Genomic DNA, 72,089 nt, shown 5'->3' with positions numbered 1-72,089 from the left:
ACTTAATACATTTTAGCCATCATGTACCCCCTTCTGACCTAATATATTAGGAGGCATATGTTATAGCACCATTTACCACTCTTGTTAGATCTTGTGCTCTGGTTATGGCCTAGGGAAACCCTTCCTTTCGAGACTTGGTCCAAAATCTAAAAAACAATGTTTTATTTCCTATACGCTACTTTACCCTATGTTAAAAGCATGTACACGTGGGTCAGCATATACCCAACCCAAGTATATGTGTTGAAACACTTAAATATAATAAATCTACTTAATTTTGGGCTGATTTTATAGGTTTTACCTGTTACTCATGTTAGTTCCAGTCTTTGTAGCCTGTCACCAGGGATCAACATGATCTCTTACTATGTCTAGTTTTGTTAGATGTTTTGCACATGATGTTCAGCACAAAACATGTCACAAGTGTGTCCATCAGAAGAAGCTTGGAAAAGTATGTCCAACGGTATATCACACTCCCATAACCGGTTCCTGGATTAGAAGAAATGAATGAGTGATTCTTGGTTACGCATGCTTTGAGATCAGTTGTTGCACACAATGACAAGTCTAGTTCAAAATCAGTTTCTAAAAGAATGTAAGGAATTTTTAAAAAGTGAAAGAGGTTTTTGTTCATCACATACCAAATAAAAAAATCCTCCTTCAGTTTATGTACAACCACTACTATGTGGGAGATATACAGTGATGTTTGGAGCTTATATTAAAACAAAGCAAAATTTTCATATTTTTCACTGTTTTAGTCATTTTAGTGCGGGGCCATTTTACAACAAATGGAAAGTAATTTTGCAAAACCCAAGGAGGTTTTTGTTAAGAACGAGCCATATAACAAAAAAATCTTTCATTTTTTTCACAGGTGTCATGGATTGGCATATGTGACTAGATCTTTACAACTATTTTTCACAGATGTAAATTTTTAATGATTTTCTGTTTTAGAGATGATTTTGTGGAACAGATTGTGAGCTACTGGAAATGAATTTCCAAAATTTGATAGAGTTTTTTCTCCAGAATGACCTTATCTACAAAAACCACTTTCAATTTTGTAACATGTTCTATGGTTTAGGAGACACAAGTTCATCTTCAACACCTATTTTCAGAAATTCGGCCCAAGTTTAATGTAACTAATTCTATTTTGAAGAAAATGGTTGAGCTCAATCCCTTAGTACAAGGATGAGAAAATGTATATATTTTATGAATTTCATAGTGTAGGGGTTGGATTTTGGTAGAAGGTTGGACACTTTGGATTGCTTGGCACTCTATTGTACATTTCATTTCTACAATTTTGGCAAAGGAAAGACCAGGGTTTTGTAGCACTTGTTGGGATCCATGTGGCTCTATGTTTTGATGGTGTGTTTCTCTATGTATTTTTAAGTTCACTGATGTTTATGTATATCATTTTCCCTTCTTTTTCTTCTGCAATTAAACAAATGAGTGATTAAGGTAGAATTCATTAGACTGCTATGCTCTACCTTGATATTTTGTTTAATTATACATGTTTTCATTTGTTTGAGGAGGACTCTTGAGACCTTCTTTCCCTCCTTAACTCATCACCAATATGATCCACCCATTCATTCAATTCAAAGCACCAAAACTACTGCCTATCTTTCTCCTACCTGAAACTCTACGAAAATTTGGCCTCATCCCCGGAGCCAAATTTGCCTTTCCCTTTTTCCAACAAAAACTCCCAAAAACTCAAATTAAAACTTTGCACTTCATACCTAGCCTAAAATTAGTTTATATTTAAGTCATCTCAAGCCCCATAGATCATCCTTCGCTGAGATTGACTCGGAGAGATCCCTCTCCTGTCCTCGTAGGGCTAGCTACGAGGCTGAGCATGGTTTGATGTGGACCTAGAACCTTGTCTTTTCAGCCTGAGGAAAATCTAGGCTCTAACATAGTGGCGACCATACTGGGGAAAAGATTATTTGTTTGTTAGTGTTCCTCATTTTATAAAATATATACGGAGTCTAAAGATTAGCCAGGTAGCCTTTGAAACAATTTTGCATTGCATTAGTGCAAGTAGATAAAAGCTACTTCATTCAATCTTCGGTCTAGTCTTATAAACAGAATATATAACCTGCAAATTGCCCCAGTACATGTATCAAGTTAGATCTGATTGTTGATGGTGGGTAACAGTCAGATACATATGAAGGAAGGAACATTCACCTGGCGACTCCAACTCAATCCAAAGATTCCAGCGCTCACTGATCTGTTCATGCACTAAAATAAAATGGTAGGGTATGTGGCAGACCCTGTGTTTTGTGAAGCTTTAAAAGAAGTTAGAGATCAGTTAGTGGATATTGAAATTGATGAAGTATTTTTCATTGTTGTGCTTCAATGTTTGAGATCTCCAAAGTTTCCTCCTAAAGCTAAAATTGGTTTCTTTGAGTTAGTTGTTGAAAAAGTTGAGAAGGAGATTCAGTATTTAAATGATCAGATCCAATCATATGAATTCTGAGATCCCAAAAAGTTCTTGGAAACTCTCCCTCCTTCAAAACAAGAAAAAATAGAGCTGCCCGTGGATATTTGCATTGACAGTTTGCAGTTGGAGGTCAATATTGAGGAGTTGGGGCAGCAAACAGAGTCTGGTTTTTTTGATCCTATTGCAACATACATGGAAACTTTTTTCAGTTTGAATGATAGATCAAATTGTCTCTTACATAACCAGACTTGTTATGTGCATGTATGGCTGTCATCATTTACATTTGTGTCATGGTTGAAGCACTTTCAAGCATCATCCTTGTCACGATTACTTGATTGGTTGATATGACATTACAACATTACTTGATCTATCAATTTTGCAGCAAAGTGGGTTAGATTTGTACATAAATAAGCTGCCCAAGGAAACATTTCAGTTTTCGGTATTTTTATATGTACAAGTTGCAGTATGCATATGTTTTTGGATTGGTATGAGTTGTTTTGGGTTTGTAGTTGTTTTAACGTCCATGCCTAATGGAAGAGGTTACTTGATCTATCAATTTTGAAGCAAAGTGGGTTAGATTTGTACATAAATAAGCTACCCAAGGCAGCATTTCAGTTTTCGGTATTAGTTTATGTACAAGTTGCAGTATGTATATGTTTTTGGATTGGTATGAGCTGTTTTGGGTTTGCAGTTGTTTGAACATCCATGCCTAATGGAAGAGGCACTGTCTGATTTCTAGAGATCTGTAGTTCTTGGCACCTCCAAGGAGCTACCATCCCCATTGGAGCCGATGTTAGTTCCAGTCTTCGCAGCCTGTCACCAGGGATCAACATGAGCTCTTACTATGTTTGGTTTTGTTAGATGTTTTGCACATGATGTTCAACAAAAAAACATGTCACAAGTGTGTCCATCAGAAGAAGCGTGGAAAAATCTTTCCAACGGTATATCACACTCCCATAACCAGTTTCTGGATTAGAAGAAATGAATGAGTTATTCTTGGTTATGCATGTTTTGAGATTAGTTGTTGCACACAATGACAAGTTTAGTTCAAAATCAGTTTCTAAAATAATGGTAAGGAATTTTTAAAAAGTGAAAGAGGTTTTCGTTCATAACATAACAAATAAAAAAATCCTCCTTCAGTTTATGTACAGCTTCTACTATGTGGGAGATATACAGTGATATTTGGAGCTTATATTAAAACAAAGCAAATTTTTCATATTTTTCATTGTTTTAGTCATTTTAGTGCGGGGCCATTTTACAACAGATGGAAAGTAATTTTGCAAAACCCAAGGTTTTTTTTGTTAAGCACAAGACATATAACAAAAACCTCTTTCAATTTTTTCACAGGTGTAATCAATTGGGATATGTGATTAGATCTTTACAGCTCATTTTCACTGATTTAAATTTTTAATGATTTTCTGTTTTAGAAATGATTTTGTGGAACAGATTGCAAGCTACTGGAAGCGAATTTCCAAAATTTGAGAGAGGTTTTTCTCCAACATGACCTTATATACAAAAACCGCTTTCCGTTTTGTAATAGGTGCTATGGTTTAGGAGATACGAGTTCATCTTAAACACCTATTTTCAGAAATTCGGCCCAAGTTTAATGTAACTAATTCTATTTTGAAGAAAATGGTTGAGCTCAATCCCTTAGTAAAAGGATGAGAAAATGTATATATTTTATGAATTTCATAGTGTATGGGTTCGATTTTGGTAGAAGGTTGGACACTTTGGATTGCTTGGCACTCTATTGTACATTTCATTTCTGCAATTTTGACAAAGGAAAGACCAGGGTTTTGCAGCACTTGTTGGGATCCATGTGGCTCTATGTTTTGATGGTGTGTTTCTATATGTATTTGTAAGTTCACTGATGTTTATGTGCATCATTTTCCCTTCTCTTGTCTTCTGCAATTAAACAAATGAGTGATTAAGGTAGAATTCATTGGACTGCTATGCTCTGCCTTTATATTTTGTTTAATTCTACATGTTTTCATCTGTTTGAGGACTCTTGAGACCTTCTCGCCCTCCTTAACTCCTCACTAGTCTGATCCACCCATTCATTCAATTCAAAGCATCAAAACTACTGCCTATCTTGCCCCTACCTAAAACTTTGCGAAAATCTGGCCTCATCCCCGGACCCAAATTTGCCTTTCCCTTTTTCCAACAAAAGCCCCCAAAAACTCAAATCAAAACCTTGCACTTCATACCTAGCCTAAAATTAGTTTATATTTTAGTCATCTCAAGCCCCATAGATCATCTTTCACTGAGATTGACCCAGAGAGAGCCCTCTCCTGTCCTCGTAGGGCTAGCTACGAGGCTAAGCGTGGTTTGATGTGGACCTAGAACCTTGTCTTTCAACCTGAGGCAAATCTAGGCTCTAACAACTCACCTACTATAGTTTGTGGCCCAACTATTTCCCAACTGAAGAAAATAATTTGGAGAATTATAAATAAACCTCCATGAGAAGGCCTAAGGGGAGAAGTGATGAGATATTGATATTATAGTTTATTGATCCCTGATCGAGTCTGAAGAAATCCCTCTTTTGAGTATCCTTCACCCCTCTTGTGATATCCTTGTGTATGTCGATGGAGGAAGATTGCTGAGGCCGGGACAGGATGGATCCGGAGGACGATTCTGCTTGGAGCTGGAGGAAGACTCAGGTTGTAGTTTTCCACCTTTCATTTATCTTACATCAATAACAAAATGTTGTTCCGTTCCTCATATTTATCGTGTTTATGCATTGATCCATGTTGTGATTTGTTTACAAATATTATATTAATGTGTAATCGTTCATTTTCTTATATGATCTAACATATATATCATGAATATGATTTCTGTTACTACTGTTATATATGCTTTGCTTGAATAATTTACAGGTTTCAAAGGCATCAGAAGAAGCAGAGGGTTTGAACCCTGCAGGATCTACCCAAATGTAGGACCTCCGGGTAAGGACACTTCTTCCCAGTTTAGTAGTTAAATCATTTAGATTGTTTGTCTATGCATTTCTTGTTGTTGTATGACCTCCGCTCTGTTGCGGTTTTCAAACCAAGACCCTAGGGTGTTCCCACCAACAACACTAATATTGAAATGGTACATCGACCCTTAACGTGGCCCAAATGTGAGTATTAATACATATAGAAAAGATAATCACAATCATATTACACACAATATCTACATGACATGATCTAGTACATGTTCTTGCATTCACAATTGGGGCCAGTTACAAGCCTTGGGTGACTTTTCTAGTAGAGTGGAATCTGGATACTACTTACTCATGAATTTTTAGCCAAAATATGATGATTTGGATGTTGCAAGATGCATATATAAATTATAATACTCCTAGATTAGGGAAGGGTAAACTTGCCACATTGGGAAAAACATTATGAAAATGAGTATGCTTGAGCTTTATGGTCAATTAGGCCTTAGTTTGGTGGAAATAAAACTAATCTACTAGTTTTTATATCAAGTTCTGGTTTAAAAAATTTAGGCTATTTGGGAGTGTATTTTTGAAGCTAATTGCATGGTGGAATTCTTTATTTTTATTATTTGGATTGTAATCTTGTACATTTTTCACTTGGATGATATGAATTAAGAGATAGGAAGAAAGTTAAAATTTGTCAAACCCCACAATTTTATGAGGCGACTGAAAGTATTCTTATTGATTTGTGTAGTTTTCGTATCATATGCATTTCATTTAACATTTGGTTGTGGTATGCTATCATTTTCCTTATTTGCAATCACAATTGCAAGGAAGAAACCTGATGATGTGTAATCATATGGGTGAGTTCACTTCTTCTGGGGTGAATTTAGTATATATATTTTCTTACCTAGCTTCTTTGTATCTCTTTACCTTCCATATCCTTTCTATATCGTTACATTCAAATGTTGGTAAAACAAATTATTTTCAAGATTCAGTTGTGGCTGAAGTTAGCTATGAGATTACTCCCCAGTGTCAGAATGCATCATTGAAGGAATTCTATATGCAAGTGAATGCATCATTGTGTTATATAGGATTTTTAGGTTATAACTACTACGAAGTTAGAAAAATTCATTTTCAAGATTTAGTCGTGGCTGAATTTAGCTATGAGATTACTCCCCAGTGTCAGAATGCATCATTGAAGGAATTCTATATGCAAGTGAATGCATCATTGTGTTATATATGTTTTTTAGGTTATAACTACTACGAAGTTAGAACCTTTATTTTATACTAATGTTATTGTTTTCATTTACGAGCATCCATTGTATTAGCATGAAGTGAAGTGTATTCTTAGGTAATATGGAATTAAATGGTCATGAAATTATAATATTGTAGTAGACATGGTAGTATGCCAATGTGTAACTGAAAATAAGGAAAAGTGTTCAGCATTATTATACTGGATCATTTTACTATGTCATATGGCCCTTGGGCTCTCCCATCATATGCTTTTCTCCTCAACATTGGCTAGAGATTCCCTGTCTTTTGAATATGAAGAGAAGTTTTAAGTTTATATTCTGGAATAGTTAGAAATGGTGAATTTCACAGTTTGAAAATGCTATACATAGATGATAATAGTTGCAATCTCCATAAATGGTATGCCTAGAATGTGTGAAAATTCATCCATGTTTGATGTTGCATTTCTGCAAAGTAATATGTATTTTTCCATGTATTTCATTTAGCTTTATGGGTTTGGTTTGGAACTAAGTTGTAGTATGGGGATATGGTACCATTTCCTAAAATGGAAATGGTACCCCTCAAACATTTGGAAATAGGGAAACATGACATTACAAAATAAGGATATATAACTTAGGAGATAGGGAAACATGATATCACAAAAAAATAATATATATTGAAATTTTGAGAGAAAGCATCATTAAAAAATGAGCAAAAACATTTAAATGACAAGAAATTTTTCACCTCTCTTATGTTGGGATCTTCATCATCAGTATCACCCTCTACCTCCTTTTCTATCTTTTTCCTCTACCTTGATCCTCCAGGAACATCAGTCAAATAAGGAGGACCCTCTGAGGAACAACCAATCATAACCATGACACTCGAACTCTCTTTATGATCAAACCCCCTTTCCACATGCCCCCTCAAGGCCTGTAGAGACCCAAATACGGGTACAACAAACTCACCTATCCAACCTAACCCAGGCTAAATTGACACCTAAACACGCGATACACGTATCACCATAATGTACATGGAAGGCACTTGGAACTACATTTCACAGGGTCAAGCCAAAGGATAGTCCAAGTGGTATGATTGGTTCAACTTCGCTCTAGTATCTAACTTCAAAGGGAACAGGGAAACTTTGTGACTGCCTAACACAAACGCATAATTCTAGTTACCAAATTGGACCTTGGAGTCTAAACTTGAGAGACTCGATTGGACTTCCAAGATTGTTGGATCTAGTAATTTTCACTAGCCATTTTCAATATTTGCATAGATAGATGAGAGGGTACACCTTCGGTCCTCGAAGGACCTTCAATGCTTCGGGACATGTTACCGACTTGACCTTTGACTTACTTATATTTTATGGATGGGTAACGAATTTTCCCCTCAGAATATGGATACGACATCACAACTTGGCATGTTTGGAACTCTTACCATTTACCTTCCCCTCATAGGCTCACTGATGTTCTAATGTTGGCCGATGTACCTGATCGACCTGACTAATGTGTCTGTTAGGCCCCCCATAGTGGGACTACTCATTATTGACCTATAGTTCTACTATGTCACCTTCAAAAAGGTGGTGACAAAGGAGTTCCATGATCAGTTCCATCATCATTGGGGTACATAAAGCGCTTAATTATCTTGATTAAATTCCAAATGTGATACCCTCATACATGATAGAACGCAATGAAAATGTTACATTCGTGCCAAACATAAAATCCTGAAAATTGTCAAGTCTGTTGAATTTTGAACAGAGTATGAAATTCTACTTTCTCCATATGAAGGATGATTAGGTTGGAACCACTTTCAAACACCCTAAAATGGTGTTTGAAAAAATTAATGCTAATCTTAATATCCTAAGGTAAAAGTTGATATTTCCTTTATTCCTTTTCTACTCTTTTACTTAAATTTAGGTAGAAAGATAGAAAAGGAAAGATAAAGGAAATGCCAACTTTCTCTTTAGTTTGAGTAAAAGGATATAAAAGGAATATGAAGGAAATGTAATTTTTTACTTCAAGAATTCAACTTTACAATCAATTGTCAGTACTTTTGGTCAAATCCAGTTAAATCCAAGTAAAAGAATTGGCTAAACCATTTTGTAAATCAACTATATTGATGGTGGTATGGCCCAAAAATATGTTTCAGGCTTTATGAAATGAGTTTCCGATAAGTGGGAGGCTACATGAAATGTTTTTCTAGACCATGCCACACATTTTAGCACAAAAAAATATAGGGTATGGCCCTCACCTACATGTATCCTACAACAAAGGTTTGGAAGTGTTAGCCTTTGAGTTTGTTGCATGGATTTTCTTGCATCAATTTTAAGTAGATGTTTTTTGTATTTTTATTTTTTTTCAATTTTTTGAACAAGTTCTATATAAACTCTTGGATTACAAATTTCAATTTAGATTTGGTCTTGTGTCAGGGTACAGAACTAAGAAACTCATAAAAGTACATAACAGTAAATAATCATGATAACATGAAGCTCATAACAAGAGAGATGAAAAATAGCCTCTAAGTTATGTTTGTGAAAAGTTGAAATTAAGAATGTACAAAACATGATAATAGGACAATCATACTACCAAATTGAAGACATATTTCAGTGAATATAAAATGCTGAAAACTCCTTGTTCATTGGATTCTCCATGAAAACCACTACAAAACACTTTTGGATATCCATGCATGCATTTTGTAAAGAGATTAGATTTTCATATTTCATTTTAAGAGGGTAATTGAGATTAGTTTATTCAAACATTTAGTACCCAAGCTGAGTCACTACTATCTAATTGTTTTCACAATGTTTAAGATTGGGATGGTGGAAAAACTAGAATTGAATAACTCATGGACAACCATGTACAATGTGTAAAAGCCAAGATGACCCCCAAAATTATAATATTTTGAGATGTATTTCTTGAGTTTTTGATATGCATGCTTCACTTGTTGTGATGTTGTTGTTGAAAAGACTATAGTTAAACTATGAGAAAACCAACATAAAAACCTCATGTTTTGAGTTTTTCATTAATGCCTTGTAAACTAAGATCTTTATTTTCCCTTTGTATCTTAGATTAGTTTGGTTGCATATATTGTAATTTTTTAGAGTAAACAAATATGAGCATTGGACATGGACATCAATGTATAGTGACTTATTGCTAACATGTCAAGAAAATTGTTTACATTATTTTAAGTTGGAACTATCTTATTGGGAAAGTTGAAAATGATTTTTTTTTTTAATAAAATACTACTCCAGCCAGTCCTCACTTCTCTCAAGTTTTTCCACCTATCTTGAACTTCCTCAATCTGTCCTTTTTACTGTACTTCCTCTAAAATTAGTCATTCAATTTGGAGGGAATGTTTTTTCACTCTACCCAAGGTGTTTTAAGTTATGTAATTAGATGTAATATTATAATCTCATTCAACAACATAACCTAAAATTCCTTCGGATCAGGTACTTTTCTTTAATTACATCAAACTATTGCTCCATGAATTATATCTGGTACTTCATCTTATTTACACCAACATGTTTCTCCATGGAATGGATCTGGTACATCCTCATAACTACATCAAGCTAGTTTATCCATTTACTTAATATGAAATTCATCAATCCAGTTATGGTCTATTATGAAGATATTTGGCTATCCACTTTTTAATATTATGGAGATTCCATTGTGATGTCATGGGTCCAAATGTTCACATATTGTCATAGTGGTGGATGCATATAGTATGCTATGGAGATTATTTTATTTCTTGGCACATGAATCCATCATGTGATAGTTGTTCATGTGAATGGAGTTGTGTCTTTGCATTGTGGGTTGATATGTTGTGGGTTGACATTTCCATTACTTAGCCCATGAGCTTTAAGGAGGACATGTGACACTTTAATTTAATGGAGCTAGATTTTTATTACGTTGACTCATTGATATTGCATAATGATTGATTAATCGGTTTCATGTATCAGGGGTATCACATGAATCTACCTTGAATTGGATCCATTATTTGGTTGGATTTTTGGGTCCTTCTTCACACTCAAGTGGGTAACTATATTATTTTAACATTGTTGGCTTGTCTACTGGATTTGATTACATAAGAACATTTTTGAATTTGTTTTCCTTGGATATTTTATTAATTCTTTTAAGAGAAAGTGGATCTCAACAACTTATTTCTATTTCTAGTAAGGAAGTTGTCGAGGGGTTTATTTTATTGTATTCCTTGGAGAACCAATGGATATAGGAAAATGGTTGCTTCTTTTTGTTGATATGTTCCTAAAGTTTAAATACTAATTTCCTAAGGTGTTCTTTTCTATGGTGACATTTTATTTGCTTTGTTTATATAGGTCATTTGACCACATAGTCGCCACTATCTCCCAACTAAAGAAAATTTGTTCGAGTTTCTTACTTTTCTGGGAAAAAATGGCATTGGAATTGCTGATGTTGAGGTATATGTTGTATAATTCATTTATAGTCTACTTTATTTTAAATTCCAGTGTTTATTGTCTTTCACTCCTTATACTTTGAGTTGCATCTTCTTTCATTTTTAGAACAGGAGCATAGTATTGATGGTAAGAAGCAGGAATTGAAGAAAGAGGCGAACAATAACACTGGAGTGATGAATGTAGAAAGAGAGAGAGAAGAGTTCTTGTATAGTGATACTCTTAAAGCCAATATACTACATGAGATCTAGACTGATGGTTAAGTCTTTAGAGTTGGTGAATTCACTTCCAATGCTTTGGTAACACGATGTTAATGTTTGAAGTGATGAAATAATATTTCATGTGTAAATTGTAGTCCAACTAATATTAAGTTGGAAACTCATATTGTAATACTTGACATTTCGTATAATATAATTTATGTTGTTGAAATAATATTTCGTGTGTAAATTGTAGTCCAACTAATATTAAGTTGGAAACTCATATTGTAATACTTGACATTTCGTATAATATAATTTATGTTGTTGAAATTATTTCACTAGTACAAAATGATTAATTAGTTGCTAAAAAATAACTAAAAGTTGCATATAAATGACCATTTTTCAATCGGTGACCAATAGTAGCTAATTTACAGTATCTTATAACGCGGCCAACTTTTAGTCATTTTTAGCTTAGTCATTAATTGGTTTCCTCAATTTTACCATCTAGTAGTATATTTAGTCATTAATTTGGTCATTACTTTTTCATTGGTTTAGTCATTAATTGTTTCACTTAATGACCAAATATACAACAAAATATATTACTATATGAATCCTCAAGAAAACCAATTAATGACCAAAGAAATATGACCAAAATGTTGGTCGTGTTATAAGATATTGTAAGTTAGCTACAAATAGTCATATATATGCAAATTTTAGTCATAATTTGAAACCAATTAATTAGCAAAGAAATATGAATAAATTTTAGTTGTGCTATAAGATACTGTAAATTAGCTAGCTGCTAATAGTCGTATATATGTAAAATTTCTTCATCATTTTAATAAAAAATTTATCATTTGCAGTAGTCATTTATCTTTTTTTGTTATTTTCATGTTCATTATATAAATGGCTAATTTAGCAGTTTCTATTCATTTCATTTAACTCCATTCATAATCATTATAAACAACTAATTTAGCCATATATTCATGTTCATCATTAATTAATATAAACTACTAATACAATAGTTTTAGATTGATTTTATGTGTTCATTATTAATCAACAAATTAATTAGTATGATTTTGTGACTAAATTTTAAAAAAATTCCATACAATGTGCATGTTTATCTAATGAAAAGTTACATATGTTAATTAGAAGACTAAATAATATCAGTGCAAATAAAAATAATTTCAACCATATAAATTTTATTATATAAAATATCAAGTATTACAATATGATTTTCCAACTTAATATCGGTTGGACTACAATTTGCAGATGAAATATTTTTTAAACATTTCAAAAAATTATCATTGTGTTGCTAAAGCATTGAAAGTGAATTCACCAACTCTAAAGGCTTGACCATCAGTCTTTATGAGTGTGTCTTATGCAAGATATTGATTCTAATGGTATCACTAGACATATTCTTTTCTTTCTCTCATTTTGCATTTTTCGCTCTTGTGTTATTGTTCTCCTCTTTCTTCAATTCCTTCTTCTTACCATCAATATTGAGTTCCTCTCCTAAAAATGAAACAAGATACGATGCAGAGTATAAGACATGAAATACGATGACATGTCTAAAGAAAGCAAATAAAATGTCACCATAGAAAATAAAACCTTAGGAGCTTAGTATTCAACCTTCATCAAAACCTTAGGAACAATCATACCAACTAAGTTACATGTTAAAAATATCAGGCAATAGTCTTCCAATGTTATTTCCTCCGAAAAGGTTTCTAATATTCAAAATATGGATCACAGAAGCTTGAATTCGAATAGATAACTTGTGAAAACAAATGGGAAAAAAAAAGATCAGTGTAAAAATATCCTTATTGCGTGTTCTAAAAGAGTCATGTTGCTTAAATTTGGATATTCTTTCGCCCATAGTAAAATTTCCTTTTTTAGGATCATGAGATTGATCCAACATCATATTGGATTTTACAGACAAAATGATTCAACTTTCCAAGATAAGTACCTCACTTGGTTGAATGAAGGTGCTAGATGTGAGTAGTGTCAAAAACTTAGGGAAGCAGAACACTAAGGCCTAAGAACATCTATCACCACTTGTCCACTGAAAGGAAAAAATTTCAATCTCACAATGGCCTCTAGGAGTGCATTTCGTTGGATGGATATCACACTCTGAGAGATGATTGTCTAATACAATTAGAAGTGTAAATATATTGTCACAATGCCCCTCACAGTTAGACCTTATACTTTTGTCCTATAATATTAATCATATTATACTATTTAATTATGAATATCAAATAATTATTAGTTTGAATAATTAGCCTGAAATTGCTTTTTTAGTGTTTATGTATACATGAAAATATTCGGAAAAAAAGTTTTTTTTTTGTGACTAGTTAATTTCGAGTGAATCTAAATACACAAGAAATTATGGTGCCTCGATGTTTCTCTAGCGGTTATATGCTCATTGTACGAATTGCTCCCATGTCCTCTACTGCTTTTATTGAATTCCTGTTTGATGATGTCCATTTCCAATGCAATGGACATTTATCGTCGATGTTTTTCTAAGTCAAAGGGAAGCTCCACAAGTAACAACCAAAAATTAGCCTCAAGTATATTATTGGGAGCCAAAAATGCAGTAATTATATGACAAGCCAAGAAACATTGCATGTTAATCATCTTCCATTTAATATCGATTAATAATTTCTTTGCATGATCAAATAATACTAAAGTGTCAAGTAGGGACATTTAAAGTTAGTCATCCATCAATATCACCTTTGAGAGTACTTAGTAGTTAATACTTCCTATTACACACAAAATATATCACCAACTTCAAGGAGAACAATATAAACACAACAAAAATGAAATTAAAAGAAATGCTAGGAAGTCAAATGTGACTAATATTGAGTAAAGAAAATACCTAGCCCTTCAAATTAGCAAGGCATTCTTAGGCACTAAAATAGAAAATCCTTCCATTGCATCATTTTCACCTTTTATTTAATTTCCTTAACTGAGAACATAACTTTTAGAAAAAAAAAAAAATCATTGAAAAAGGTCTCAAAATCCTAGCAAATGCTCGAGTGATTGTCATATCAATTAAACAGAAAGGCAATTGTTCGATATGATTTTAACTTGCGGAATATATTGAAGAATATGAGGCTTTCTCATCCCTTTCTCCTAATAAACTTGTAATCCATGGGTTCTAATTAAGCAAACAATTTCACTCAAAGATAGTTAAGGGATCACTTTGGAGAAGGAATTCTAGAAGCATTGGGATAGTAGAAATGAAATTAACTAGGAGGAAAATGATCAAGGCCTTCCAAAGTTCCTATGGGCTGAAGCTACAAATACCACCGTGTATGTTCAAAACCAATTCGCTCATCAAGCATTAGACTCCAAGACTCCTGAAGAAATTTTCACTAGTAAGAAACCCGATGTCTTGCATTTTATAATTTTTGGAAGTCTCGTATATTTTCATGTGCCGAAAGAGAAAATTAATTGGGTGCATCTGGGAAGAAATGAATCTTTCTAGGCTATAGCGAAATTTGAAGGGATATAGAATTTATGTGTTTGGTAAGAAGGAAGTTGAGATAAGTCATGATGTCACCTTAGATGAAGATATGACCCTCAAGAAGATCAACAACCTTCTTATCCTAAGGAAGGACAAAGAAGCTAACACCGTAAATGAAGGTGGAAAAGAATATGAAACAATGCTTGATGTTGATAAACCTATGGATCCTATTGATACTCCTCCTCGTGAACCCTCCTCCTCCAAAAGGAGACCCTCATGGCTTAGGGAGACTCTCGGAGATTCTGAGAGACACATTACACCAAGGGGGACTTTCTGTGAAAGCAAGACGCTGAATAGGTATCAAGGATATTTGACTTCCATGAGCACTATCATTCAAAATGAGACTTCATCATTCGAAGAAGGCGTGAAGCATCAAGTATGGAAGGATGCTATGAATGGTGAACACGAGTCAATTATGAAGAATGATGTCTTGGATGTGGTCCCTAGACCCCAGGAAAAATTGGTTGTCACTGTTGGCATTATGTTTCCGGTATGGCTCTATGTTACAGATGTTGTACTTGATGGCAACACCCTCAAGTGGCAATGCTTTGATCAGGCTCTCAAAATGTTGAAAGTTAAGAGGTACGCAGGAGAATAGTTCAAAAGGTGCGTACACGCAGGTACACCGTTAAGGTACTGTGGCCACACACGCAGGTCACCCGTTTAGAAGGTGCATACCCCCAGTTCACTTACTTCAAGGCAGAGAAGCGCGCTCACGTGGGGTTTCTTATGCTTGGCCCGTGGTATTTAGCCCGTCGTTCTTGATTCTATGGTTTTGGCCCGTGGTATTGTTTTATATTATTATTATTATTGAGCCCCATGTTTTTGGGCCCCTAGTATTGGTTATCTATGGTATTGATCCATGTTTTTAGGAAGAGCTTGCCTATATAAAGCAATGGAGATCACTTGGCTAAGTATCTTTTGCAAATTGAATATCTTAAGATCTGAAATATTGGGTTATTGTTTTAAAAGCTTGATATATATAAAAGTGAAGTTGAAAGTGAATCTGTGAAGGGTGATCTCTCGAGCGCATGAACAGATCTGAGCATCTGACTATCTGTGGCACACTGGGGGACTGCCAATTCGGCCCTAACCATAGGTACGCAGTTGATTAACGGTGCAAGTGCATGGGTACACAGAGCAAAAGAAGGAGAAGTGCGTGGGTACGCAGTGCAACAGAGGTTCAGGCGCGTAGGTACGCATCGCGATAGCATCTGTGGGTGCGTGGGTACAACAACAGTACGCGGCGCGATAGCATCTGTGGATGCATGGGTACAACAACAGTACGCGGCGCGATAGCATCTGTGGATGCGTGGGTACAGCAGCAGTACGCGGCGCGATAGAATCTGTGGGGGCGTACCTACAGTAACAGTACGCAACGCGATTGAAGAAATAGTGCGTGGGTACGCGGTGCGGAAGAAGGGTCTCTGCGGGTATACATAGGGGAGCAAAAGGTGAAGTGCGTACGCACGCAGGGCCAGAGAAAGAAAAATTGCGTATCTGTCTTAAGACCTTTTTTTGGCTGAATTTTTCTGTTGATAAGGCATTCTGGGTTTACTGTTATTGTTGATCTGGTTACTACAGTTGACTGGGTGATTTACTTGTACTCAATGATCTCTTGATGTTTATGGATCCAGTTTGAAAATTTATGAAAAGTGATCCTTGAAAGAAAAGAAGTAGGGGGTTGTAGCTCCCTTCCAGGAGAGACTGGAAAACGAGAGAGAGTTGTAGCTCTCTGCAGGTTGCAGCCTGCGTACTGGTAAAGGACTACACCAGTACAAAACCATTGTAAAAGGAGTTTCTAATTTGAAAGAAGATAGAGACATATTGCAGCAGGTGGTTTTCAACCACATTGGGTTTCCACCTTACATCTGGTGTTCTTTGGTGTGACTATCTGTTTTCTTTGTTCATGCTCATTATTTTATGGTATTGACATGCAAAAATAATTCAAAGTATAAATAAGGAAGATTTATTAAAAGAACTTGATAATATTGATTCACTCCCCCCCCTCTCAGTATTATTTCCAACAGTCACCTCTAAGTGGCTCTACAAAATTAAGAATGGAGTTGATGGAGGTGCAGAAATGTTCAAAGGTCTTTTTTTTGCTCAAGGATTCTCTTAAAAGGAAGGTGTAGGTTACGATGATATATTTGCACCTTTTGCCTAATACACCACCATCCACTTGATCATAGCCCTTACTCCCTAGTAAAGATGGAACCTACATCAGATGGATGTGAAGACCACTTTCTTGCATGGTTCAATGAAAGAGGAAGTCTATATTGAACAACCCGAGGGTTTTGAAGTTCATGATCGAGAATCTCATGCAAGGAAAATTTTAAGGATGGAATTTTTTTTTGAAGTTTAAAAACATTGGCGAATCTCACTAATCCCTAATATGCAAACTATAAATTTTTTAATGATATATTTGCAAAATTATTCAAATTTATAATGATTTTATATATAGTCTCTATATAATGTTGGTGATTTTTAAGATAAAATAATTTTATATTCTAAAATTTGGGCGAATCATCTTTTATAAAAATTGGAAATTGGCGAATCATTTTTTGGAAAAATCATGGAAAATTAGCCCATTGGGCGAACATTAGCCCCTAAAATTTTCCATGATCTCATGTATGCAAGTTGAATAAATCTCTCTATGGATTGAAGCAAGCACCTTGGGTTTGGTATGATAGGATCGATAGCTATCTAATGAAATTGGGATTCATTAGAAGTGAAGTTGATCCAAACATTTACTTTAAGGTTGAAAATGTCAAACCTCTGATTCTGGTACTTTATGTGGATGACCTCTTTTTGATGGATGTAAACTCTCTCATTCACAAATGTAAGAGGGAGTTGGCTTCTGAATTTGAGATGAAGGACCTAGGACCAATGCACTATTTCTTAGGATTGGAGGTCTCGTAAAATCCAGGTGAAATTTTACTATCTCAAGGAATATATGTTGTGAAGATATTAGAAAGATTTGGGATGGTGGACTGCAAGCCTGTGACTACTCCGATGGAACTTAATTTTAAGAAGTTATGTGGTAGTGCTTCTAGACCTGAATTGGGAAATGATTATGTGTATCTTCAACTCATAGGAGCACTGATGTTCTTCGTGAACTCTCATCTAGACATATGTGTTACAGTTAACACATTGATCCAATATATGTTTGAACCTCATCATATACATCTGATTGGTGCCAAGAATCTTATGAGATATATTCAGGGCACAATCACTCATGGACTGAGATACATTGCTAGAGATGTGAGGTTGCATGGTTATTCTAATGTTGATTGGGCTGGAAGTGTGGTGGACTATAAGAGCACTTTGGGATTCTATTTTTCTTTGGGTTCTGCGTCAATATCTTGGATGAGCAAGAAGTAGAAATCGGTTTCCTTGAGCACCGTCGAGGCAAAATACATAGTTGCTAGTATGGACTCCTATGAAGCTATCTAGTTGAGGAAGCTCTTCAGTGAGATGTTTGGACATGTGTTGGATACCACCACAATCCTCTGCGACAACCAGAGTGGGATCTGATTATCGAGAATCTCGTCTTTCATGGTCGGTCCAAGAATATAGATATCAAGTACCACTTTATCTGAGATATGGTACAACAATGAGCAATAAGGCTCCATCACATTAGGACTCATGTGTAGGTTGCTAATATTCTAACAAAGCCCCTGGGGAAGGTGAAGTTCTTGGCCTTCCGAGAATGACTTGGAGTCGTGGAGAGACCCTTTTATGAGGGTCCTATATGAGATGGAAATTGAGCTCTAGGAGCTCCAGAGGGCTTGGGGTACTTCCTGGAGTAATGAGAAACCATAGGGTGAGTTGTTGAGCCTTCCCCTAGTGGTTTTATGTGTACAAGGTGTAGAAATTCCCACTGTAGATCAACAAATTATGAAATATATTAAAACATAATATAAGATCTACTTCTACAACACTTTGTAGAAGCTTAATCAATTTGAGCATGATCAATGAGAACACATATAACTGAGAATTATAAATCAATCACACATAACACAGAAGAAATAACCCGGGGAAAGTCTCAGCCTAAAATCCCAACTTTGTATTATCATACAACTGGAAATATAGTCTGGATTACAAAAAGAATCAGCTCACAAGCTATCATGTTTTCTCTGCAATCCCTCTACTGCTCATAGATAGTGAAAAGCCTCTCTTGAACCTTCTCCTCTGCCCTTCAAGCCTCCTATTTCTTTGTGCAATTTTCCTTAGGGCCCAGTGCAGCCACTTGTGTGAATTGGCCTCTTCAGACACTCACTAACCTCTGATATAACTGCACAATCCTAAAGGATATAAATCCTTCTGCATAGATGAGTTTCCTTTATATGAAAAATCCATCTAACTGATAGTAGATGAGTTTCCTTTATATGAAAAATCCATCTAACTGATAGTAGATGAGTTTCCTTTATAGGAAAAATCCATCTAACTGATAGTACACTGTCCCTCCTCTGATCTCAACTGGGTCTCTGTATGAACTGACATGCATGAGTTATTTATGAGAGAATACTCAGTTATCTGAAGTGCAACAATTACATGCATGCAAGCATTAACTAACTGAACCCACATTAATTTAAACAAACTGTTTAAATCAATCTAACTGGACTTGACTAAGTTAACTGCATAGAACATACCATTGTTGCCTAAAATTAACAAGATGATTGGTGTCATAAAATGGTGCATTTCATCCTTCAATATATGTCACAGAACTCCTCTCACCTCACAGAACTCCTCTCATCTACAACAATAAGAGTCTTCTCAAACTTCCTGATCTCCATCTCATTCACCCTGAAATAAGTGGATATTTCCATGGGTGACAAAGTGTGCTTTGGGATTTAATAGAAGGAGTTATCACTAAAAAAAATAACACAATGCAGCATAATAGTTATCAACGGGAGGAATAACCCTGCCAAGCTACTTCCTAACTAGATCAATATACTCTTGAATTACCTCTTATAACGAACAAAAGATAACCTCAACTACCTATAGAGTCTACATATGCATGGTAGAAATGAAAAACTGTCAAAAACAACATTTATAACAACGTTTGTCAATCTCTTCTTCTAGTCAAGGGCATGCCCATCTTTTAAAAAGTATCAAGCAGGTCAGGGTCCACCTCATTCATGCTCCTCTTCTTCTTTTACTCTCTCTGTTTAGGTTTAGAATAATATAAAAGGTATTAGAAATTGATGGGTGGGTAAAAGTTATTAGGCCATTTGGGTTCTTCCATTTTTAATCATTGTCTCTAAGAATTGAGTATAAATTGAAAAAGCCATTCAGGGTCCTTATTTTTATCTGAAATTAACCTAAGCTTTGGAGAGTTGTAAGGTTTAATGGATTTAAGTATATTCTAATTAAAATATAGTAACATGGTTTAAAACTGTAGGAATTGAGATCAAAATCTAAGGATGAAACAAAAAAGATTGTACGTTCATGATTACAAAAATTTTTAATTTCGTGTAACAAAGTTTGAGGAAGGTCCAGTATTTACATCCTACCAGTAAATTGAGATCAGAATCTAAAGATGAAACACAAAATATTTTATGTTGATGATTACAAAAAATTTAATATAATGTAACAAAGTTTGAGGAAGGTCTAGTATTTGCATCCTACCAGAAAATTTTCTTTCATCACTCCAGCCCTTTGAATTTGGGAATGGTAGAGTCCATTACACAACAAATCAACCACTAAAAAAAAGCTGAAAAGAAAAAATAAAATTTCATGCATTATGACCCTAGAAAAGTTAGAGAGGAGCCAAGTAATTGGTACAATAAGGACATGCAAAATGCGTACTTGTCCATTGTCTTTTGATGAATTATTGGGTGCAATCAAGGACATGCAAAATGGTTACTTTTCCATTGTCTTTTGATGAATTCTTGGCTGCAATCAAGATCTGCATTATCATAACCATTAAACCCTTTGTACAATAAGGACATGAAAAATTCTTACTTTTTCATTGTTAATCATTAAACCCTTTGTACAATAAGGACATGCAAGATGCTTACTTGTGCATTGTCTTTTGATGAATTGTTGGCTGCAATCAAGATCTACATTATCATAGTCATTAAACCCTCAACTCTAGATGGAATTTATGCTTTGATCATATAAACCATAAAAATTGTTTACCTTGTTTAACCATAAGAACAAAAATCATCTTTAATAAAAAGGAAGAACTCTTCAGAAATTCATACCCATTGTTATAGACATTTTTGTGCCCTACAACTCCAAGCATGAAATGTCCATAAACCAAGGGCTCCTAAGTCACTAAAAGTGTTCTTCTAACCCCTAAAGGAACAAGGTCAATAGATTACAGCTTCTCCCAGAAGTTCTCCACCAGAAACTACTCAGAATTGGTCAAAACATGATCATTTCAGCTACTCCACTAGCTAAGTGTGTTGCATTGCACCTAAATACACTGTGAGGGTGCGTTGCATTTCAAAACTCCCTTCTGTGGGGTGTGATGGGCGAGAAATGACAAATGGCAGTGTCATTCCGCGAGGTGGAGAGGCAATGGAAGCTTCCAGAATCTTCTCCTGTGACACTTGCCTCATTGAATTCGACCAAGGATGAGTAAGAGGCCCTCAGTCTCCAAGTGGAAGCAAGAACTGACAGAGAGAAGACACTAATCAAATCAAAAGCTGACTCATCCTCCTTACAGATATCTATATATGGATCCCTCATCCCAGAGATCCAGGAGGCTGGAATTTTGCATATTGTAAGGAATTGTTGTTGGTTTCTAGAGACAAACATCAGGTTATTGGGTGATTTATGCTTTGTTTGAGGTGAAGAGGGGCTTCTTTGTTGGGAGGTTGATGCTAGTTTGGAACCACTGGTTGTAACTCCTCCTGGATCTTTTCTTGTTTATCAATAAAAACTATTTGAGTTCTCCTCCATGCTTTTGTATCATTGATTCTTGTTACATTTGTATGGTTAACTTAAATCTGATCCTAAGTTGTTTATGAATATAGATCCATGTCTTTGTATAGTGCTCTTCTTCTGTGATCTTACAGGTACTTTGTGAAGCTAGGCATGCAAGGGAGCAGGTAGCTAGAGACTATCAAAGAAGAGAGGGATTGGATCAAAGGATTAGCGCAAGACACAGGTTGGTTCTTTCTATTCCTCTCTATCTATAATTCATAAAGGAAATACAAAAGTAGTTTTTCTCTGTTTGTTTCTAAGGCAGTTGTCACACCTTAGTGGGATAGAGCAATTCTAAATAGACACTTTTCCCTGTAACAAAATGGCGACTCCACTGGGGAGATAATTATTTTGTTTGTTTATCATTCTTTGTTGTTTGTTTCATAAAATTATAAGTAGCATTTGAACTGCATTTGCCATAACAAATGCAAAGTAGATAACTGTTGCTTCAATCCATTCACTGGATCTGTTTATGATTTAAACAGTTGATTCACAAACTATGTGATTGCCCTTGTGATAGCTCTTAGATCCTCCTTAGATCTACCCCTGATTGTTCCGTTACTGATTGCATTTTACTTGGCCAAAAACCAAGGACTGAACTGCAAACTGTGACCCGGAACCCGGACAGAGTCTTGTTTCTTGCCCAGCATAGGTATTGTTCAGAGATCCTGAATTTCAGCGCACTTCCCGAAGGGGAAACCTGCGCTGCATTTCAGATTCTCTATGTTACAGGTGCGCTGATCAGACTAGCTCTGTGCTGTTGTGGTTCTTGTGCTTCATTCTTTCCAGTTCTATCCCTGAATTTTGTTGCCTGTGATCAGTATATGTCTGTTTGAAACCTATTTTCCTTGCTGTTATTCCGCCTCCTTTGTATAGAAGAACTGTAGATGTTTTTGTGTGTTTGTTGAGTCGTTTACATTTTTCCATTGCAAAAGTAGAATAGTCGTACTGTCGTCCTTTGATTTGAATCTTTCGCAAGTGTCGATTTCGATCATAGGAGAAAGTTTGATTGCTGTTGATGGTCGATTATACTATTACTATTGCCTTTGGTCTGAATTTGTGACTTTCTAGTGTCAAGAACAAGTGTTCATTTCAAATCGTAAGGTGTCATAATCATCTCTGTTTTTTATTTTGAAAAAGAGCTTGTTTATATTTGTCGCTTGAAAAAAAATTTAGATTTGTACATCAACTTTCTTTTTAGCATCAATACTAAGAAAGTCGAAAACAAATACATGCATGTGCATTTGCATATAGATAGTCTGTTTGGCTTGATTTAGGAAAGTGCATTTACAGTGTGCTCTTTATTCTTTGTGAAAAGATTTTGTCTTTCTTTTCCCCTAGTAGCTAGGATTTTCATTGCACAGAAGAGATAAAAGTTTGTTTATCATCTTTATATTGCATTTTAGGAATTACATCTACATCTCGTGGTGAACGCGAAAGGAAAACTTCATAAGCAAGATCAACTTAAAATAAATTCAATGAATCTAACAATGCTTTGGAACTTAACGCACAACATTTAGAGGTTTAGGCTAGAGACGTATTCCGGCGTCGTAAAGCCTGGTAACTGTTGTCCTCACTAATGGTAGGGTGATTCCTCCACTTTGAGACGATAAGTGCCAGTACGAACTTGTGCTCCCACGTACCGTTGAGTATATTTTGGGAGACCCCTATAGGCTTAAATCCTTTATCCTTAGGAAGCCGTGTCTGTCGCCCTATCGATCGCAATGCACTGAACACAGCATTCGGGAAGATTGACTGCCGTACCGTAAAAAGTATTCTGCAGTTTTGTGATTGGTTTGGTACTCCCTCTACCTAGATCTCCAGAGTAGTCCCTTTCATTCCTTTTTAGACTCCTTAACAGAAAAGGTCCATCTGAGCACTTGTCACTTCAGGCTCATTAAAAATCGAAGGCGACTAGAGTCATCTTTTGTTTTTTCTCGAATCTTAAAAACTGAAAAAACAAGTTTTGTCAAAGCGTCTAAAATTCATTTAATTCGGAAATATACTTCCCCTTTATTTTAGTTGGTCGAGTAATCCGCAATCGTGGAAGAAAGTCAATTGAAACCTCGTCGTTCGCGGATGCTTACGAGTCAACCGTCTTTGTCTCCGGAATCGAAACCATTACGGACAAAGCGAACTCGTTTAACCGGTTCCAAATCTCCTATTAAAGTTAGAACAAGTGTTCCAACGACATCAGAGACTCCGGTTACTCCAAACATTTCTGGAATCCCTGCCTCTACAGAAGAAGTTCAGCATCCATAGAACGACAGTGATACTGATCCTAGTATGAGAGTAAACACTTGTGTTCCCGAACCAGTTCCATCTACAATCGGTTCGGAGAGTCTTACTCTTCAAACATCTGTCGCTGCTGATTTCACACCTTCTTCGGCACCAGAAATATTTTACGGACTTGACAGTCTTCCCCTTCCACCTGGTCTGATTGCCATAGAAGAAATTGCAGAAGATCCTCAAACAAGTACTCCAACGCACTTTGGAGTCGGGATCACTCTATATCCTTCTTTGTCAGAAGTTAGTCTACCACCAGTGGAAGCTCCTGTAGAATCACTAGGTAATCTTTTGGATAGACTACAAATGTCTGAACAACCGTCAACATCTAGGACTGTGTCATCTGACACAGCGACAACAGAACTCCATGCTATCACTCCGACAATGTTCGTCGGTATACCATCTGTCCTGACTAGCTCTCAGCCGCTAGAAGGAGCCCACTCAGGGGCTATTTCGACAGTATGGTCTGTTCCTGTTTGTTCATCCGAAATAATATTTGGAAACTCTTATGTTGAGTCTCAACAAATTGATCCATTTGGAAGTCAATTTGGGCAGTCCGGCCCCCAAGGGCAAAACGTTCCCTTGAGTCCTAGATTACCACCATATGGGGGGCAGTATGCCCTTTCATTATCCCCTCCAGGAGGATATCTGTACTTGATTTGACGACAACATTCAGGTTATACTGGAATTACCTCAAGCATTTGGGTACCTATACTACCTCAACAACCAAGAGTTGTATATTCGATGCAACAATGCTTACCTATGTCAAACATACCGACTACACCAGCTATTGTGATGGTGTCGCAAGTTCAAACGCTGCCTGTCGTATGCCAACCTCAGGTTGTAATGCAACAGCCCCTTGACCCTGCAACTCAACCACAATCGCCGACTGGTGGAATGACACAGGTTCAGACGGGTACAATTACCCCTCATCTTGGTCAAACTGTTAGTATCGGTCAACGGCACATGGCTTCACAACCATGGCTAGTACAATACCAACAACCACAATTCCAACAAGTATACCAAGGTTCTGAGCAACAAATCTTTGCTAATAGTGGGCAGCCGTACATTCAAAATGGTCAAAATCAACCATTTTACAATGGTCATGCCCACCAACCTTACCAAAGTTACCAGCATCAAATGCATTATGCTGGTATGCAAAGACGAACTGCTCAGGCAATCCCATCTTACCCTGGGTATTCTTTACCTAACTTGAACCAACAATTACACTTTGTGGCAACTTTGGAGTTACTTGATTTAAACCGGTTAACCAACGATCCAATTGCTTACGCCCCTTGGTGGCCAGCGATTCCGCATAAACTTCCATCGGATATTCCTAAATTTAATGGAAATCCGGGTGAAGATCCATCGAATCACGTGATGACCTTTCATCTATGGTGTTCATCAAACACCCTAAATGATGATTCGATAAGACTTCGCCTCTTTCAGAGGACATTGATGGGTCCGGCGGCAAAATGGTACATCGAATTGCCTAGAGCTTCGTTCGACAATTTCAGCACCTTAGCCACAACCTTTTTAACCCATTTTCAGTTACCAATAAGGTACGAAATGGGAACAGAACTTCTTACCAATTTCAAACAGACGACGGCCACTCACATATTTGATCATATACATGAATGGCGAAGTCTTCGTAGAATGGTAAAAACGTATGTCCCCGATCAGCTCTTAGCTGAATGTTTATCAAGTCATTACTACCTTCCATCACGGAAGATGTGGCAAAGGGAGGAGTCATAACAGAAGAGCAAGTTATCGCTCGTGCACAATATCTGGATTTGATTTACACTCAGTCCGGCACGCTCTACGATAAAATACCTGACGCCCCTAGACCAGAATTCTCAATTCCTCCTCCTCCTAAATCGAACAATGACTCTCATGTCGGCGGTGGCGTGATTGACACAACAGACATGAAATCGACAAAGGCCACATCCAAAAAGGCCCGTAAGATTTCAATTCAAAATGCAAAAGATGAACTTCTTTCTTCGGAAGTAAATGTCGTATCGACAGATAAAGGCAAAGAAACCAAACAACCAGGGAGCAAGAAAAAAAGGCAAAGGGAAGAAGAAGAAACAAGAGGAATCATCACCTGAAAAATCTTCTTCAAACCCTCTTGGAGATAGGAAACCAAAAAATCCATGCTTTATATGCGATGAGGATCATTGGACCGCGAATTCTCCACACAGGGCTGAGCTTAAGAAATTCTTCAAGAATTCGAAAACCTCTGCAGTGTTAACTGATCCATTTCCAAATCCAGGAACAAATCTGGTTGAAAGTGGAAATGCTTCCCCATCTCAAGTGCTAATGTTGTCGGTTTCAAAACAACAAAATGATTCTTTGATATTGACAAGGAACAAGGATTATGGGAATCCACAGCTGTCGAACAACAAGGATAAAGATCAACCAAGTAGCTCGACAACAACTTCGATAGAAGTTGTGCCACCCACCATTCCTGAATTGACGATAAAAAAACCAAAGGGAGTAGTACACAAGTCGACATTTAATCCCCGCGCTAGAGCGGCACAACATTATAACATAGTGGAAGATTTGGCCCAATCGCCATCCGCTATGTCGACTCTTTAAGTACTACAAAATTTCCCATCCCAAAGGCAGGCTTTATTATTGGCCATCGGTGGGATTGACCCAAAGGATTCCAATCTTATATCCTTCGATCATAAAGGATATGATCCTCAAGTACCAGCTCAACTAGCTTTCGTTGTTCAAGTGAAAGCCCTCAACAAAACTGTTCATCGAATGATTATTGATGAGGGGGCATCTACATGCATTATGTCGATGAGTTGCTGGAAAACTTTAGGATCTCCAACCTTGTCACAATATTCGACGACATTAAAAGCATTCGACGGAAGGAAATATACCCCATATGGTATCCTAAGTAACTTGAAAGTTGAACTAGGCGGGAAAACGGTAGAAATAGATGTTGAAGTCATCGATGGGAATCCTGATTACAACATCCTACTAGGAAGACCATGGATATATGCCATGGCAGCTATTGTGTCGACCTATTTTAGAAAGATTGCATTTCCCTTTCAAGGAGGGATTACAATCGTCGATCAACAAACTTCCTCCCCAATGGTTCTCAAGTTACTGGAAGCATTCCCATGATCCATGGAAGCCCCCATTCGCTTCAGAATATTAGAGTAGGCCTACTAAAAGATCCTATACTAATGGGAACTTTCGCTCTTCCACCTCCAATCAATCTGGCGGAAGTAGCGTCGATAGGAACCTGCAACATGATATCTTCTAAAAAGATCTCGGAAAACGATATCGACATGGATCATGCAGTGGTTTTGCCCCCAAGCCCAACATAAATATTGTAGCAATCAATGTTCCTAGCATGGGAGGCAAACCCAAATCAATGCTCATCAAGCGTTTGGATAGATAGGTCTAGAGAATATGGTACCCCTTCAGATCCTTGGTCGCGAGTGCATGTCACCGACGAAGGAATTGTCCAATCTATGGTAATTGAAGGGACACCATGGAATGATTCCCACCATCGTTCCCTTCTTCTGGATTGTGGAGAAGATAATCAAGATGACCTGTATCATCCTTCAGTTTTTGAATTCCTATCAAATACTGTAAACACGGTGGATTCCGAGCGAAACTTGTCCAATATTGAAGAGACTATCGCCATAAATATCTCGACTAAAACAGATGTTGTAGAGAATATTCATGTCGGAAAATGTTGTTCTCCTTCAGAACTAGAGATATATAACGCTCTTTTTCGCGAATTTAGAAATGTCTTTGCTTGGTCATATGATGAAATGCCAAGCATTGACTTGAGTATCGTTGAACACGAAATTAAGATGTATCCAGATGTCAAACCAGTACGACAACGGCTACGGCAGGTGCACCCCAAGAAAGCCACTGCCATTAACGCAGAAGTTGAAAAACTTCTCCATGCTGGTTTCATCTACTCGGTTCCTCTAACCGATTGGGTATCGAATATTGTCCCTGTTATGAAAAAACAAGGAACAATTAGAGTGTGCGTCGATTATAGGGATGTAAATCAAGCTTGTCGAAAGGAAAACTACCCTACACCCTTCATTGACCAGATAATTGATGAATGCGCTGGATGCGAAATCTTTTCATTCATGGATGGATTCTCCGGGTATAATCAAATAAATATCCGCCCACAGGACAAGTCAAAGACTGCATTTATTTGTCCATGGGTTACATTCGCATATCTAAAATTACCCTTTGGTTTAAAGAACGCAGGGGCGACATTTCAGAGGGCAATGAATTATGCCTTCCATGACATAAAAAACATCGTTCAACCATACCTCGATGACCTTCCGGCTCATTTTCGAAAGCGGATTGATCACCCGTAGCATTTAAGAGCGATATTTCTACGTTGCTGACACTACAAGATACGACTCAATCCACACAAATGTGTATTTTGCGTCAGTTCTGGTCTTTTACTTGGCTTTGTAGTCTCACAGGACGGGATTCGTCTCGACCCATGTAAGGTCCAGGCAATCACAAATTTGCCTCCACCTTCGAATTTTCTTCAGATTCAGAAACTCCAAGGGAAAGCGAACTTTCTGAGGAGGTCCATTCCAAATTACGCTGAACTTGCTAAAGGTTATACACGTCTTTTGAAAAAGGAGGTACCCTTTGTCTGGGATCAGGTTGCACAAGCTTCCTTTGAGGCTTTAAAAGATTCCCTAATGAAAGCATCATTAATGTATGCCCCTGATTATCAAAAAGATATTAACCTATATCTGGCTGCAGCGGATACGACCATCGCAATGGTTTTAGTTCAAGAAGTCGATGGAATTGAACATCCTATATATTATTTAAGTAAAATCTTAGATGATACAGAAAGAAAATATTCTTACGTTGAAAAGCTAGCACTCGCAGCTGTTCAAGCGATACAGAGATTTCGACACTATATCCTCTTTCGGAAAACTACCATTTTGTCAGATTGTAACCCCATGACTTATATACTGTCGTGACAGTTGCTGGGGGGAAAATATTCAAAATGGATAGCAATCCTACAAGAGTTTGATCTGGAATTTGTAAAATCCAAGTCAAAGAAAGCTCTAGTTTTCGCAGAATTATTGTGCGATCTCCCATCGTCGTCCAATGATGACACATCAGAAGAAACAATCGTGGATGAAAGTTTGTTTCTGATATCTGCAAGCAATGAGTGGTATGGAGATATAATCATTTATCTCCAGACTCAAAAATACAGGCCAAACACCTCCCACTCCAACAAAAACGTATTCGATACCAAGCAAAAGACTACACGATCGTCGGTGATACACTCTACCATCGTGGTATCGATACAGTTCTGAGAAGGTGCCTCACCCATGAGGAGGCTGAAAAAGTCCTGAATGATTGTCATTCAGGCGCGTGTGGGGGCCATCAATCTGGATATGCTACGACACAAAAAATCTTACGAGCAGGATACTTCTGGCCAACAATGTTCAAAGATTATATAACCACAGTCAGAAGTTGCCATGCTTGTCAAAATTTTGATAGCAAAACCAGAAGACCACCCGCACCTCTGCAACCAATAGTTGCTGTTGGGCCATTCGCCAAATGGGGCATCGATTTCATGACATGTAACCCCACCTCGACCAGGGGGCATGGGTACATCATAGTCGCAGTTGACTATTTTACCAAATGGGCCGAGGCGATGCCTACATTAGATAATACTGGTGAAACAGCTGCCCTCTTATTTTTTAATCATGTAGTCGCCAGATTCGGCGTGCCGCATGCTATAGTCACAGATCATGGATCACATTTTCGCAATCACATGATGGTCGAATTAGCTGCCAAACTAGGGTTGTCTCACGACAGCTCTACTCCATATTATCCGCAAGCCAACGGACAAGTTGAAGCAATCAACAAGGTCCTCAAACACATTCTGCAAAGGATGATTGGAGTTCACAAAAGAAGATGGCACCTAATCCTGTACTCAGCTTTGTGGGCTTACCGAACATCGGTAAGGAATGAAACCGGGTTCACACCTTTCCAACTGGTATATGGCCTGGAAGCAGTCTTACCAATCCAGTGTGAAATCTCATCTCTCAAACTGCAATTGATCTCCTCCCCGGAACTTCAGAAGAAGAAGATCGTTTCTTGGGATTAATCCAATTGGATGAAACCCGTCGTGATGCCTCTTCGGATTTGCGAGGTTGGTCTTGCAAAGGTTCGACCAATTCAAGCCCTAACTCCATATATCCCGACCTCGATGGGGACATGAAAAAAAAGACAGAGAAAGAGAAGACCACTCTATACCATTGATCCAAATTTAAACAGGAATGCAACCAATTACAAATATAACCATACATATGGAGATGAAACAGAACAGAAATGGAAATACACTAGCTAGGGCGATGGTAGCTTATCTCTGAGAAGAGATGTGGCGGCTACATGCCTCTAAACTGTGTTACAATGAGGCTCGAAGGCCTATTTATTATTGAAAAAGAATGGAAAACCCTAAACAACCAAAAACCTAACCCTAGAAGATGAAACACCAAACTATGGGCCCTTTGGGTAAATTGGTACATCAACTTCTTGAGGTCGTAACTTTGGCATACGATCTTCATTTGATGCACACAATATCTCGTTAGAATTATCTATCTAAGAACTACAACTTTGGGAAGACAAAGATTAGTCCATGGACCATGTTGCTCCCAGTTTTCCCAAAAACCATCCTTTAGGGCTTCAAAATGGCTCCGTAGGTTCCGGACCCGAAAAAATTGCTAAAAATAGTAAACTGTGCTACAATTAAGGAAAATGAAAAGCTGAAAGAAACAATGGTGGTGGTCCAAGTGGACTTTGTGGGTGGCCACCAATATCCACCTGGATCACAAGTGGAGTATCATGTTTTTCCAATTTCCTCAACCATTATTGGTCAATACCTCTTTATTTATTACAAGCATGAGGAGGATAACGTATGCTTGATTTGTAAGTTCATCCTTTGGATGAATCCCTCTGAGAATATTTAATGAAATCAGAGAAGGGGTGGTTCGTTCCCATCATGATCGATGATTCCATCATTTTTTGATGTTTTTACAAGTCCAATGAAGGTGAAAAATTGACATCTTTTTCATATTTAGAGAGTTTGAAAAAGAGGCGAAAAATAAAACTCCAAAAGGTTTTTTTTTTTGTAGATAGTCTCTTCAGTCCAAAAAGGTAGAAAACAATACTAAGGAGAATCTCTTAGCCATGTTCGACTAAGGTATTCATTTTTCATAAGTAGTCTATCTCAGTTTGGAAAAGGGCTAAACTTATACTAAGTAGACGTATTTTCATTTACTTTAACGAGTTCAAAAAGACAAGTGCTCGACAATATTTTCATATTTTGGGAGTTTGAAAAGAGTTGAAATTGGAATCCTCCTAGAGGAACAAGTGGTATAAAGGGTAGCAACTAGTTCTAGTCATGATGGAACTGCTCAAAACATGTAAAGGTTAAGAGGCTCGCTAATAAGACAACTCATCGCAACAATTCCTCAGGAAAGGGTAAAACAACCAAGTGAACGCATATGATCTTCCAAGAACATGGTGATAATGGAATGAGAAAACCAAGGCTTGTCTGGCAGAAAAAGGCTGATAAAAATGGAAATCATGAGGGATAGGATGAGAATGGTTTCATTTTTACACAAGCTTGAAACATGGGAAACTATGCTTTGAAATTGGTTTCATTTTTACACAAGCTTGAAAAGGAGAAAATCTATGCTTGAAATAAGTTTGCATGCCCCTAGCATAATATTGTAACGTTCATGACCAAAATGAGTTGCTACCCTTTATACCACTTTTTCCTCTAGGAGGATTCCTATTTGAGTTCTTTTCAAACTCCCAAAATATGAAAATATTGCCGAGCACTTGTATTTTCGAAATCATTAAATTAAATCAAAAGACATCTAATAAGTATAAGTTTAACCGTTTTCCATACTGAGATAGACTACTTACAGAAAATGAATACCTTGGTCAAACATGGCTGAAAGGTTCTCCTAAATATCATTTTCTGCCTTTTCAGACTCAAGAGACTATCTACAAAAAGGAACATTTGGAGTTTTCTTTTTCGCCTCTTTTTCAAACTCTCTAAACATGAAATATATGTCGAGTTTTCACCTTCACTGGACTCGTAAAAACATCAATCAACGATGAACTCGTCGATCATGATTGGACTGAACCACTCCTTCTCTGTGTTCATTAAATATTCTCAGAGGGATTCATCTGCGGGATTAACTTACAAATAAAACATATGTTATCCTCCTCAATCTTGTAAAAAAAAAAGAGGTATTGACTAGTAATGGTTGGAGAAATTGTGAAAATGGGATACTCCACTTATTAATGGCAGCGATTCACTTTTGAACAAGACACTCGTTCACTTCATCTCTATGGTTGTTGGGTTGGGAAATCTCCTTGTCTTTTGGTTTATCATACCTTATCAAAGCCTCCACTTTTGGTTTTGGGTCAATGTTGCCAATTCCATTTCAGTGTCACTGATGTGTTCAAGAGAATTCATTCAGTCAGTATCTGCTACAATACCCTTAAGCCTTCACTCCATGTTTGTTGTTCCTAGTCCATTTCCATATCAAGATCATTCTGATCATTATCACTCAAGTCATGATACTCATTTCTTATTGTTGATGGGGGATACATCAAGGCCCTCCTATTATGGGTCGCTTCCTATCGACATCAACTCATTATCCAGCAAGTTGACTTATAAACTCCCTTTAGTACATTGGTGTTTGCATACATCAATGGAAAGTCTCCTCACTCTCCGCGATAGGTTTACGTCATTGGCCTTTGACCGAAAGATTCAGTGTGGTGTTCGAATTCAACTCATTCATTCACACCTTATGGATTGTACTACAGTACCTTGAGAGCCATTACAATCATCAGTGGTTTCTCTCGCATATGTTAATGGCTTACATCATTAGCCAGTAATCAGATGGTGCCTACCATGTTCAATGTCAGCTCATTAATTCACATTGTTAGACTCGTACATTGGTTGATCGTCTGAATGAGATAGAAGACCCTGGATCTAATTTCATCCATCTAGGTTGCGATTTTAGGAGTAATACAAGATCACAATCTATGATGGCTATGATCATACAAACAATCATCTAGTCATGGGTCCACCCTTTTTCATCAGTGGACATGTCTTCTCTATCATTGTACATGTAATGTTAGCTTATGTACTGAGCATGCGTATGCCTCCCTATGAAAAGATATCATGATGTAAATGTATTGTGATAAATGATGCTCTCGACTGGTTGTTCTTGATCCTAACTTGTCACGAGGTAAAGCACTTCAGTCAACAATTGTCATTTCTGATTTTGCGCTTTAGGGGGGAATTTTGTATAGGTCATTTTGTCGCATCTCATCAATAGGCCTTCAAAGGGGACAAATTCACATACTTTCACATGTTTTCATCATCTGTACACAAATCCCTAATCATGACTCTACTAAATGCTTGAGTTTCTTCTCTTGACTGCTGAGTTTCCAAGCATTTAAGGCTAAGCAGACCCCATGCCTTTAGGGACCAACTGTTTCCACCAGGCTGACCCTCTCTGCACCTATGCTGCTCACCAACAAGTTGTCCCTTGTTGGGGGTGCACTAATTTTATAAATTTAGGAAAAATAAAATGAATCTTGAAGTTTCCTCTTCCAGAAGCTTCCTGAGGTTGTTTTAACCATTTACCTTAAATAAGAGTCTTGAATCCTATTTGATCCTATCTGAAGTTTTTACCTCTTATCCCTTGAGCTCATCCTCCCGTCTCGAGTGGATCTCAAGCCTAGATTGGTAAATGGATAAGAATTCATGAACTACCTCCCTCATCTATATATTTACAACTATCCATGGGCAAGAGGTTGGATTTTGGAGATTGATTATACCCACACGTTTTTGCTTTGAGAGTCATTATTCCATGCCTTAGGGTGACATAGAGACATACTTGGTGGCAAGAAAATGACAAGTCAACCTGGGGAGCTCTTCTACAAGATCAACTCATATTTTTGGTTGTAACTATCTTCATTTCTATTAATACAAAGTGTTCATTATTTTCCTATGTATGATGTTATGATTTCATGTATTTCAATACCATGTCGATCTATTGAATGATGTGATTGGATTATTCTACATAGATTTTGTAGATCTTTGCATTGTCTTGTTTGATTATGCAGGTTCTAATTATAGAAATTAGAGCTAGGATTTTAGCATAGAAGTTGAGGAAGGAGTGAAGATTGTGATGAATTATAGGTAGGCCTCATCCCATCATTCAATTACTTTAAGTAAGACATTGTGCCTTTTACTTTCTATTGTTCTAGGTCAATCCACCAGGCCTAGGGAAGACACTTATGTCCGTAGTCATAAATTTTGTATAACATGTTGGCGACCATACTGGTGATCAATTTAATCCCTTGGATGTTTTCTTTTCCCTTAGTGTCTATTTTGTTGAAGAGTTGGCATAGTGTGGATGGCCAGTGGCCTAGTGAATACATATGCAAGTGTGTTGGCATTGATGTCAACAGTCATGCTGGAGTGTGTTGGATAGTTGGTAGTGCTAACTGATTGGTAGGAGTGTTGGCATTGATTCCAACTAGACAAGCTCAGATGCTTGTTGCAACAGATGACTGGTAGTGATGGCCCAAGATGGAAGTCCATGGTTACTGTAGGCTTCATGCAAGGGATCACCTTGGTGGGTGTGATTTACAATGTCGGGAGAGTCAAGGAGAAGAAAGAATGGCAGTGAGTTTGGGGCCATATTTTGAGGTAGTCGATGGGCTCAATGGCTAATCAGGCCCCTTTCATTGGAAAGTTCTCTGGAAGAGATTTCCAATGATACATAGAAGTTAAGAAATGGACTTGTGGTTCAAAGGTTATGACCTGCTGAAGTTCGGGGGTTTGAAGCCTCAAGTAGGGGAATTAAGAATATTAGAGGTTGGATATTGGAGGGCAAGCCATATCAACAATCAAAAATCAGAGGGCAGTGATATTGGAAATTGCAAATTAGAGGTCTCACAAGTCAAAGCATTGTAGTTCTCACAGATCGGAAGTCCCATAGATCGGAAGTATCAGATATCAAAGATCCCTCTTATAAGAAGTCTCAAAAATTAGAGTTCTCGCAAGTCAAAGCATCGGAGGTCCTGCATATCGAAAGTGTCACAGATTGAAGGTCCCGTCAATCGGAGGAAAGGCACAAGGCCGAATTTACTATTGTTAGTCGACGAGTCCAGGCCATATCACATATTAGCAATCGACCATTTTAAAGTGACAACAATGGGAAAGTGTTGATCAGTGAACATCGACTGAGCTTAAAAAGGTTGGGATAGTGCATTCTTTGTTAAATCACTGGGAAGTCTGAAAGAGAAACCATAAAGGAATTCATTGCAAAACCAAGGTGGGAGAGGCAATTTCTCTCTCCTCTAAGAAGGACACATGGTGACATCTAATTGAGTCCGATAACGAGACATGGCAATTAGTGATGGACATTGATGAGGACACATGGAAGTGTCTAGTAGGATCTGATAAGGATAGATGACAGTGTCTGGTAAGCTTCAGTAATGACACATGGCAACAGGTGGTGAGCTCTGATGAGGACAAATGGCAGGATCTGATTTGTTCCAGTAAGGCCAAGTGGAAGCAAGCGTCAACATGTCATGGTGGTATAGAAGGACACGTGGAAGGCATATTTGATCATTTTGGGTGGCCTAATCAACCATATCCGGTTGACATGAGTCAACACTCAGGGAGTTCCACGTGGTAGTGATGATGTCACATTGTTGATTGGTGATTGAAGGTTTGCGATGCTTGGCACATTTGCCACATTTGGAAATTGTCGAATAGAGGGCTCTCACATGGGGGCTAGCACGCAGTGGTGAAGTGTTAAGGAGCCAAGGGCTAGGGCTGAAGAGAGGGGCCTATTGGCAATCAACGATCGATGATTTGTGATGGACAACACATTGTCACAATGTGGAAATCATTGATGAGGGGCTCCGATATGAGTTGATTATGTGGTCAAAAGGAAACTCGGAAAACCAAGAGCGCAATGCATAATAAAGGGATTGTAGCCTCCTACAGGAGCATAAAGGCTTAAGAACCTTAAGGCTAAGAGACTGGTCACAACCTTTGGTCCGATGTTGAGAAATTTGTTGTGAGAGCCTAAGCGAAAGGAGCTAGGAAATCGAAGATCGACGATCGATGGTCTGTGGTTGCTGACATATGGGAAACAAATGAAAATCACCAATAAGGGGGCTCCAATATGGTTGGCTCTTGGTCACAACACCCGATCCTATGGTTGAGATACATCAAGGAGATAATCAAAAGGGGCTTGTGTTGGCTTAGTGGGCCCTGACCCATGTTCAGCGTTATTTTAGTCATACAAATCCCTACACTACTGGCCTTTTCGACATCAATCCACAGAGCGCGTACTGAAGTCTCACCCGAAGCAGTATGGGGGGATGCTGGAACCAGGTTTCCACATCTAGAGATGGTAGTGATGTCGTTTTATGCCCTAACTCTACCTTCACACAAATCGATAAGCCTTTTAGGGCTTATCGATATACTTCTCTTAATCGACCTCTTAACCTTCACGAAGGTCTACGACTATCATTCGCGGACCCTAACAAGGTGAATCAACCAATTACGTCCTTTTGTAATTACTCTTTCTTCTATATTTACCTAGATTGGCTTAATTATCTGATAACTTCAATATGCATTAATATGTTCTTGGCATAAACAAATATTATTGCTTGTGTTCAGATAACAATGTAAAACATATAGATTCACACATCAATACAACATTAAATCATGAAAACCATTATTCAACATAACATAACCACATTTATTCATAACAAAAGTAAATAGCTTAAACATAAATATTTCCAGAGTAATCTTCTTTATTAGCACTTCAGATCTTCTTACAGACCCTAACTACCCTGTGCACTCAGCTGCAGGGCTCCAAGCACTCAGCTGCGGAATTCTCCATTAGGCCTCTGCGCACACAGCTGCAGAGCCTTCCTTCTATTCTAAGACTCTTCGCTCTTCTCCCTAATGACCCATTCAATGACTTAACTTCTTCCAAAACTGCCTTAGACTCTTCTAAGACTCTCCTTTTTATACAAACCCATGGTCCATAGACCATGGGTGGATCTTCTTATAAATCTGACACAACTTACATAAAATAAGGGCGGAAACCCTTTTCAACACTTTACATCTATGCACTCTGTGACCACAAATTGTGGAGACTTTACACTTTACATACAAAAACTTGGGCTTTCTGCCCCAAAACTTGGGCTTTTAACCCCAAAATCGACCCTAAGGGACCTTGTCCCAACAGGCCCCCAACACAAATATGGTGACTCGCCCTCAAGTCACTTTACTGGTGTGAAGATTTTGCTGTGAAGACCTCCCAGCTCCACTTGTACCACTACAACTTTTGTTGTACACTACGTAGCCGCCTACTTGACTTGCTCCACCAACTGCTCCATTGTTGGTCCTGTGCTATCTGCCTGGATCTTTTGCTCTACTATCTGCAGGTTGGCCAATTTCTCCCCAATGGTGGCGGAGAGTACATAGGCCTCATCCAGCCAAGGCACCAATCTGGCCTTGAGGATTTCCTCTTTTCAGTGTGCTACTTCTGCCTGTTCTTTCAGTTCCTTTGCCTCCTGCAGCTTGGCCAATCTTTGTGTGATGGTGATGGTGCGCTACGTCTCTCTGGCTTCAATATCATACTACTACTGTAATTCCCTTGACTCAGTATTCAACCTCTTCAAGGTGGGATCTTCCTGTAGAGTGGTGAGGACCTCCATCGATTGCTCGAAGAGCGCAATGCAGTCTCCCACCGCGGCATCTACTGCAGTGACTGCATTCTTGATAGCTGCCTCACGTTGTTCTCTGACCTCTGGTGGAGTTGAAGGTTGTGCCCTCAACTCAAGCTCTGTAATATTGAGGTTTAGCTCAAACTAAACCTTGGCCATCTTGGTCTGAGCATCATGCACACCTATAGCCAACTTCTGAATCTTGGCCTCCAAAGATGCCTCTTCAGGGATGTTCATTTCTGGAACGGTTCTGTGCACTTCTGCTACCACCACTGTGGTGCGTTCATTCTTCTCTTGGACCTTATTCTAGGTGTCTATCGTTGTTGTTTTCTCAAATAAAAATTGTTTATTTTTAACCTTCTTCTCACTGATCACACTTAGCGAGCGCTACTCTTGGGTCCTAAGTTCTATGATCACACCTGCTTGCAGCATGTGAAGTAATTCGCTTGGGAGTGTGGCTAAGTTGAGACCAATGTTCCTTAAAGTAGCCTTTTCAGCATCTATCTCCATGCTTAGGGCTCCATCAGGCAGTACGACGACCTGAGGATCCAAAGAGTGAACCATCTTCGCTGCTCCAGTGGTCCGCAGCACCAAACTAGTTGACGTTGTGCTGCTCTTCCCTACACCAACCTGCAGTTGAGTAGTTTGGATCTACAACTCGTGCAGAACTGTCTAAATAGAAACCAAGGTTTGCTTTTGCTGCTGCTCTAACTGCTATAGAAATTCCATTGTCAAGTCCCTTACTTTATCTCGGATGTCGTCCAAGTCGCCCTCTGTCAACGTGATCGGTTCTAGTGACGACTTGGTGGCCTTGGACTTTTTACGTGACCCTTCCTTCTCCTGCTCCCTATTCCACTTCACCCGGAAGGGAGTTCTTTCTAGATCTGCACCACCATGCTTTGATCATTCTTCTTCTTCTATCTGTGGTGAAGTGGATTTATGACTTCTGTCAGAATCATGTTCTTCCTCTTGTTCCTTGGAAATGCATTCCACTTCTGTGTGTGCCTTCTCCGCAACCTCCTTCTTTCTCTTTTTAGCCAACTGCTGAATTTTCGACCAGGCCTCTTCCTTCTTCTACTTTCCTAAGGACTTACTAGACCCGATGGACAAATATGAGGCCATGTGCCACTTGGCTAGCCAATGATCAAGGACCACTACTATCGCATCATCCATCGCAAGGTATGGGAGACCATACCACTTCTATTCTCGGTCCACCCGTGCCTGGATGGAGATGTAGTGGAATTCCGCTTTGAACTCGGCGTATCTTGATAACTTCTCAATGATAGTTGGTGACAGCCTTAGCTTTCGGTTGATGGCCATATTGATGCTCATCTCCATCAATACCCAGAATACCTTGTTCTAGCAGACCCGCTCAACGTCCTTCATGGCCCATAGCAAAGAAAACTTTGCTGCTTCTCAAAAATCTGTCATGATTAGAGGGAACTGACTGTCCTCTGGAAATTTCCATGCAACCAACACAATCAACAACAACAACCATGAGTAGTGGAATGTTTTTCTATGGTCCTATGCCTCCTTGCAGTTTGCGAGGAACTCGTTGCATAGTTAGTGCACCCAATTGAATTGTATGCTCTCCGCACATTGGGACACTAATGAAACAACTCGTTCTGACACCTCATCTATGTGGCACTTCCTCATTACCTTCCCAGCTAAGATCTGGGTGGCCGCCTTCACCATGGGTTCCATAATACTCGAAATTGAGCATCCTCACAACTTCTTGACAAGCTTAAACTTGTCCTTCATTCTTTCAGTGAGGTTGTGCTCGCCTGTCTTTTTGCCAAATTCCTTGGCCAAATTTAGCCCCAAATGGGGTAGTAGGATGATCGTATGGATCAACATATCAGTTATAGGGATTGGCTCCTCCAACCACAAGAACCTGTCGTGCACCAGGCACAACAAATGTTTGATAACAATCAAATTTATGGGAGCACAATGGTAATGCGACACCCATAGTAGATTCAACAATCATACATTTTCCACCCCACAAATCCACTGCATAGGCTCTAGTGCGATGACACCTGAGTCCTTGTAGAATACTCTCTGCATGAAATTATCAATAACCAGGTGGGGGAACCGCTCCATGTCTACCAAGTCCCAATCTTCAAGGTTTAGATGGTGGACACACTCCAAGCGCGGTCCTTTAAATGTGATCTTCTCTAGCAGTAGGGGTGTATTAAGAAGAAACTTGCCCTCGTCTGGGTCCTTTGTGACCTTCACCTTACCCCGGTGAGGAGGGATGTATTCTGGTAGCTTTGAGATAGGGTCTACTCCCTCAATATCAATATCCTCTATGCCCATACTAGTTTCTTCTATGCCCTCATCGGATTCTAGGTTTACCACCTTGCCTTTCTCCTATGCGATGGGTTTCTCTTTCTTCTGATGCTTCCTTGGTGACTCGCGCACCAGCTCTGTCACTTTTTGTTTTTCCTTCTTTGTCTTGGAAGCCTCTCCTATTGGCATAGGCTTTTGCCTAGGCAACCTTGGTGATTTTGGTACCACGGTGGGCACCTCCACACTTACGACCTCAGGGGCAGCTCCCTCAAAGGCCATAGATCCTCTAGCACTTGCATTTTCTACAGGTGCTGACATAAGGCTATTCAGGAGCTCCTGGGTTTCCTTAGGCAACTTGTCAAACACTGAACTAGCCACCAAATCCTCAAAAATCACAGGATTCATATGCAATCGATAGCACGACACATCAACTCTCTCAATGCAAAGTTTTTTTCGTTGGGTGGCCATCCGTAATTTATAGGAAAACTTGAATTCAAATACTACCATTCCCCCCAATATCCGCTCATAACTGCTAGATTGGCAGCCGATTTTCAAAGATCTCGCTCTTAATTTCAGCCTTAAATGCTTCCCCCCCACTCCACGTAGCCATTTTATCATTGTCAAGTCATGAACAGTGACCGTAACAGTCACTTTCTGGCTGCCTTGTATAGTCTCTCCTTCTATAGTGTAGCTCCCATCATGCTTATGCTGATGTTGTGACATTCATCCATCCCATGTAGTTCCCAAGTCATGCAGCTCTACAACCCAGACAGTGTAGTTTATAGTCTTGCACCTCCTTTCAGTTTCCCGGAGCACTAAGACTATGCTTCCATCATATAGTCATTCCGCGAGGTCCCTGGTGTATGACTTTAATCGGCTACCATTTACCTTTCTGAGAAATCGATCTCCATTCAATTTCACTAGTTGAATTGCTCCACCATCAGTAATCTCTTTGATGACATATGGCCCCAGCCAATGCATCTGAAATTTTCTTGGAAATTTATCAAACTTGTTTTCATATAATAAAACCAAATCATTTACCGTGAAGGTGCATAATTTGATGTGTTGATTGTGCCATTCCTTTTAACGCTCCTTCTGAACTTGTTGATGGAATCTAGCCAAAAACCTATCTTCTTCAAGCTCTGTCAACTACGTGAGCCTCTCTACTAGGGCTTTGCAATCTGCCATTCCTATGAATGTCCCTATGCATAGACTAGGTATAATATACTCCATTGGCATCACATCTTCTACGCCATAGACCAGCCTGAAGGGTGTCTGTCGAGTTAGCTTCTTACAAGTAGTTCTGTAAGCCCATAGCACCGCGAGTACATGCATGTCCCAATCATTCCTTTGTGCATTGCAAACCTTCATCGGTGCGTTCTCCAATATATTATTAAATTCTTCAACCATTCCATTAGCCCACAGGTGATATGGTGTGCTCTTTTGATGATAAACTTGGAAATCCTCTGTCGGTGCATTAATCGTTTCATTAAGGAAATGTGTACCGCAGTTGCTCATCAAAATCTTTGGGCAACCAAACCTAGTCAGAACATATTCAAAGAGGAACTTCGCAACTATTTCCCCTGTACAATCCTTTATAGGCTGCACCTCCGCCCATCTAGTCAAATACTCTATTGTGGTGATGATGTACCACCCACTTTTCTTCGTTCCTGGAGATTGAATTAGGCGTACAAAATCAATTTCCGATTTCTCAAATGGCTGTAATGACACTCACGGATTCAGAGGTAGCTCATCCCTCCACGATGGCCTACCCGTCCTTTGACATGCATCGCATGCCTTACAATAAGCCTTGGAATCCTTATGCAGTGTTAGCCACCACAACCTAGCATGTAAAATATTGTGTTGTTGCTTTTCTTGCATAATGTCCTCTTGCAGCTCCTCCATGAGCTTTAGCGAGGATGTTGTTCTATTCAAACTTAGGTACATAATGTCACAAAATTTCATCCGAGCCCATTTTATATAAATGTCCTGCAATGACAGAAAAGTCTGCCGCGTGCACCACGACCTCCTTCTTTTGTTGACTAGTATATCCTTCTAGAGTCGTTCTAGTCACCAGGAAGTGTATGATATCTGCAAATTGATTGTCAGCTATGCGCACTGCAAAGAGCTGCGTGTCAGGAAGCCCTTCCTCCAAGTTAGTAGGCTTCTCTCCTATTTCAATGCGTGATAGATGATCTATTCCTGCGTTCAATCATCCTAGCTTCAAAATTAATTCGAAATCATATTCCTGAAACAATAGCAACCATTTTCATATCTTCCCCCCCAACACAGGCTTGTTAACCAGGTACTTTAATGAAGAATGGTATTTATACATCTTAAAGTGTCTACCTAGGAAGTAGTGTCTGAACTTTTGGATTGCATACACCATAGCCAAACCTTTGCGCTATGTCGTTGAATAGTTCTTCTTAGCTGCAGACAACATCCTACTTGCGAACGCTATAGGGTTATTCAACTCTCCCTCATCGACCTGTGTCAGTACTACGCCGAGCGCAATACATGACACGTCCACATGCACATGAAATTCCTTCTTCCAATCCGAGAAAACTAGGATCGGCGTGGTGACCATCTTTTCCTTTAACACATCCAGACTTCGCTGACATTCCTCATTCCAACAAAATGTCGCATCCTTCTTTAGCAGCTTCTCCATTGGCGCGGTAATCTGGGCATAAATCTTGATGAACTTTCTATAGTATCCTGTATGCCCCAACATTGCATGCAGTTGTTTCACACTTCTTGGCACCTCCAAATTAATTATAACTGCTATCTTAGCTGGGTCCACCATTAGTCCTTGTCTGCATACCACATGGCCCAGCAAGATTCTGAAAGGAACACATAACAAACATTTCTTCAAGTTGAGCGTGATCTGATGCCTCCGGCATGTATCTAGCATCAAGCAATGTCTCGCTACATGGTGCTTCACCAGCCCAAACACCGTCCAATCATCGAAATATACCTCTAGAAACTTGTGAATGAAGTCCTTGAACACCGGGATGACTATGCGCGAAAAGATTGTCATCACATTCTTCACCCAAAAGGAATTATAGTACACTGAAAGCATCCCCACTCGGTTGCGAAGGTTGTCTTACTTCTATCCTCCAGCATGATCTTGATCTGATGGTACCCTGAGAACCCATCAATGAATGAATATGGTTCCTATCCTCCTACATTATCCAACACTTCATCGGTGAACGAAGTCGGGAAAGGATCATGCATGCAAGTGTCATTTAGCTTCCTGAGATCTACGCATATCCTTATTTCATCCTTTTGCTTCTTTTCTTGAACTACTATTGGGCTCACCCAATCAGATTCTTCCAATGGTTCAATAATACCTACCGGCAAGCATTTTATCCAACTATAAGCGGATCTTTTCTTTATACTTTGGATTGAGGCGGTAAGGCCTTTGCTTCATCAGCTTTGCATCTGGTTTCAACGTCATTTTCATAACTCCCAAGTCCTCTATTATCCCTTTTAAGTCTCAGAACTTCGTAGGGAACAAGTCCTGGTATTCGCAAAGCAACTCAATGACCTTATCCACTGTAGCATCATCCCAGTAGTCCCTGATGTTCACAAACTTCAGCTCCACCTCTATCCCAATGTTCACTTGTCTTGTTTTCAGCAGCGTGGTGATATCTGGGTTTTCTATCTGCAACCCCTCAACTTCATGGTGTTCTTATATTTCTGGGATATTATTGTTTCTTGGATCCCCGTATTCCTCTTCAACGGTAACATTGTAGCACTCCAGTGCATGGCGCAACTAGGTGGTCCAATCCAGTTGAATCAAATCTAAGGGATCCTACAGTATTCAAAAAATCATTTCTTTGACCTCCTGGAGCACTTCATCAATGCAATCAAATCCATCCTTAAAGCTGAATGTCATCAAGAACCCCTATTTCATAATATCCCATTCGTCTGTGCCATGGCAGAGCTCTGTCTCCAAATACCAATTCATAGGTATTACATCCAAGGTGTGACAAAATAGATGCACCCACTCTGGTTGCGGTTCTGCTCCATAAGCATCAGTCCATTTGGCTAAGTGATCACGTGAGTCACTCCTTCCATCATATTTCTCTGTCAATCATACCTTTGGGTGACCAAACCGCACCCTCATCATTCTTCTATATTCATGCCATCCATCAAAGTTGTCTTTATGCATACCCCACCATCTTACAGGTGTAGCGTGTAGTGCCAAGTCCAAGGCTTGGAAGTGATGCTTCTCTGGAACTTCCCTTTCAAATGCATCCAGAAATTTATCAACGTCAGTTAAACCATCATAGTAAGGCAGAATTCTTACCTCCAGTGATATGCAGTGCAATGACTTGGTCATCATGTTGCATCATATTGTAGACACTTTGTGCAATCTATTATGCCAGTGTTCCAATTCCTCATCTGAATCCAATGTGCAGGAGTTGTCGCGGTCCCATGCAATATGCCCATCAGCTGTCGGATTCACCTGGTCTTGATTTCACGCCATTATCTTATAAATTTGGTCCAAATCATCATCAATTTCATAATCGCGGATTGGTTCAGTGTAGCATGGTCCTTCTACAACGTCTAATGGTACTACTACACAGAGCGATTTTCTTTCAAATGACATCATCCATTTCTTCAAATTGATAACCCCGTTCATGTCGATAGCCCAATCGATCCCAAGAAGTGTAGGGTAGGGATTACTGTCATCCACAATCTCTATCACTTCAAAATCGGCCAACGCGCTCGTGCCTTTGATATTGACTGTCACTCACTATAATCTTCCCATGGGGATAATCTTTTGTTGATTCACCATTCTCAATTAAATAGGAGACCACTGGAGCGCAGGTCTCCCCATCCTCTCCCATGTCTGTTTAGGAAATACATTTGCATTGGACCCTAGATCTAGAATAACTTGGTCCATTTCATATTCTCCTATTTGTGTAGTGAGTCTCATCTCCTGCCCTTTCTTTCCTTATGCTTACCAATTTTCCTGACCACACACGGTCCGTTAGGAGTATTACAAGCACATTTATTGATCAACTCCTGTAATCCCTTTAAGGCCTTGCTATCTCAAATCAGCTTCATACAGGTCTCCAAAAATATAGTAAGCATGGATGGGTCCATGTCTTCAGACTGTTTATCCCAACTTCTTGAGGTAGAAGCCTCAACGAAGATTTTCTTTGCTTCCATGAAGGTTTCCTTCACGCGTTCCAAATCAAATCCAACCTCCTTTTCTGGAGCTTTATGGACCCATTCACCTTCTTTAGGCTTCATTCCCTTGTATTTTCCAATCATCATTCTACTTTGCATCATGATGTTCACATTAGGATCCTCTTCATGGGGTTTAGCCCTCATCATCTGCAGATTTTGGGTAGGCTACTGAGGCTGTGCCCCTTTTTCGCGTATCTTAGCTAGTAATACAAGGTAGTCTTCTATTGCTGGTCAAACTGAGTGCAGTATCTACACAACAATTTCGTCAAGTTCATGAACTCTCATGTGTACTTTCCTAGTCCCACATAGTTGTAGCAAATCACCTGTCCTCGACCTCTACCAGGTCCTCCTCCACCTCGACCTCTTCCGTGCCCCTGAAATCCTCCTCGTGCTCCCCCAGCGCCTTGATACGGAGGCATAACTTCTGCCTGCACTCTATATGTGTGTGTTCTATCCATCATTAGCTCATAGCTACGTTAGTTATGCTCATCATGACCCACCAATTGACAGAAGTTGCAGAAGAGCTGTTGTAAAGTCTGTACAAATTTCTGCAGCAAGTGACAATTTTTTGTCACATGTTTCCCAGCTACTTGTTAGGTAGCACACCATAGCGTAGACCCTGTACTTGGCCCTTCTTGAGCTTCCAGCCTCAGGGACATCAACCCTCCTACTGCAACATAATTTGCGAAGATTGGGTAGTGATCCTTGTCATGCCCCTAACTTTTGCATTTTAGGCACCAAACTTCTTCATGCACCTCTAGTTGAACTGCTATATCCTTCTTCAGACATTGAAACTCTAGGAAAAGATTTTGCAACTTCACGTGAATCTCCTAAACTCCCAAATTAGCATCTTGCATTGGTGTCTCATGCAATCTCATCACAATCTCCAGGGCTTCTACCTGGGTCCCAATCTTTTGTTGTGATAAGGAAGCCCTCAGATGAGGCAAGAGAGAAGCCACAAACCATTCGTGGTGCTGCCCATCCATAAGATTCATGTTAGCTTCGCAGATCATGCACTTCAATCTCTGATCCAGATACCAGGGTGTCTCGCCAGGCTTCATCATGATCTCCTTGAATCCCACAATTGATTGTGCTTCAAACTTAGGCCTACTAAATTCCTTATTCAACATGATCTGAATATCTGTTAATGAAGCCATCAGGTTATCAGTGCAGTACTTAATGTACCATGTCAGTGCGCATTCCTGTAAGTTAGTGACCAACATTGCTTTCTTCATCTAATCATCTGTTATACCCTCAGCCTCCCATAAGGTCTTCGCGATGAACCAAAACTGGTCCGGGTCTTCAGTTCTCGAACCCTTGAAGATGAGAAACTTTAATGCATTCACCATATTGAATGGTGGCAGAGGTGGTGGTGGTGTGGGCGAAGGTGTATGTTGTGGAGGTGAATGCGGAGGTGGGGTGGGTGGATGGGGTATTCGTGGGAACCCTCATTTTATTAACTAAACAACACTCTGTGGTGAAGCATGTGATGTTTCCTCGTCATCACTTGGAGGAGGTTCGATCAACAGGCTATATTCAAGGCCTATTCTCCCTCTATCACTGAAGATCTTTCCACTTCGCGTAGCTCCAAAAATTAAGCTAACTGCATAACCCGCTTTTCACACAAGAGCATCTTAATCCAAGTATTTAAAGACCTTAAATACTTACCTCGTGGTCCCTTGAAGAAGCGATGCTTTGCTACACTGTAACTGACCGAAGTATGGACCGCGAACTCTATCACGAATCCTCCTATGATACGATCAAGATAGTGATCGACAATGCATGTGATCTTATCTTCAAAGGCTTCCAATCTCTACACTAACTACGAGGTCCACACTATCAGACTGTCAAGCCTCCACCTTCCTTGGTCATCTGCCAATTTAGAGATCCACTCGTATAATTCAACTAGGAGGAACAAAAGAAGATTTCATGTATCTTTGTGTACATATATCTTTCCAACCACTGTTCTTTCATCAATCATGGATTTTTGTTTTCTTGCGCCACGAATTCATGGATCTTTCTATCCAATCAGTCTTCAATTTCTTTCTTAGTCAGATTCTAGTGATGTGACATCACACATCTCTTTATGCAAATCTCGGTCCCAGCAACAGAACCATTTGTTAGCTTAGTGGGCCTTGACCCATGTCTAGTGTTATTTTAGCCAAACAAATCCATACACTATTGGCCCTTTCAGCATCAATCCACAGAGCATGGACTGAAGCCTCACCCGAAGCAGTATGGGGGGATGATGGAACGAAGTTTCCACACCTAGAGATGGTATTGATGTCATTTTATGCCCTAACTTTGCCTTCGCGTAGATCAATAAGAATTTTAGGGTTTATCGATATACTTCTCTTAATTGGCCTCTAGACCTTCACGAAGGTCTACAACTGTCATTCGCGGACCCTAACCAGGCGAATCAACCACTTACGCGCTTCTATAATTACTCTTACTTCCGTATTTACCCAAATTGACTTAAGTATTCTATAACTCAATATGCATTAATACGTTCTTCACGTAAATATATATTATCACTTGCATTCAGATGACAATGTAAAACATATAGATTCGTGCATCAATATAGCATTAAATCATGAAACCATTATTCAGCATAACATAACCGCATTTATTCATAATAGAAGTAAATAGATCAAACATAAATATTTCCAGAGTAATCTTCTTTATTAGTACTTCAGATCTTCTTACAGACTCTAACTACCCTACGCACTCAGTTGTAGGGGTCCGCGCACTCAGCTGCGGAGTTCTACCTTAGGCCTCTTCGCACATAACTGTAGAGCCTTCCTTATATTCTAAGACTTTTTTCTCTTCTCCCTAATGACCCATTCAATGACTTAACTTCTTCCAAAACTACCTTAGACTCTTGTAAGTCTCTCCTTTTTATACAATCCCATGGTCCACAAACCATGGGTGGATCTTCTAAAGCCAACACAAGTTACATAAAAGAAGGGAGGAAACCATTTTTGACACTTTACATCTACACTCCGTGACCACAAATTGCAGATACTTTACACTTTACATACAAAAACTTGGGCTTTCTGCCCCAAAACTTGGGATTTTAACCCCAAAATCGACCCTAGGAGACCTTGTCCCAACAGCTTGAATATCAGATATCGACAATCGACAATGTGTAACATTGCACCATTGCAAAGTTGTGATGTGGAATCTCCGATATAGAACTATGGTGTGAATTCTCTGATAGGCTATAGCATAGTACATGAATTTGAAGGTTGGATGGTTTGGCAGCTTAAGAGTAAATGCAAAGGAAGTGGAGTTTGTCGTTGGAGATATCCTATGCACGCAATATAGAAATCAATGGAAAATAAAAAAGCCATGTTGTAGTACTGTAAGCCATGAAGATGCATGGAGAGTATCAGTGGAGTGTGTAGGTGGACTAGGATTAAATTCTCACATAGAGAACCTCATTGATGTAAGAATGGTAGACAGAGAGGATTGTGCCTAGTTTGAGTGTCTAGTGGACTCAAAATTAATTCTCAGTATGGATAAAATTGTCAATTAGGTGACCATTCTTAATGAATCCAATGGCAGGGACCAAGACCAATGTAGACAATAGAGTGCAGGGCTATGCTGAGGTACAACACACAATGCTGAATGAGAACAATGTGACATCATCGATCGGGGAGTAAACAGAGGAAAAAAACCTAGGAGCTCTGATGAGAAATGTAGGGCAAGCAGTATTGTTTCCATAGATCCAAGAGAAAAGAGCTATGAGTAAGTGCACTACTGTGAGAAGCTAAGTGAGAGCCAATTCTGTGTGTAAAGGATGACAATGCCTAAGAATAAGAAAAGTGACCTTGAGAACAACACTATGTGTGTGAAGCTAAAGTACGTGTGTGCTCCCTTTCTAAAGTCTGTGAGTTTCCTGTGTGCTATGTGAAAGGCCGAAGGTGCGATTGAGTTTTTGTGAGCAGAAGGCTGAGAGCTGAGCCTGCGTTGTGTGAAGCAAGGGCAAGAGCAGACTATGTGTTGTGGAGAGAAGAGTGGCCAAGACTCAAGAGCTAAGTGCATGTTGTTGAAGGGGCAGAGACAGAGTTGCATAGATGGTGATGAGCGACTATTTTTGAGCATATCAGTGAGCTACTAAAGAGTGTTGCAGAGCACTGAAAAGTGCAGTAGAGTGGGCAGAAATCAAAAGTTGTTATTAGGCAGAGTTACTGCCAAACTACATAGAACAACCAGTTGTTATTTGAATGTGGGTTGGTGCCTGTAATACAGGGATTTTGTGCTTCCATTCTCTAGTGGGTGCTTTAGAAGGCTTGGGGGTTGGTTCCTCCTACAAGTTGGTGCTTGCATAACTTCAAGGAGATGTAAGTTGGTGCTTGCAAATCCATGAGGTTGGTGCCTCACATGGTGCTTCTGGTAAGCTAGACAGGTGTCTCCAAATAGAGGGAGTTGGTGCTAGCAAACAATCAAATGGAGTTGGTGCTTCCTATGAGTGGGTGCTCACAAAATAGATTGATGTAATAGAGTAGGAGCTCTTATTTACATCAATAACAACAACAAGGTTTTTGGTTTTTTCCATAAAGGGTTTCCACGTGAAAAAACCCATGTCTAATTTGTATGATTCTTATGGTTTGTTTGTTTGTGTGTTGAGTTTATGCTATTGTTACACATTTTTTTGTCACACCTCTTGCACTTCCCTGTGTCATCCCCTAGAGTATCCAATACTTGACAACTATGCAGTGTACCCATCATGATATGTAGTCCAGATCCTCCCTGAAGAACAAATGAAAAGTTACTTTGAGCCTTTCCTCATAATATGAGATCAAAACCCTAATTTATGGGTCAGTGTGATCCTGACACTACCCACTCATGATGATGTAATGTTGCACCATATGAGCCTTGTGCTGCCAGTGCAAATTTGGCCTAGATACTCGAACTAATCCCTAAAAGGCAAGTTTCCCAAAGAAGACAAGAAGCTTCGTGATCTAGAGGCTTCCAGAATGATGATCTGGATGTTGTTCATTTTGGATGTTGTCAAATTCCTGAATATTACCCTTTGATCTTATCCCTATGAGTTTTCTCCTTGAGATGAAGACCTTGCCCTATCTTTAGTGAGATCCTAACTCCATCTCCCTACCTATATATTCATCCTCTTCCATTCCCAAATGGCTGGTCTCTGATTATTTGCACCCTTTTGCTGAGATAGTTCCTACATTCTATTCATTTTGGCTTGGAGAAGGAGTTCTTGGAGAGCTTGAGCTTGGACTTGGACATTCGCTCAAGGAGGGCTTACTAACATCAAGGCCTAGGTTGTATTCTTCCTCTTTTGTTTATTAATATATACAACTACTGGTTCACTTTCCATAAATTCTTGTGTCAATGCTTTGTTTATCTTAATGCTCCTTGATCTATTAAGTGGATTACATTTGATTATGCTTATTTCAATTTTATGCTTTGTCATGTCTTTGACCTCTTATGGAGGTATTCAAACACTATGAGCAACGAGGACTGAGCCTGAGGAGAAAGTGATCAAGATCTTCAACAAAGGAGTGCATTATAGCATGAGAGCGAGGTAGGTCCCCTTCCTCTTCTCTTATTTCGATTGTAATCTAGGAAAGTTTCTTTTAAATTGTATCATTTGTTGCTAGACCCACTCATTGGGCTAGAGGGTTCGTCTCTGTCTACAAATATGATTTTCCTAGACAACAAAATGGTGACTCCACTGGGGATGCTATAACCTTTCCATCCATTTATTCGATCTGATCCTCTAATTAGTTTGACAAACTGTCGATTTCTCAGCTTCTCTACATCATTGTAGGTTTATATAGTCACTGGTTTTTTCTTAAGCGTGTTGAGTCTGGACTGGTTTTTGAATTTTTTTAGTTTTTTCCTATTTTTGTCACCCATTATGTTTTCTGGTCTTATAAAAGCGCTGCCAGCGCTGATTTTGAATTAACAGTCGCATTACTCTACCTTTTAGCACTATGTTTCCTTTCACAAGCACGATCAACATAGAGGATAGAATAAATTTAGGGTTTCTTCTTAGTTTTAGTGGATCTTAGCCTTTGTCAGTGTTTTTCCAGTGTGATTTCATTGTGTTTACCTTTATTGTTGTCCTTTAATGGTTACAATTGTCTCTTTGCTTTTGTTGGTGTGTGATTGAAGTTAGGTTGTCTTCTAGGGTTTCTAGTTCTAGGTCACCCTTCACTCATCACTTGGCTTGCCCTTGTGAGATCAATTGTCTTCATTTAGGATTTTTATTGCGACCAGGACACCATTTTCAAGTTGCTTTCGTCCATATTTTCGAAGTTGTTTTCCTTAGTTTTGGATCACATTTGTAGTTTGGAAATTACTTTTGCTCCATTATCAAACATAGATTACAATTGTTTTCATTGGTGAAACTGAAAGTATATACTTGTTTTGATTTAATTGTTTCGAAAATAAAAGTGAAAGGATCTCTTCATTTAAGTATTTTTGAAACGTTTGTTATTTGAAACCTAAGTGAATGAAATTTTCATTTTAACTGTTTTTCCTTTGCTTATGCATTAGTTTTCATTTTGAATCAAAGTGAAAGAAAAAAGAACAAAATATTAGTGCATCTTAGTGAAAGAAAGTGATTTTGTTTCTCATAAGATTGCATTTTGGCATTACATTCATTAGTGAAAGTGAAAGAAGAGTTTTCATTTTTATACATTTTTCATTCGAAAAGTTAGGGAGATATGCTTTGATGCATTTTGTTTGGTTGATGCATTGTTTGGTTGTCTCTCTTCCCTCGCTAGTTTAGCCTTCATCGAATGAAAATCTTTCATTTTTCTCATTTAGTTGCATCATGGGAATTCAGGTGACATTGTTGAGCCGTAAAATTGAAACCTAATTCAAGATAAACTTAAAATTCACCTCAATTAACCTAAGGAAAATTTGTAACCTAACACAAATATCTAGAGGTCTAGGCTAGAGACATGTTCCAACATCTTTAAACATAGCAGCTTTTGTTAACTACCTACATTGTATCCCGAGGTTGAAATCTCATTCCAGTACGGAAGTATATCGAAGGTTCTCTAGTACGTTTGGGTATATAGGAGGCACTTCAGTATGGAAAGTATATGGGAAGACTCTCACCGAATGGTTATGCATTAGACATCATTAACACAGACTTGTTTTCCCCATACCATCGAGTATATATTGGGATACCCCACTAGGTTTCTATCCTTTAGCCACATGTAACCGAGTCAGCCACCTTGTAAACGTGATACACTGAACACAACATTCGGGGAGATCAACCACTGTACGTTAAGTCCTTTGCTTCGGCTAAGGTGTATATAACGGTTCACGGATACTTGGTAAAACCTATTGCCTAGTATAACCCTTTTTTATTTATTTGTTGTTTTGAGTCATAAACTTAACTACCAATGATAATATGTCGAACCCATGCAGTTGCTTCTTGACCTCATATCGAGTAATTCCTTGTAAATTTTAATTTTAAAGCCTTCAACGAAATCATCTCTTCTCCTTCTGGTTTTGAGAGAAATTCATCGTGGCTGAACCATTGTGTCCACCTCACCATTCCCCTTCATCATCTGATACTTAAGGGTCATCACAAGGAGTTCATCCTAAACTTTCACAGTCACTTGAAGATCAAGGATTTTAACTTGGAATTGTCCCAAGTATCCAACCCCTTGCTTCTCATCCTCCACCTCGAGACTCATCGTTGTCTCAGGAGTCTGATCTCGAAACCCCTAAGAGTCCACAAAGGCTTGTTTTATTCCCTCAGAATCCACTTTTTGATTCATTGGTGATATCTCCTCAACAACCTTATAGTCCATACGACACCCTTGGTGTTCCTTTGGATTTATCTCTATCATCTCGGATTCCCCCTCGCCAACTGTTTCCTCCTATGACATCAGAAGATGAGTTTCCAACCTCTCCTCGAGGTCCTCCAGAAGTCTCAACGACTCACACTCCTAGTGTTGATAATGATTATGAATATGACTTTCTGCCAGAAGGATTTCATTATGAAGGAAGAGCTCCATCTCAACGACCTCTTGAAAAAAGTGGGTCTATGCTTCCACATGGTTATACGACCTTGGCTCAACTAGTTTCAGGAACTCTCATTGCTTCTTCATTATACCAAAATCCAATTTGGTCACCGAATGCTATGCCTACTTCTGGTCCGTTTATTCCTAATGTGACCTCTCATAACCCTGTGAAAACTGTTGTTACTTCAGTTATGATTCAACCGACTATTCCGACACAACCATTACCTTCATTCCAACATTCAATCCCAGTGCAACTGATAGTTTCGGTCAATGCGTCTATAAGTTCCTCAATTCCCCCATCAAGTGGACAAAATGTGCCACCACCTCATTCACAGCATGGGGGGGAATATACAAATATCCCTCTTGTTTTAGGTGGAACCCATGTGAGTGGATCACAACCTCACATGGTTGGAGTGAGTCAACTTATTAGTGGTATTCCTAATTCGGTTGAATCATCTATTCTAGCTGGAGAAAGTAATGTCTAGTATCAACATCCTTATTCAGCCCAGATACCCCACCAACAGTCTTATGTTCCATATGGTTCACAAGCACTTCAAAATCCACCTTATATTCCAAAAGTAGGTCCTCATATGAAACTTGGTCAAAATCCTATTCCCGGTGCATATGGTCAATTCCCAATTGGAACTTATTAGTACCAACAAGGAAGTTCTCAAGGAACTTTTCAACAACAACCTTTATAGTAACAGGGGCAACCTTTGCACCAGTTTCAACAACCTTTGCAACATAAAATGTAGTTTGTCTAACAACCAAATCAACCCTTGTATCTGTAAGGTCAACCATTGCAGCAACAAAACCAACCTTTATATCAACAAGGTCAAACCTTGTAGCCACAAGGCCAACCCCTGCAGCAACAGGGTCAACAGTTTTTCCACCAGGGTTAGCAGTTAAAACAACCCTCCTATAACCCATATGCCACGTAAAATGTTTATCCACCTTATGGTTCTCAACAGCCTATGGCAGGTCAATATCAGCCCTACCCTGGACAAAACCCACCTTATGGTCAGGGTATCCCTCAGTGGGGGAAAAACCAAGCTCCTTATGGTCAAAATCTACCACTTTGGGGAAAAACCTTACCAACAAGGTTGGAATCTGCAAACTGGCCCTTATCAAAGGAATTACATGCCTTTTAACACGCAATTGTCATTTCTAGTGATGTTGGAACTACCGTATGTCTCAAGGCTCACTAATGATCCAATACTTCATTCGCGTTATTGGTCTTCGGTTCCGGCTAATATTCCTAGTGATTTCCCAAAATTCGAAGGAAAGTCTAAAGAAGACCCCAAGCCCATGTGATGACTTATCACTTATGGTTTCCTTCCAATTCCTACGTTGACGATTCTATTCATATGCATCTCTTTCATCAAACCTTGACAGGTGTTGCCACAAAATGGTACATCGTGTTACTTCGAGGTACCTATTTAGACTTCAATTATTTGTCCATGGCCTTCCTCACTCACTTCCAATTACCAGTTCGCTATGAAACTAGTACCCATTTTCTTACATCTCTGAAATAGGATGTTGCTACCCACATCTTGAATCATATCCATGAATGGATACGTTGGCGTCACCTCATCACGTTCGAAATAGTTGATGAGTTGTTAACCAAATGGTTCACTAAATCATTCATCAATAAAATTTCTATAGACATTGCAATGGGAGGTTGTGTTACTGAGGATCAAGCCATTTCCCATGCCCAATATTTAGATTTTGTTTATTCCCAATTTGGCACACTATATGAGAACTTGCCTAATGCTTCGAGGCCACCTTCGAATCCAGCATCTTTGAAGTCTCCTAACGTATTGCCTGTCAATGGTATTATTGGATCAGTGTCCCAAACTTCGAATAAATCTTCTTCGAAGAAAAAATCCATTTCGATGAAGAATTTCTAAACATTTGATGTACTTGACTTTTCTAGATTCTTAATAAAAAGCAAAGGATTCTAAATTTCGTTTTACACAGTTTGTGTTTCCTATAAGTTTTTCCTGTATTACTCATTATGTTCTTCTTCATATTCTTATGTCTTACAGAGATAACTAGGTAGGAATAATTGGGTTCCAATCTATTCCTATAAGCTTCTGAAGTGATAATCCATAAAGAGAATGAATTAATGGACTGCCTGTTTAATTAATTCCTTCTGAATCAATAAATCATCAACATCTTTTGGAAGCTTAAGCATATTCTCTTAAAGCTTCTGAACATAGTTTAAAGGTTTTCATACTTATGATTATTTAATTTTCAATTTGAAAATTGTGACAATCATATTATTTCTTTGTTTTTGCTCACCATCATACAAGCTATATCACTCTGTGAAATTTTATAGTAGCCCTCTGTTGTGGTATTAATATTATTCACAAGGTTAGGCATTACAGTGCTACATCTATTTCATTCATTGGTCTCCAAATTAAAACAGAACCCCCAAAACAATTATCTTAGATGCTCTGGCATGATAGCTGAGCATTATCATCTCAGAGATACAACAATAGGAATGTGCATTAACATGGTACATTAAATACTGCATTGATAACTCGATGGTTGCATTGGCAGACATTCATACTACACTGAATAAGGAATTTAGTATGCCCAAGTTTGACGTGCAATCGATCGTTGGATTCAAGGAGATCATGATGACGCATGGAGAGACACCTTGGGAGCTGCATCAGATATTGAAGTACAAGATCCGCGAAGCTAACATGAATATTACCGATGGGCAGCACCGTGAATGGTTTGTGGCTTCTCTCTTGCCGCATCTAACAGTTAATTCATCATAGCAAAGGATTGAGACCCACACGAAGGCCCTAGAGATTGTGATGAGATTGCATGAGACACCAATTCAAGATGTTTCTTTAGGAGTTCAGTAGATTCACACAGAGTTGTAGAACCTTTGCCTAGAATACCAAAGTCTAAAGAAGGATAAAGAAGGATAGAGTGGCTCAGTTCGAGGTGTCCGAAAAGGTTTGGTGCTTGAAATGTAAGAGTTAAGGGCATGATAAATGTCATTGCCTTGTCTTTGAGAATTATGTTATAGGAGGAGAGTCGATGCCTTTGAGGTTGGAATCTCAAGCAGGGCCAAGTGTAGGACCCACATTTTGGCGTGCTATCTGTCAGGCAGCTAGAAAAAATGTGACAGATAATTGCCACTTGTTGCAAAAATTTGTACAGACACCACAACAACTCTTCTACAACTTCTGCCCATCAGTAGGTCATGATGAGCATAATTGCCAAAGTTATGAGTTAATTATGGAGAGAACACCCGCGTATTGAATGTAGACACAAAATCGGCATCCAGATCAAGGCACTGGGGGCCACGAGGAGGATATCTAGGGTGCGGATGAGGCTAAGGCTGAGGCAGAGGAGGACCTATGAGAGGTCAGGGGAAAGTTATTTTCTACAATTGTGGAGGTGGAGGACACTATGGATGAGAATGCATTAACCCAACGTGCCTATCGTGTTGATACTGCACTCAATTTGACCACACAATAGAAGAATGCCACGTACTAATAGCTAAGATACATGAGAAGGGGACGCAACCTTAGTAACCTACACAAAACCTACAGATGATGAGGGATGAACCCTGCGAAGAGGACCCCAATGTGAATATTGTGCTGTGAAGTGGAATGAAAACTGGAAAAGATAAGGGAAATTGGCTTGAAGAAGGTGAATGGGTTTGCAAAGCTCCAAAGAAGGAGGTTGGATTTGATTTGGAGCGAAACCTTCATGGAAGCGAAGAAAAGCTTCGCTGAGGCTTCTACCTTAGGAAGTCAGGATAAGTAGTCTGAAGAAGTGGACCCAGCCATGCTTACTACCTTTTTGGAGACCTGTACAAAGCTAGTACACGATATCAAGGCTGTAAAGGGTTTATAGGAGTTAATAAATAAATGTGTTGGTAATGTTCTTTAGGGACCGCGAGTGGTTAGGAAAAATGGTAAGCATAATTCAATAACATGGTGTGAGATGAGGATCACCGTGCAAATAGGAGAATATGTAATGGATCAAGTTATTTTGGATCTAGGGTCCGATGCGAATGTTATTCCTAAAGAGACGTGGGAAAGAATGGGGAGACCTGCACTGCAGTGGTCTCCTATTCAATTGCAAACGGTGAATCAACAAAATATTATCCCCATGGGAATATTACAAGGAGTGACAGTCAATATTGAAGGCATGAGCGCATTAGCTGATTTTGAAGTGATAGAGATTGTGGATGACAACAATCCCTACCCTGTGCTCCTTGGGATCGACTGGGTTGAATTGGGTGATCATTTTGAAGAAGCGGATGATGTCATTTGAAAGAAAATATCTCCATGTAGTAGTACTATTGGACCTTGCAGAAGGACTACGCTACACTGAACTAGCCCGCGATTAATAAAGTGACGATGATTTGGACCAGATTTATAAGATAACTGCGTGAGATGAATATTGGGTGAATCCAATAGCTGATGGATGAATTGCATGGGACTGTGAGAGCTCCTGCACCTCAGATTTAGACTAGAAGAATCGATTGAACAAAGTGTCTACGGTATGCTATAACATGATGACCAAATCATTGCATTGCGTATCATCGGAGGTAAGAAGTCTGCCTTAATATGATGGTTTGACTGACGTGGATAAATTTTTGGATGCATTTGAAAGGGAAGTGCCAGAGAAGCATCGGTTCCAAGCCTTGGACTTGGCGCTACGCACTACACCTGCAAGATGGTGGGTTACGCATAAAGACAACTTCGATGGATGGTGCGAATATAGAAGATTGATGAAGGTGTGGTTTGCTCGCTGGAGCAGAACCGAAACTAGAGTGGGTGCATCTTTTCTGTCACACCTTGGATGTAATACCTATGAATTGATACTTGGAGATGGAGCTCTTCCATGACACAGAAGAATGGGATATTTTGAGACAAGGATTCTTGATGACATTCAACTTTGAAGATCGATTCGAGTGCATTGATGAAGCGTTGCAGGAGGTCAAAGTAGCAATCTTCAGAATCATGCAAGATCCCTTGGGTTTGATTCAACCAGATTGGACCACACAACTGTGCCATGCGTTGGAGTGCTACAATGTGACCACTGAAGAGGAAGATGAGGATTTGATGCACATTAATATCCCAGAAATAGAAGGTCACCGTGAATTTCAGGGGCTGCAGATAGAAAATCCAGATGTCACCGCGCTGCTGAAAACGAGACAAGTGAACATTGGGATGGAGGCGAAGCTGATGTTTGTGAAAATAGGGGACTACTAGGATGATATTACGGTGGATAAGGTCATTGATTTGCTCCACGAATACCAGGACTTGTTCCCTAAAATATTCTTAGACCTGAAAGGGATAATCGACAATTTAGGAGTAATGAGGATAACATTGAAACTCGACGCGAAGCCTATGAAACAGAGGCCATATCGCCTCAATCCTACGTACACAGAAAGGGTCTGCTTAGAATTGGATAACATGTTAGCGTGAGGAATCATTGAATGAGTGGAGGAGTCTAACTTGCTAAGTCCTATGGTAGTTCAGGAAAAGAAGCAGAAGGAGGAAATAAGGATATGCATAGATCTCAGGATGTTGAATGACGCTTGCATGCGTGATCCTTTTCCGACTCCATTCACCGATGAAGTGTTGGATAATGTAGGAGGACAGGAAGCATATTCATTCATTGATGGGTTCGTGGGGTACCATCAGATCAAGATCACGCTGGAAGATAGGATTAAGATGACCTTCACGACTGAATGGGGATGCTTGTAGTCTACTGTGATGCCTTTTGGGCTGAAGAACACGTCGATGATATTTTCGCGTGTAGTCATCACAACGTTCAAGGAATTCATCCGCAAGTTCTTGGAGGTATAGTTTGACGATTGGACGGTGTTTGGGCTAGTTAAGTGCCATGTAGATAGTCTATGCTTGATGATGGATACATGTCGGGGGTATCAAATCGCGCTAAACTTGAAGAAGTGTCTATTTTGTGTCCCTTTTGAAATCTTGGTGGGTCACGTAGTATGCAGAAAAGGATTAATGGTGGATCCATCTAAGATTACGGTTATAAAAAATTTTGAGGTGCTAAGAAGTGTCAGATAGTTGCGTGCAACACTAGGGCATACTAGCTATTACTGAAAGTTCATCAAGAGTTATGCCCAGATTACCGCACCGATGGAAAAAATGTTGAACAAGGATTCTACATTCTGTTGGAATGAAGAATGTCAATGGAGCTTGGATGTGTTAAAAGAAAATATGGTCATCGTGTCGATCCTAGTCTTCCCAGATTGGAAGAAGGAATTTCATGTGCACGTGGATGCATCATGTATTGCGCTGGGAGCAGTGCTAACACAGGTCGGTGAAGGAGAATTAGATCACCCTATAGCATTTGCAAGTAAGAATCTCTCTAAGGCTGAGAAGAATTATTCAATGATAGAGCGTGAAGGGTTGGCTATGGTGTACGCGCCCCAGAAGCTCAGACACTACTTGCTAGGTGGACACTTTAATATGTATACAGAACATTTGCATTAAAGTACCTGGTCAACAAGCCTGTGCTGGGGGGGGGAATATGAAGATGGTTACTGTTGTTTCAAGAATATGATTTTGAAGTCATTGTGAAGCTAGGGCGATTGAATGTAGGACTAGATCATCTGTCATGCATCAAAACAAGTGAGGAGCCCACTAACTTGGAGGAAGGATTGCCTGACGTGAAACTCTTTGCGGTGCGCGTAGCAAATAATAATTTTGCAGACATCATACACTTTCTGACTACCATAAAAACTCTAGAAGGGTACACCATCTAACGAAAGAAGGAATTGGTGGTGCGCGTGACATATTTTTCTCTTATGGCAGGCCACTTGTATAAGATGGGTGTGGATGAGATATTGCAACATTATGTGCCTGAGTTCGAACGACGCAGCATCCTAGCTAAAGCTCATGGTGGGGTTGCAGGAGGCCATTATGCAGGAAAAGAAACAACGCATAAGATTTTACACCCTAGGTTGTGGTGGCCGACACTGCATAAGGATTCGAAAACTTATTATAAGGCATGCGATGCATGTTAGAGGACAGCTAGGCCATCATGGAGGGATGAGCTACCTCTGAATCTGTAAGTGTCATTGCAGCCATTTGAGAAATGTGTAATTGTTTTTTAGGACCAATTCAGCCTCAAACAAAGAAGACGGGTGCGTGGTATATCATCACTACGACTAAGTATTTGACTAGATGGGTGGAGGCACAACCTGTAATGGATTATACAGGGGCAACAACAACAAAGTTCCTCTTTGAATATGTGTTAAATAGGTTTGGTTGCCCAGATATTTTGATGAGTGATCGCGGTACTGATTTCCTTAATGAAATGATCAGTGTGCTGATGGAGAAATTCCTAGTTTATCACCAGAAGAGTATGCTGTATCACCCGCAGGCTGATGGGACAGTTGAAGAATTTAATAAGATATTGGAGAACACACTAAAAAAGGTTTGCAATGTGCAGAGGAATGATTGGGATGTGCGCATACCCGTGGTGTTATGGGCTTAAAAAACTACTTGTAAGAAGTTGACTAGTTAAACACCCTTTAGGCTGGTCTATGGCGTAGAAGATGTGTTGCTAATGGAGTATATTGTAGCTAGTCTACGCATAGTGGTGTTCATAGGAATGGTGGATCATGGAACCCTGGAAGAGAGGCTTGTATAGATGAAAAAGCTTGAAGAAGATAGATTTTTGGCTAGATTCCATCAGCAAGTTCAAGAGGACCGCGAAAAGGCATGGCACGATCGGAACATCAAACTGTGCACCTTCAAGGTAAATGATTTGGTTTTATTATATGACAGCAAGTTTGATAAATTTCTAGGAAAATTTCAGATGCATTGGCTGGGGAAATTGAATGGAGATCCATTTCCCGGAAAGGAAAATGATAATTGACTGAAGCCATACACAATGGATCTAGCCAGATGACTATATGATGGAAGAATAGTTTTAGCGCTCTAGGCAGCTGAAAGGAGGGACGAGATATAAACTACACTGCCTGGGTTGTAGAGCTGCACGACTAGGGGACTGTGTAGGATGGAAGAATGTCACAGCATCAGCAAAAGCACGAAAGGTGCCATGCTATAGAAGGAGAGTCCACGTACGATAGCAAGAAAGTGACCGTTACTATCACTGTTCATGATTTGACAGTGAGAAAATGACTAAGAGTAGCGAGGGGGCAGCATTTAAGGCTGAATTTAAGAGCAAGATCTTTGAAAATATATTGCCAATCTAGAATTTATGAGCAGATTTTTGGGGGAATGATCGGATTTTAATTCGAATTTGCCTATAAATTACGGATGGTTTCCCAATGAAAAACACTTTGCATTTTGAGAGCTTATGTGTCATGTTATCGGTTGTGCATGAACCCTGTTTTTTTTTAGGATTTTGTGGCCAGTTCAGTGTTTGGAAAGTTACCTTAGGAAACCCAGGAGCTCCTTAATAACCTCATGTCTGCACATGTAGAATCCACAAGCGCGGAAGACACTATGGCCTCTGAGGGAGCTTCCCCTAAGTTCGTAAGTATGGAAGTGCCCACAACGATGCCAAAATCAACGAGGTTGCCTAGGTCGAAGCCTACGCTGGCAGGAGAGGCTTCCAAGATGAAGAAGGATAAACAGAAGGTGACATAGCTGGTGCACGAGTCGCGAAGGAAGCATCAAAGAAAAGAGAAGTCCACTGTGCAAGAGAAAGGCAAGGTGGTAAACCTAGAGGTGAGCGAGGGTGTAGAGGAAATTGATATGGGCGTAAAGGACATTGATATTAAGGGGGTAGACCCTATCTCAAAGATTCCAGAATAGATCCCTCTACAAGAGGGCAAGGTAAAGGTCCCGAAGGACCCTTCTGAGGGAAACTTTCTCCTTAACACACCCCTACTGCCAGAAAACATAACATTTGAAGGTTTGCGCTTGGCACGCATCCCACATCTTAAATTAGAGGATTGGGAATTGGGGGACAATGAGTGGTTTCCCCCCATGGATACTGATAATTTCATGTAGAGAGTATTCTACAAGGACTCGGGTGTCACTGCACTAGAGCCCGTGAAGTGGATTCGTGGGGTGGAAAAGGTAGGATTGATAAATCTGCTATGGGTGCCACATTACCACCGTGCCCATAAATTTGATAGTTATCAAACAGTTATTATGCCTGGTGCCTGTGATTGGGAGAGTCGATCCCTATAACTAATATGATGTTCCATAGGATCACCCTACTACCCCATTCAGGGCTAAATCTGGACAAGGAATTTGGCAAAAAGACGGGCGAGTGCGACCTCACCGAATGGATGAAGGACAAGTTTAAGCATGTCAACAAGTCACATGGATATTCAATTTTGAGTATTATAGACCCTGCGGTGAAGGTGGCCACCCAAATATTAGCTGGCAAGGTGATGAGGAAGTCTCGCGCAGACAAGGCGTAGGCACCAGTTGTTTCATTAGTGATGCAATGTGCGGAGGGATTACAATTCAACTAGGCATGCTACCTGTGCAGTGAGTTCCTCGCGAACTATAGGGAGGCACAAGAACACAACAAAATGTTCCACTACTCATGGTTGTTACTGTCGATTGTGTTGCTCATGTGGGAACTACCAGAAGATAGCGAATTTCATCTGATCGCGAAAGATCTTCCAGAAGCAGATCTTTCGCGATCAGAGGAAATTCGCTATCCTGGAGAAGTTGGCCAGCCTATGTAATACACAATAGAAGATCCAGGAAGATAGTGCAGGGCCAGGAACAGAGCAGCTAGTGGATAAGGTCAAGTAGGCAGCTACATAGTGTACTATCACACGGAAAGAGTCGTTAGTGCGGACACAACCGACCTTCCTAGAAGCCTAAGACTTTCTAGTGACAAACAAGACAAATAACAGCAATCCTTCCCTAAATATGCTTTTACAATATGAGAAATCAAGTGTTTAGATCCTACCTATAATCCAACGCTATTGTAGTAGTCCAGCTTCGTTGATCCGGATGAGCTCCTCCTTACCTTCGAAACCTGCATTCACTAACAATTAAATGATTAAATAGCACCTGAATATCACATAAAATAAAACATATTTAACATATAGACCAAGGAGTATATGAAACAACTCATAAATAACAAATTATCGAGAAGAATGGACTAATTTGTATCAAAAGGTAACAAAAGGAACCATTACAACCTGAGCCTTGGTGTTGTGCAAGCTCCTCCCAGGGTCCACAAGAGTTCTCCCTTACTCTGATCAGCTCACCCACCTCCCAATGGAAACAAGTAAAGATGGTAATCTCTCCTCACAAGCTTCTACAAGGAAGTCCTAATTCTAGCAGCATCTACCCTTAGGAATGTTCAGCTTTCAACCTCCCCTCCCTCTGGTCCAATGCATGTATTTATAGTGCTGTAGAGGAAGTTAATCAGGTCCACCATCAATGGGATAAGCCCCTCTTTTGGGTGGGTTAGCTCCCCTCTTGATGGGATAAGTTCCTCTTCTATAGGGATACATGAACCATCTGGAGGCGCTCCATACACGTCAAACAAGCTTCTAGAATGCTCTAGAAATAACCACAAGTAACTTTTTTGGAGTGAAACTTGCGCTTATTGACCTTTACAGGAGTACGCACCCATTGCTTTACATACAGAGCGTATAAGTACGCAGGTATTGTGAACTTGGATTGCGTACCCGCAAGTAAGGTTGAGAGAAACTGCGTACCAGAGATAACTTGACTTTAAATGACTTTTCTCTCTTTCTTTGAGTTTGACATGGAAAGCAGAGGCATGAGACTTGCCAAGGAGGATAGTATGACAGGTGATGGAGCCATACAAACTGAAAATAGTCATGGTGACATTTTTTAGTGTAACAGATTGCCCCCTAAAGTGCGAAGCCTGAAATAGATTAGGGTTTCAAAACATCTAGGAAGGGTGAAGTACTTTATCATTTCAAGGATTATCTTGTGGAGAGCCTGGTCAGAACCTGCAAATATTCAACACAAAATAAATATATAGGATGATATCATCGCTGAGGTAGGCATTCCCATACTCAGATTGAAAACTTTAACTAACAATCTAACTACTGCTCTGATACAGGAATGATTTTGCGGTACATCACAATTATAGACTTCTGTAGACACAGTATGGATGCAGCCATCTGTTTATGATTAGTCTACTATATAACGAATACAAAACTCCTCGCAGCCTGGATGGTGGAAACTAGATCTAGGGTCTTCATTTCTACTTCCCGAATTGGTACGAGTCTATCCATGCGAATAAATGAGTCGATGTCGAACATGGTAGAAACCACTTGATTACCAGTCGATGATGTAAACTGTTAACAAGTGTGAGAGAGACCACCAGTGATGTCAATGGTTCTCAAAGTACCCAGTACAATCCATGAAATGTGAATGAATGGTTTGTTGTCGAACACGTCACGGAGTCCTTTGATCGAAAGTCAATGATGTAAACTATCGTCAAAGGCGAGAAACCTGCCATTGATGCATGAAGACCTCAAGGTACTGACGATCTCTAAGTCATCTTTCTAGATAATGCGCTGATGTCGATAGAAAGTGACCCGTTGCAGGCAAACCCACAACACGAAATCATTGTTCAAGTTGAAGAAATGTTGCTGTAAGGACTGACTCAGGGATGGTCAAAATGGATGACAAGTATTTTGCATATGAATGGTTTATTTGCAGAGACCTCTTGAACACATAACGACACGACAGATGGCGTGGTAACGATTGACCCAAAGTTAATACCCAGAAATGGTTTCAAAGTAGTTTGACCAACTTTAAGGCAAAGGATTTCCCAACCCAGGTGAATAAAAAGTGTCGTGTTCAAGAGCGGTGATAAGGTTCTTTTGTAACAAAGGATAACAAATAGGTTCATTCTTCTCTCTTTTCCCCCACCATTTCTGGCAAGTACCTCTTTATTTTTTACAAGCTTGAGGAGGATAACATATGCTTGATTATAAGCTCATCCTTTGGATGAGTCCAACTTAGTTTAGATTTGGACCCTAAGAAGGAGTGGTCCGTTCCTGTTTGTAATCGAACAGGTCCTTTACTGTGAAATTTTAACGAGTCCAGTATAGGAGAAACTCGGCGTTTTTCAATTTTAGAGAGTCTGAAAAAACTAAAGAAGACTCCATAGTGAACTTTTTCATAAATTTGTGTCTCCCAAGCCCGAAAAAGTATAAAATAATACCTAAGAGAACCGCTTGATCTTGCAACCAAGGAGTACTTTCATGTTTAGTGCCGTTGACCTGAAAAGTAAAAAGCGATCAAGGACACGTCGTTTTATTTCCAATATCGAGTTTGAAACGACAAAAACCCGGCAATCTTTTCCTGTTTTTACGGTCAAAAAAGGGCTATAAGAGGACCGTCTTTTAATTCCATTTTAACGAGTGTAAAAGAAACGCTCGGCAATCTTTTCATGTTTTAGGAGTCAGAAAAGGGCTTAAAAGATGACTCTGATTTTTGTTTTGTGAAAAATGATAGTTTACCCTAAAGTCCCTTTTTCCTGCACAAAAACAACACATTACTCATACCTGTTTAAAATAGGCAAAAATACATTGAAAAATATCTCTTTATGGTGAAAAATAAACAAACCTAGCATTCATTTATCCAAAAAAACTATAAAAAGACCATTTACCATGTCATTTTTACCATTTTACTATTGAGGGAGAGAAAAGGGCTTTTGGCAAGAAACTTCTCGTGGACTTTGCGGAGAATCCGACCGTCAGAATCGAACGTCGTTTCACCAGGTATTCTACAACATCCTTCTCTTAATTTCCATCCGTTTAGAATTCATTTTTAGGCTTTTATTTGATTTTTTGGAGGTCTTGGGGTTTCAAGATGCGCCCTTTAGGGTACGCAGGTCATGCACTGCTGACCTGCGTACCCCGATATTTTCTCAATGGGGAAAATATCAGGCGTACGCACCCGGCCTTAAGGGCAGCTGCGTACATACGCTCTGTCCCTAAAAGCCAGGGTGCGTACCACGCAAAACGCATTTTGAAACCCTCATATCTCCAAAATGGACCAAAATTTTAAAAATTTATGGACTCTAACAGATGTTTTATGATGTGCAGGGTGCACACCATGCTTGATTGGTGTGAAAGAGAACACGAGGACGTTGATTTGGCCGCAATAAATCATCAACCCTCCATTGATGCTTTGAAGGCATGCGGTCTCTACAAGTACTGGGCCATAGCTGGCATGAGGGCCCAAGTGCCATTCCTAGAGTGGCTGGTTGAAAGGTGGAACATTCAGGAACAATGCTTCTACATCGGAGGGCACCAGCTCTAGATAGAGCCTTCTGACATATATTTTCTCACTGGTTTGCCTAATAGGGGTGAGCAACTGACTCTCTCCAGGACTAGGCCGGGTGGCCAATCCCTTGCTAGCCTCCGGCTAGAGTGGTGCAACAATTAGAACCAGGAGAGAGGGATAGAAATCAAATATATATCCTTGCCTGAACTTATGGTAATTGCCTTTACAGTTACCAGACTCTGCGGCGCAACCACCTTGCACATTTCCACCGGGTCCCAAATGCGGATGGCGATAGATTGCTACCGAGGCACCATTTTCAACTGGTGCGATGCTGTGTTGGCCAACATAAAGGGCCAACTGACTAGGGTAAAGAACGGGCAACTAAAGACCTTTGGGTATGGGCCTTTAGTTGTGAGCTTTGCCCTAGAGAGAGTTCCGATGCTTATCCCTCAGCATCTCACTATTCCGGTTGGGCCACCTCGGGAGCCACGGTTGGTACGATGGATTACGATGATGGTCCGGCATCGTGATGAGAGAGCGGGAGTTGTTCGATTTCCTGCTGGTTACTTTCACTGGTTGGAGACCCAGGTCTTCGCGATTCAGGACTTTCCTTATGCCGGAGTAGATTTTCGCGGTGATCCGGACATGGTTCTTCCACAGGGAGAACAATGGGACGATAGAGGTATTTCATTTTTCACAAATTTTTTAAATTTTTTACTTTTTTATTTGTTTTTATATCGTCTCAAAACTGATAGTGACAATTTTCAAAATGCAGATGTAGGCCCACAACGTCCGGCCAATCTCCGGCCATTCGAGAGGAGAGTACCAGTTGCACCAGCACCGGCCCCACAGGATGCGGCCGGAGAGGCCTTAGCCGAGCTGGAACAGGACCTTGAGCGTCTCACGGCAGACATACTAGAGACGACCATAGATGACATTCATATTCGACTTCAACGCTATGTGGTTGCAGTCCCAGGACCTATCAGGAGGTTCCTGTGTAGGGTAGCACGGGCAGTGGTCTCGTATAGAGAGCACCACCAGTGATTGGCTAGTCACTTTTCGTAGACACACATGACATTTTTGGTTTTTTGTACTTATCATTTTTGCCGATCATAAGGTGTTTTTCAACCTATGATCGAAGACGATGTATATTTTTTGACACACTCCTATCTATATATATATATCATTATTACCGGCTTATCTTGTTGAACATGTGTGATTAAATGTTAATGTGTTTTAAATTTACATGTATGATTATCGCAAATGTCTGTCTAACATTCGAGAAGCAATTGCATCTGCTAATGTATTAAAAGACCTTGGAATATGTTGATATTCAATGTAATCAAATTCACGTTCCAAAAGACGCACTCTCAAAAATAACCGTAATAACACTGGATTTCTAATGGCATAAACTCTATTAAGCTGTAATACAACGAGTTCAGAATCTAACCTCACTATCAAACTCCGAATCCCAAATGTAATGGATTCAGATAATAATTCAATCACTGCACTGTATTCTGCAATATTGTTTGTTGTTTGACTGAGGCTCACCCCATGCATAGAAACTAACTCGTCAGAGGGCGAATAGATAACCCAGGCTACGGAAGAGATATTCCGTGTACTACGACAAGCACCATCAGCAAATCCAATGTACGTTTGGAGAGGCGTCAACATCTGCAATATCAAGAGTAAAACCAAGATAAGCCAGAATAACGATGAAAAACCACACTCTCTAAACTAAGCACACTTGTCTAAACTAAGCACACTTGTCTAAACTAAGCAAACATACCAGCTAGAAAGAGAAAATTAACCTAACTACCCTAACAAAAATCTTTACACCCACCATTTAAGCATAGTACCTCTTTAGGTAAAGTCAATTTCTGGGTTTACCCAAAGAGTCCCCATCAAAATCAACCAGCTCATGCCACATAGGAACGAATTTTCCAGCACCTAATTTATCGTTATCTTGATCATATAATAACACTAGGTCTCCTTCCAAAAAATTTCGAGGGGTCACATTTCGATCGTACTGAGCTTTCATTCGTTTTGCATGAGTCTCGATTGCCAGTGCAGCATCACGTCGAGTCTCATCTAATTGAGCTAAGTACAACAAATGCTTCTCCTCTTCGGAAGTAGCTGGGAGTAATTCGACAGCCATTTGAAGTGATGGGATTTCGCATTCAATGGGCATCACGACTTCCAAACCATAAACTAGTTGGAAAGGAGTGAACCCTGTTGATGTTTTCACCGAAGTTCGATATGCCCACAGCGCGGAAAATAACATGTTGTGCCAATTCGACCGATGAATGCCAATGATTCGCCGGATCATGATGACCAAAACTTTGTTGACGGATTCAACCAGACCGTTGGCTTGTGGATAATAAGGCGTTGAGCTATCGTGGCGCAAACCAAGCTGGCCTGTAAGCTCTGTCATCATAATGTTTCGAAAATGGCGCCCATGGTCAGTGATTATCGCTTGTGGGACACCAAACCTAGCAATAATGTGATTGAATACGAAAACTGCAGCAGTCTTGCCGTCTGCCTCGAATGTAGGCATCGCCTCGGCTCACTTAGTAAAATAATCAACCGCAAGGATGATATATGCATGCCCCCCGGCCGAGTGAGGGTTACAAGTAATAAAGTCGATACCCCATTTAGCAAAAGGACCAACGGCAATTATAGGGTGGAGAGGAGCTGGTGGTGCGCGCATCTTCCGATCAAACACTTGACAATTGTGGCATTTTCGGACCGCAATGATACAATCTTTAAACATGGACGGCCAGAAATAGCCAGCATGCAACACCTTCTGAGCTGTGGCATACCTAGACATATGATCGCCACATGCCCCAAAGTGACAGTCATTCAAAAACCTTTCTGCCTCTTCGTGAGTTAAGCAACGTCGGAAAACCAAGTCCGCCCCACGATGATAAAGAGTATCTCCAATTATTTTGTATTGTTGGGACTGGAATCGAATTTTCCGACGTTTCATCTTAGAAGCTACGGGCCGAAAGGATTGGGTTTGGAGATAAATGATTATATCCCCGTACCATGGATCTAAAGTGCTGATGAGAAACAAAGATTCGTCCGCTATGGGTTCCTCTGCCACTATTTCCGTGTTAGCACGCGGGAAATCACACATTAACTCGGCAAAGACTAAGGATTTCTTAGATTTCGACTTTTCGTACACCAAATCGAACTCCTGCAGGATAACAATCCATTTGGAGTACTTGCCCCCTAGCAATTGTTTAGTTAGAATATAGATCATAGGGTTGCAATCCGAAATCACTATAGTTTTACGGAGAAGAATGTAGTGACGAAAACGCTGAACAGCTTGAACGGCTGCCAGTGCCAACTTTTCCACATGTGAGTACTTTAGCTCGGTTGGATTTAACGTCCGACTAAGATAATATATCACATGTTCCGTTCCGAATTCATCTTCATGAACTAAGACCATTCCAATGGTTGAGTGGGAGGCGGCGAGATACAAAGAGTAATCCTGGTTGTAGTTGGGAGGATGCAGCAACGGTGCATGGGTCAACGCGTGCTTAAGTGCATCGAAAGATTTCTGAGCTATCTCATCCCAAGAGAATTGAGCATTTTGTTTTAACAACCGGGTGAAACCCTTTGTAACCTCGGCGTAGTTAGGAATGAATCGACGTAAAAAGTTTGCTTTCCCCTGCAAACTTTGGAGTTGGCGCAAACTCGAAGGAGGAGGCAATTTGATGATAGCTTCTACCTTCGAGGGATCGACGCGGATACCGGCTTTTGAAACGACAAATCCTAGCAATCGTCCCACTTCTATGCAGAAGACACATTTGTGTGGGTTCAACCGAATTCGATAATGCCGACACCTCATAAAAATAGCTCGTAAGTGGACAAGGTGATCAGCTCGATGTAAAGAATGAGCAGGCAAATCATCGAGGTACGGCTGCACAATGTGCTTGATGTCGTGAAACGCATAAGACATTGCCCGTTGGAAAGTGGCTCCGGCATTCTTAAGTCCAAAAGGTAATTTGCAATAAGCAAATGTCCCCCAAGGACAAATGAAAGCCGTTTTTGGTTGATCGGCAGGTAGAATATTGATTTGGTTGTAGCCGGAAAAACCGTCCATAAAGGAAAATATTTCACTGCCGGCACAATCATCAATTATTTGATCGATATAGGGCGTGGGATAGTTGTCTTTTGGACAAGCACGATTAATATCCCTATAGTCGATGCAGATTCTTATTGTTCCCTGTTTCTTATTAACCGGAACAATATTCGATACCCAATCCGTTAACGGGATCGGATAAATGAAACCTGCTTTCAACAGCTTCTCAACTTCTGCTTTAATTGCAATCGCTTTCCTAGGGTGTATCTGACGCAGACGTTGCCGAATGGGCTTAGCGTCTGGGTAAGTCTTGATTTCATGAACAACAATAGAGGGATCAATTCCTGGCATTTCCTCATAGGACCAGGCAAACACGTCGCGGAATTCTTGAAATAGGGCCTTGTATGTTTGAATTTCATCATTTGTACACGAGGCACCTATATGAATGTTCTCAATAATTCAAGTTTTGACTGAAATGTCAATGGCAATAGTTTGGGAAATGTTTCCCAAATTCAACTCTGAATCAGGATGTTTCGTGGGATTCTGAGCGTCCTTAACATATTTAGCCGTAAAAATTGATGAAAAATCATTTTCAAAGCCATCTTCCTCAGGTAAAAACGAAGACCTATGATGGAGATCTTCCCATGGTAGATCATCTACACTTAGGATTTCGCGAAGTTGCTCATCAGATGACACAACTTCGGGAAACGCTATCCGTTCTGAGGTTGATGTGAAAAGTGATTCCTCACGGACCACATTCATTTGGTCGATTTGGGTTGAACACGGGTCGGTAAAAGATTGCACGGCTTCATAAGCAATTTCATATGGACTCAAAGGCATAGCATCACCGAATGAGTCTATCTCAGATTCATATGGGACAATCCAAGGATCATCATAAATAGTAGTGTCTAAAGTAATCATATGAATGGAAGCGAATGAAGGGTCTGCGTTGATTGGAGGAAAAGGAAAAGTTCCCAGTAAACCTGAATCTTTAACTAATCCTACGCCAACATCCCTATAAGGGATAGTCGTTTTACCGACATGCTGGATACTCTCTGAAGAGGCTGGGTCGGATGAAAAGAAAGCCAGCTGGTCTATTGTCATGATCTTGCCATTATGTGGAAACTTTATAACTCTGAAGACTGACGAGACGACCGCTGTCATAGCATAAGACCAACTTCGACCCAAGAGAAGGTTGTAGTCTAGAGGGGCATCAATCACCTCCACATCCAGACTAACGGTTTTTCCTTCAACCCCTATAGGAAAATCCTGTAGAATGCCAAACGGATGGAACCCACAGCCATCAAAGGCCTTAAGAATCGTCAGGGATTGGTTCAATGAAGGAGAACCAAGCGATCTCCAGCATTGAATCGACATAATACACGTAGAAGCTCCTTCATCAATTACAGTCCGATGAATAAGCCTGTTTTTGACTATCACTGGGATCTAGAAAGCCATCTGATGAGGGAGACGTGGTGTACTATT

The sequence above is a fragment of the Pinus tabuliformis genome, chromosome X (genome assembly GCF_031772625.1).
Source record: "Pinus tabuliformis cultivar Carrire ecotype Pingquan chromosome X, CPIR1, whole genome shotgun sequence".
Lineage (NCBI taxonomy): Eukaryota > Viridiplantae > Streptophyta > Pinopsida > Pinales > Pinaceae > Pinus > Pinus tabuliformis.
Note: the sequence above shows the minus strand (reverse complement) of the source record.